This window comes from Miscanthus floridulus, chromosome 19 (assembly GCF_019320115.1).
Source record: "Miscanthus floridulus cultivar M001 chromosome 19, ASM1932011v1, whole genome shotgun sequence".
Taxonomy (NCBI): domain Eukaryota; kingdom Viridiplantae; phylum Streptophyta; class Magnoliopsida; order Poales; family Poaceae; genus Miscanthus; species Miscanthus floridulus.
In genome coordinates, this window is record NC_089598.1 from 81,376,836 (window position 1) to 81,448,924 (window position 72,089).

General features: G+C 41.0%; 1 non-coding gene across 1 annotated transcript; it reads right to left on the reverse strand.

Annotated features, from left to right (window-relative positions):
- Positions 1–38,164: 38,164 nt before the first annotated feature.
- On the reverse strand, positions 38,165–38,273 carry LOC136530015 (small nucleolar RNA R71). The gene has a single exon (XR_010777525.1). It is a non-coding gene; the product is annotated as a small nucleolar RNA R71 (small nucleolar RNA).
- Positions 38,274–72,089: the final 33,816 nt, after the last annotated feature.

Sequence of the window (72,089 nt, forward strand, 5' to 3'; positions counted from 1 at the left end):
CCGAGAGAGCGATCTTGAGGCCACCTTCTGACTCTGGGAAGATCCAAACTAAACCCCCTGATCGGATCTACAATTGCCTCCTGATCACTTCCTTTCTGGCTTCTTAGCTGGATTAAGGAAAGCGGCAGCAACTTACTCTAACTGGCTTCAACAAGCCCTCACAAAACCTACCAAACCTCACACTAAGGACCACCCCATCTATGGTTCTCACTCTCCTGAGCGTTTCGATGACCTGGTCACCTAGTTTGTCGGGATGATCACTAACGGCAACGAAGATATGGCTGACATACTAGAAGATTGGGAACATGCAGAGGACGACGAGCCTATCCAAGATCTCGATCTCGACGGATATGATCAGTTCCTCCTTGACAACCTAGATTTAGAGGAGGAACTACCTGAAGAGGAAGGCACTAAGTCCAAGGAGCAACCCGAGTGTTATATGAATCTATAAGACCCTGAGCCACCTCGAGAAGCACTTGAGAAGCTTGCGCTCGAAAGCGCCACACCGCCGTCAGGAGACGTTACCATTTCCCCATACGAGACTAGTGATGAAGCGCACCTACGCCTCCTTTGTCAGAATGATGATCTTGAAGCGGAGAACAATCACCTTCGCCAATAGCTCAACCAGTCTCCTAATACTCAGCAGATTCAAGTTGAGCACACCCACCCCGTGAGTGGCCAAAACTTGGCTAATCGTCCCTATAGGACCACCAGGCTACTTCAATCGGCTCCTAGTGCCGAGCCGATGACGCACCTGACAACTTGAAAGTCACGGTTCAGTTGGGATACTCCCAAAGTACACCACAGGCCTACTCCGCATGATCGCCGGCAACACCTTCTAGGGACCAGGTGCCAACCAATGGGAGGACCTAGAGCATATCAGCCCCAACTTGATCTACGGTCGACTAGGGAACGAGCAAGATGCTTGCTTGTTAATCAATGCACAAAAATAGGAACATGGTACTCATCGCCTTGCCTAGCATTCAACAGCTCCCGGGAAGCAGACTAAGCCGTTGATCAAACTCGAGTTTATCATCCTGAAAACAGCCTCGATCCCTCGCAAGAGACAAGCTTATCGAGACATGTTCAAAAGGATCAAGAACGGCCCATGTTAGAATCACGCCTTCGCTGTGACCCACCTCACCAAAGATTGCCTCGCTTACCACAAGCACGTAATTCTAGAAGTCGAAAGGTGAACAGATCAAGAGGGGTACTTGGGAGACCGTGATGATGATCAAGGCCCTAATGTGGTTGCTAGAAGCTCCATGCTCATCTTCAGTGGCACTCAAGCCTACCAGGATCGAAGGCTGCAGAAGCTAACTCACAGACAAATCTATGCGACTGTACCGGCTACCCCGCTATACCTACGCTGGTCAGAATGACAAATTACCTATGATCGAGCCAATCATCCAGACCGAATGGTTGAAAGCTGGCCGATTCCCTTTGGTGGTAACTGCGGTCATCGAGAACAAGAGGGTGACGAAGATCCTCATGGACGGAGGTAGTGGCATCAACATCCTTTACAAGGATGCCTTCGACAAGCTCAATGTGGACATAAGGAAGCTGCACGAATCGCAATCCCCCTTCCACAACATCGTCCCTAGGCCGTGCATCATGCCCCTAGGTACGATAGATCTCTCTATGACATTCGGCGATGTGGTACACTACCGAAAGGAGACACTCTCCTTCACTATTGTTGACTTCCAGGGACCTTACAGCGCCATATTTGGGAGGCCATGTAATGCTAAGTTCATGGCAGTCCCAAACTACACCTACCTCAAGCTAAAGATGCCAGGACCGCGTAGTGTAATCACGATGTCAGGAAACTTCCAAAGCGCCTACCAATGCGAGAGGGACGCCATCGAGTACATGGAGGCCAACAACTTGGACTTGGGGGCTTCGAGTCTCCCCTGCTCAAGGCTGCGGAAGAAGCTCCTGTCAGTGACTCTGGGACAACAGCCTGCCACCACCCTTGACCCATCATCTTCGACTCCGCCACCAGCTTCAACCCCTACGGCCCTCATCATCGGACCTTGAGAAGGCAGCCAATGACCCACGGTTATGTCGGCCTTTTATTTTTTCTAAATTTTAGATATCATTCATATCTTGCAAAGAACATTTATTTATTACATGAATAAACTATGATCTCTCGAGTACCTTACGAAGAACCTCTCTAAGTTGCTCGAGGGCTAACCTTTGTAGTTGTTGTGTTCCTATCTAGCACGTTCACATGTTATACTAACTTATCAATGTGCTCAGGGGCTACAATGATAACCATATGTGTCACCCACTTTTACTTTCTTAATCGATCAATGTCTCATCGGCCTTGAAATGGTATAAGTGACTTAACAAGACCTTGCATGGACTTGACCAAAGTGTTTCATCTTGGTTGAATAATCCCCATGTAGTTGGTATAAAGTTTAAACCAGCATCAAAAACTAAAGACAGTGAAATATAGAGCATAAAAAGTTGGGTGCAACACATTACAAGACAACCTCAAGCACCGCCTGAATCTTTTGATGAGTCAGGCATACTATCCTGTACTATCATGGAGAGATCCACATCATGAATTATGGCCTCCAATGGCTCTATGGCCTATTGTTGAATCTACCTATATAGAAAGGGATCCGTGTCAATGGGTTTCCCTCTGATGGAGCCGATGTTCAAGCTAGTGTAGACTGCCCCGACGGTCACTAACACCATGTGCATTGTTGGTGTTAATTAATGCACATAGATAAATCCATAAGCGTATAGATACCGTTGTAGCTTTCACCAGGTAGTATTCCAAGTATCATATCTATAGGAAAACATGTGAGACTAACTACTGTCTAACTTAACTAGGGGTAGCAATAAGGTTAGGATAAACAGGAGCGTAGAGGGAATAACTAAGGTTCTCTGGTTCTGACTTCAGTAAGCTATGTCTTCTACTATTCAACTGGGGACATTACTAGGGAAAGATACTAGCAGAGGATGCTTTCCTTCATAATCGGGTCCTACTTGTCCTACAAACGGGAGGTGGACTACAGAGGATTCAACAAGGCTATAAGAGTAACCCTCATGAGCTACCACCAATCCGAAATGCAGGGTGCATCCACGATTAACCCAAGTTTAAGCACCACACTTACACTTATGATTAATACTTTACTCCCCTAGGAAGAGAATAAAGCACTCAAAATAGTTGTGATCCTGATGAACAACATAAACAAGATGCTTACTTGAATTAGAAGTTGCTTACCAGAGAAGTCTCAGATGCAAGCTCAAATAGAACTTGATTCCACCAAGGTACAAGCTGTAGAGAGAGCACCGACAGACCGGCCCTTCCTCCAAACTCATTCCTCACACTCTATCTTACTATTATTTATAAGACTAGATCCTATAGAGGACTAATCTTCTCTTGATAGCTGGCTCTGGTCCTGATGAGGAGAATATGAATTAAGGTTTCAGGATGGCTCTCCGGAGGGGGGTATAGGGCCATATAAATAGGTGGTAGCATCAATTCTGGACCCTCGGATCAAACCAACTTGAATAAACGGCATAGATGTGATCTTTAAGGCGGTGGGGAACCGACGTTCGAAGAAGGGGCTGCCAGGTGGGGACAGGAGACTGGACAGCCTGTAGATGGGGCCGGTAGTTCCTCGAGCCAGGTTTTGACAATGTTTTCCTAAACGATAAACGGTCTTTACACGGTCGCCCTTCGTTTAGCGTTTGGGCTGTTTACATGGTGTTTAAACAAAGTTAAACGGTCTAAATGGTTTTGTACTTTTTTAAAAAAATATTTATAATTATATATGTGCATGTAAAAAATCAAGTATTCTAGCATTTATACATATTTCTCCGAGTAAAAATTAATTATTTTGGTATGTATATATATTTATGCATGTGAAAAGAACCAAATATAGATATTTATGCATGTAACATATCAAGTGTACACATGTATAAATATAATAAACTTAAGTATACAAATTTATCCATACAAATATGAACTAGATTTATCTCATGTTTGCCTAAACAGCCATTTAAACAGCCTGTTTTGCCTGTTTAATATTGTTTATCTTCGTTCCGTTTAGGTCGTTTAGACCATTTTTCCTATTTTTGACCGTTTAAATGGTCAACCATTTAATTTCCATTTACCCCCTAAATAAAATAGTTTACCACCGTTTACCGTTTAGTGGTCGTTTAATCAGCCGTTTAGGCCGTTTAGGCGAACACTGGGAATTGGTGGAGTGCCCTCTAGAGTCCTCTGGAACCTTCTGGTGCTATTTACGCCACGGATAATCATGATTTACTTTGATGAATAGGTCTACCTTGATGGTTTTCTAGATAAACCCTACTGAAAATACAGATTCACCAAAACTCATGGAATTTATTGGTTTAAACCCCTAAACCTATGTTTGGTGATGGAATTAAGTATATATGAAAGATATGTTGACGATTTATAATTGGTGTTAGTGATCGTCAACAAGCTCCCCCAAGCTTACCCTTTGCCGGTCCCTAAGTAAAGTTAAACTTGAACAATGGATCAGGAGTTACTACAATGCTTTAACGGCTCAAAAGTACACATGCATTCAATCAAAAATTATCCTCCGAATTAGAATAAATTGATCTGACTTTCAAACTCACACATATTACTTCAACCAAGGGGCTTCTTAGCCTTCACTTGGGTCTTGAGCAATTGAAAGACAGAATGATCAAGTCAAGCACTATATCTCAAGTTCTTTATTTCACCATTGTTCCAGAGTTTTTATAAGTTTTCAAAATAAAACTCAGAGATTCCAAGTTTTGTGTCCATTTTTTCTCAACTCTTTTTTTTCTTTTCTTTCTCTTCTTTTTATATGAATAACTTTTGCATAGCCCATGCCTCTTTTTCGCAACAAAACTTTGAGAGATAGCAACAAGAACTTGGAGCATTTATTTGGTGGATGGAAAATCTATCAAGCATATTTTTGTGTTCACTTCTAGTGTAGGAGTAAAACATTTTTAGGTGGATCTAGATAGAAGGCATGTTTCTACGCCTACCCCCAATGTAGGAGTAGTGCATATTTGGGTGGTGTGTATGTGATCTTAATTTTAAGAGCATGACAAACCTCTCATAAGGGTCACAAAGCTTGACAAAACTCAATGCAATTATAAGCAGCATATATGTAGAAGTTTTTCTAGCCTAAATAACATGTATGGCTCTGGTGGGAATTCAAGCTTTGTCATACAGGAACTCATCATGTAGCATTTTTATGTTTATCAAAAGATAAATCTTCAGAATTTATTGTCACTTGGAACAAGATAATCAATAGCTTAGACCTTCTTAAATCACATCCGTCAATTACCTAGACTTAGATCAAGCATATGCTACCCGCGAGTTTCAAGTTCAGAGTAAATTCTTATATCAAAATAATTTTATCCAAAACTCAGGAGAATTCAAGGACGAAACTTGGTACTTGAAAAGAATTGCAATAGAATAACTATTCATCATTTTTATTTAAGAGATTATTCTGAGTCCTCCTTATTTATTCTGCTAACAACTCTTAAAAATAAATTAAAACAAACTAGACATGCCTTTTTATTTTGTTTCCAATTTTACTATATCACACATTATTACTATAAATGACTAATGCAAAGATAAATTTTTATTTTGTTTTTTCATTCACCATTTTTAACCAATTAAAAGAAACTAAAACTAAAACAAAAAGAGGAAAGAATACTTACCTGGATATACATGAGTACTTCTCCCCCAAGCTAGCTCTTTCGATGAGGGTTCGGTGTTGTAAGTCCTTCGAACCAGACTTTTCTTTGTGAAGTTCATTGATCAAGTACCTTAGTTTGCTCTAAAATTGAGGATTCTTGTAATGATGCCTCTAATGGTGATGTCACCTTCTTCCACCAAACCCATCTTGGTTTTGAGTTTGACAGGTTCAGAACCTTCACTTGTAGAAATTGAGGAATCGACTTTCCCCACACTTCGCTTGAAGTGTGTCCTGCTTATAAAGACAAGGTAGAGATCAAGTGCATGGGCTCTATTGGTGGAAAAACACTAACAAAACCAAAACTTTATTTATCCTTCTCTATCCTTAGGCACATTGAAAAACATAAAGTTGATGTTATGTGGTTTGTTAAAGTATAACATGAGTGATAAGATTAGAAGATTGAGCATGAATGTAGCATTTTAGTACATTTGGCACTAAAATTGAGTTGCTTAACCTACAGAAGGATTGTCTATCTTTACATAATGCATCAATCTTTATATGATTATAACTATCATCTTCCAGAGATAGGATGTGCACTCTTCAGCTTATTTGGTTAAGACTATGAGATTAAGAAAGTGGTACTAGGAACAAGCTTAAAGAACTAAACATGTTGAGTTAATTAGGTTGGGTCAAGTAAGTTGTAACTCAAACATATTTGTTTTTTATTTATGTGCCTACCAGAATCAAGGAAAGACTCTTTTAAATAATGACCATTTACCTTAGGATGTTACCTTTGTCATTGGAGCATGGTAGCACCATGTGACGAAGGATAGATGACTCATGATGGTCCTTCCCTTTTGCTTGAAGTTTTCCTTGTTCGGCTAGCCTCGCAACTTGAACTGTTCATGAGCTTCTTGTTCCCTAGATTGCACCATTTCTTTCTCATCCTTTTGTCATGCCATCTTTTTGCTCTTTGATCTTGTCATCTTGTTGGACCTCTGCCTCACTCATTGTTTTATGCCTCAAACCTTGATTTTGCTTCCATAAATAATCTCCTGTTGGTGAGGCCTTTTGAGTCTGTTCATTTGTTTGTCCACTTCCTATGAGTGAGTGCTTTTAATTGTAGATCGTGTTTTATGACACTCATCTTGTTCCTCTTTGTTCCATGGAGTTCCATCCATGTTGAATGAGCTGTGTATTCTTTACGCAAAGTTATTGGAGTTCATCATGTGCCTTGATTCATCTCGTGACTTACCCAAATTGAATTGAGAGTTTCCTACAGGGGTTAGTCCAACAAAGTATCCAGCATCTACTAAAGCATACTATCGGCTCAAAAATCAACCTAGATACCACGTCTAATTCAATTTAGGAAGGCATTTTAACCTAAGCACCATGCTTAATTTAAAAGCCTTTAGAAGTAAGATCAACACCCCTAAACTAAGCTCCATGCTTAATTTAAAGGATGTATGAACATACTACAAACCTTAATCATACTATAGCAAACAAAGGTAGCATGAAGGCATTATAGAGATTTACTCAAATGGAGATGAAAGAGCATGATTGTTATTTTAGCAAATTGAGTATGGCTTAAAGGTAGAGACAACTAAAATAATTTAGCAACATGGCAAGAGATGTTTTTAGAGAAGTCTATCCCCCAGCTTGAATTTTGCAGAAAAATCAAGTTTGAATGGATGTAATTAAATGTTGCATGATAAATGGTTGGACATACCTTGCATCATCATCTTTCATTTTTTTTCTTCAAACCTAGAATGGTTAGTGACAAAAATACCTGATGGAATATTTTCACCATTATATTTCTATTCTCACTTGATAAGGGCATTACAGCAAAAGGTGAAAGCTCATGTTGTCTCTCAAAAGTGCTTGTTTTACGACAGAAGCTCATCCTTAGGAAACCTTCAAATTGCGCTAAGTTGGTGAGGTGGTTTCTCCTCCAACACCAACCTTTGTGTACCTATCTCAAGATTCATATCAACGAGATTTGCAATATTTATGATAAACATATGCATCTACAACCTCCCTTTCAAAGTCTTTATGAATAGGAAGTATAAGAGGGTTGAAGATCTTGTGTGTGGCAATGTTGGAGAGACCAATTGATTTAGAAGATTTCTTATGTGAGCAAGGATTTGATGAGGTGTTCATGAAATAACTTCCATGCTCATTGATGCCATCTTTCTTTTCAGGCTCCAAGGTTGTTTCTTCCTGAATGTCTATAGGCGGAAACATTATCTCCATCATTCCATACCTATGACATTCATTGGTCATTTTATTGTCTAAGATTTCCCTTGGATTGGTGACTCTCGGGTTAATCTTGTCCAAGGCCTCGTCCATCCATTCAATGGCAATGGCACATAAGTTCTTAATATCCTCTAGTCATTGTTGTTGCTCTTTTTGGTCTTCCTTGTGGCCTTCATGACTCCTATGCTTTGGGTGTCTTGGTGGATTTCTAGGATCATCATGAGTCTCAGGAAAAAGAGCATATGAGGAGTCATCGGGGTCAAGGATGAGTTTGGAAAAGGTATCTAATGTGGGCATAGAAGGGGAGAGGATAGGATTGGCTTTGGAATGACTTGGCTCTCCTTTTATGGGTTTACTAGATATGCTATTGATGGTCATTAACATCAATCATAAACCGTCAATATAACCTGCATATATACTTAATTACATCACCAAACATAGATCTAGGGGTTTAAAGTAATAAATTCTAGGAGTTTTGGTGAATCTGTGTTTTCAGCAGGGTTTATCTAGAAAACCGTCAAGGTGGACCTATTCGTCAAAGTAAATCATGATTAACCTTGGCGTAAACAACTTCAGAAGGTTCCAAAGGACACCAGAGGACATCACACTAAAGAAGACCATGAGGGGCTACTATGTGGGGCCAGTCGGCCCCACCTGTAGATCGGCCGTTCTATGGGACCCACAGTTCAGTGTCTCCTTCGAATGATGGTTCTCCGCCATCTTAAAGATCGCATCTACACCATTTATTCAAGTTGGTTTTATCTGAGGGTCTAGAATTGACGCTACCCCTTATATATATGGCCTTGTATCCCCCTCCCTGAGACCATCCTGAAATCCTAATTCATATCCTAATCTTAGGATCAAGGCATTGCATTCAAGAGAAATTAGTCCTCTAGTTAGGATCTATCTTTTGTATACAAATAGATAGAGAGAGAGAGAGTAAGGGAAGAGTTTGGTGGAAGTACCAGCTTGTCGGTGCTACCTCTACGGCTTGTACTTTGGTGGATCTAGGCTTCCCCAAGTCTACATCTAAGATACCTCTTGTAATTGATTTCAGTTTAAAGTAAGTTCTGTGCTCTTTCGTTCATGGGTTCACAATTCTTTTGAGTGCTCTAGTCCTTGTTAGATCTCTGGATTAGAGTAGTAATCGATAGCATAAGCGTGGTGCTTAGGCTATCGGCTACCTTTGTTTGCTCCTAGATTCTTGGATGTGTGGTAGTAGTAGGAGGTGATAGCCCCATGTGTCCATTGTAGTCCACGCCAAATTGAGTAGGTTCTTAAATTAGTAAGACCGTAGTCACGTTGGTAGAGTTATCTATTAGCGGTGCTTTATCATCTAAGCGGCATCCTGAAGTGAACACTAGAATCATAAGCCTTGCTTTGCATAGGGTCATAATCATAGGAAACATCTCTACTCATACCTTAAACCTTAATTGTTATCCCTGGACAAAGTAGAGTTTCGACAACACACATGTTTCCCTATGGATACGATACTCGATAATACTCCAAGTGAAAACTACTTCGATACCCATGCGCTTGTGGATTTTGTCTCTGTGTGCCACCATAGGTGTCAACAAGTTTTCTGGCACCATTGTCGAGGAAACAGTTGCTATGATTTCGTCGAACCAAGTTTGTGCTTGTATCTTTTATCTTTAAGCATGGATAACATCACTCCTATTAATCAATTCGCCGCTCCTACATGTGCACAACTAGAGCCACCAGAATCTTCAAAACCTATCCTTACACTAGGCTATGAGTTGCGTCCGTGTTTAATAAGTTTGGTCCAGGAACAATTATTCTTAGGAGAAGGTGATAAAAACCATATACCCACCTATGAGAGTTTAAGCAAACTTGTTCATGCTTGCATATCGCGGGCATGTCACATGAAACTTTAAAGTGGAAGCTATTTCCGTTATCTTTGATGGAAAGAGCTAAACACTATTATAGCCGAACCATAGGGAGTGTACAAGGAGATTGGGAAGCTCTATGCTCTAGATTTTGCTTATCTTTATTTCCCATCTCTGGAGTGGTTAGCCTTCGAATAGAGGTTCTATCTTTTAAACAAAAAGAAAAAGAATCTCTTGGTGCGGCATGGGCATGTTTTAATGACCTAGTCAATACTGGCCCTAACCTTGCCATTCAAGACCATATGCTTTTACAACACTTTTCTATGGGTCTCAGTGGGGAGACCTCATAGTTTGTTGATTCAGCTTCTAGAGGTGCCTTCTTACATTGGTCTGCTAGTGAAGGGAGAAAACTCCTTAGAAAAATCCTAGAAAACACTCCCTACACAAGTGTTCGTGACGATGGCCCAGAAGATGTAGTTGAGAAAACTTCAGAGTTAGAACCTTTGATATTTGAGCCTGAACCTTTAGCTACTCCACTTGAAGCCTCAACTATCTTCCAAGTTCCGAAACCACCGAAGGAGGAAGAAATTTTGTTTCGAAACCACCGAAGGAGGAAGAAATTTAGCCTTTTCAAAATATGTTTGAATTCAAGGAAGATATTTTCTCTGACTTTAGAAACACCTTGAATTATTATGCAATAAGGAAATCTTTGGCACCCTCAACACCTAACCAACATCTCCTAGACCATACCAAAGAGAAGTTCCTTAAAAAGACTATGAAGGAGTTGACAACAATCATAAGCAATGAGTGGTTCAGAGAATCCAAGCTTTCTCTAGAAGTCATTCATTTAGATTCTCCCTCTACCTCCGTTCATTGTCAGATTCATAAAACTACCTTCGATGCTTTTTATAATCCAGTTGTAGGAGTAAATCTTATGTCTAAATCTTTTGCACATACCCTTCCTGAAAATATGCAATTAACTCCAACAACCAAACTCTTAAAAAGTCTCTCTTGGCAAATCCTTCCTAGTGAAGGAATTTTTCACCTCATCCCTATCAAAGTAGATGAAACCAAGGTGTATCTTACTTTTTATTTTTTCAATTTTGGGGAGTTCGATCTTTTGATAGGGCATCCAAAAGAGAGACTCCTACATGAAGGAAGAAAATGGAGTATAAATGCAAGTCTTGGGAAAAGCATAAACCTTTCTATTCCCATCACTCGATCATTACATGTTAAGATAGAGTTGAGTCTTGAGCAAGATCCAATGGAGGAGATGATGTCAGCTTCTCTCCTAGACGCCTTCGACAAAGATCTCAAAGAAGAAGCCTAGGATTTCACCCAAGAAGAAGAAGAACTGTGAGATCCTTTCCCTTTGGATGAAACTCAAGACCGCCAAAGCCCCCCATTGTGCTCAAACCTGTTCCTTCAGGTTTGAAATACGCTTTTCTAAACAACGATAGGGAATCTCCTGTGATTATCAACGATAAACTTTCTGAGGACAAGACCCTCTGGCTCCTTACCATTTCAGAAAAGCATCACTCTGCCTTCGGCTATGTAACACCCTAAATTTTGAATTTTTGGAAATAGAGCTAAAATGAGTTAATTTGGAATTTTGTGCTCATGAAATATAGGAAAATAAAATTTTCATTAAATTAAAATTCATCACAAGGTTTAGCAACATGTTTGTGCATACATGCCCTTGCATTTTATTTATTTAGTTGAGTGGGTTTGATTCAAATTGAAAACATTCAAAATGCTTTTGGAAAAAAATAGGAGTGGCTTTGAAGTAAAAGAATATATGAAGATAAAAGAATTTAAAAAGGGTAAAATTTATTTTTGGAGAACTTACCAAAATTTCTCAATTTTATTTGAATTAAAAAGTGTATTTCAAACTATATTCGAATTTGATTTGGTTTGCATTTGGATTTGAATTTGGAAACAAAATGGAAAAGATTTGGAAAAAAAGAAAACGATTTCTTCCTCTCTCCCTCTTCCTTTTTGGCCTACTAGCCCAACACCGGCCCGCTTCCTGCCTCGTTTCCCAGCTCGGCCGTTTCCCCTCCGCACGGCTCAGCTCCCTCCTTTCCCCGTGTCGGCCCAGCTGCCAACCTGGCCCATCTCCGCTCCCTCTCTGCCGGTTCGGCCGCACACCGGCCCAGGCCGAAGCTGCGCGAGTGCCCTCTCTCCCTCACTGATCACCCAGGCCCGCCCATCAGGTCCGCCTCCCACCTCCAGCTCGCACCGAAGCTGGACTCTGCTCCACCAACGGAGTTCGTACTCGCCCCGCTCCGCGTCATTGCCGTGCACGCCAAGCATCCTAGGCTCATAAATAGCCGGCCGAGTCACGCCGCCTCCTTACTCCTCCCCCCAACGCCGCAGCCACCCTCGCCGAGCCACCATAGCCACGCTACAACCTAGCGCCGCCCTTCCGATTCCGCCGAGAAGAAGAAGACGTCGCCGAGTCAATTAATCGTCCCTCCATCACGGTAAGCACATCCTAGAGCTTCTAGCCGAGCTCTCTAACCCGTACCACCTCGTTTCCCCCTCTCTCTCACGCTGTCTTGGTCTTCCCGCACTGTAGCTGCTTCGCCGCCGCCATAGGTCGTCGCCTGCCGTCTCCGTTCATCGAAAGCTGCAATTGATCGTCTAGTCGCATTCGCCTTAGCCCTATATAGCTCCCGGGCCAAAATCCGAGTCCAATTTAGGGTATCCGTCTTCCCCTACATCTCCGGCGAGGAAAGTCGCCGCCAGCCATGTTTTCCGCTGCACCGGTCACTGTAGCCGGCCGGCAGCTTCCTCTTTCTTCCCCTCTATTCTAATCTGAGCTATCCATCTTGGATTCAACGGCTTAGATTAGCCCGCACCTTTTCGGCTGGTACATTTGTGAAAGAGCCCCTGCATATTTTAATATCGAGCCCGCGGTCCATTGCGTACTTCACAGTTTACGCTTTCTTCTTTTAAAAGTGTATTTTGCTCGGTTTAGATCCAAAATACGTCTTCACTTATTTACAGATTTGCCACTGATTTTGTTTTAGCCATAACTTCTCCATTTTAACTCCGATTTGATCCGTTCAAATTGCGTTAGGTTCGTAATTTCATAATCTAGGTGTTCATACTACTGTTCAGTATGTTTTTAACTTTTAAAATTCGTGGCTAGATTTAATCTATTATTTTATTAAAGGAAATCTTGTTTAAATCATATCTTCTGCGTCTTAGATCCGTTTTAGTCCATTCAAGTTGCGTTAGATTCATAGCGTCAAGATCTACATGTTAGTAATAGTGTTTATCATGTCACTAATACTGGAATTTCATGGTTTGAATCATATCTTAAATAACAATTATGCAACTGGATTTTATAAATAGAATATGATTTATTTCACTTTAGTTTTATAAATCAAATATAAATTTGACTTAAATTATAATCTCTAAAATATCTAATATATGTCTTTATACCATTAAGACACATGAAGCTAATAGTTTTATGAGTAGATCTCTTGGTAGTTGTATCTTTTCAGCCGTAGCTTCGATTAACATGCCTCTCACGACTGTGTGTTCGTAGCGATGCGTAGAATCATATTTCAAACTCTTTCACCTATTTTTTTGTTATGTTTGGTGTACTGTTCTAATTTAGATCTATTGTCTGCTTCGTGTATGATTGTATGGATGCTTGTGTGGTGATATATGGTTCAGTCAATCGGTGAGGTTTACGTGGTGATTAAGAAGCTATTCTCTGAAGACTAGAAGCTGAGAATTGGAAGCAGAAGATTGAAAGTTGAATACTAAAGGCTTTCGAGCGTATTGCTTTGGGGAAAAAGCAAGTTAAGGCAAGTATAGCATGGGATCTTCCTTGTTACCTATTCACCTTTAAGCATTTAATTCATACTGCATGTGTCTACCTTGGCAACCATAGTAATTTTCCTAGTACTTTGTTGCCCTGTACCTTGATACCTTTGGGTTATTGCATTGGGTAGTATGATGCTAGTGCTCAACTAAAGCCATGATCTTGTAACTTGACTAATGGTATATGCAATAAACACTAAAAGATGCTTTTTAGCAACATGGAACAAGGGGGCTAGAGCATTGGGCTGTTCTTATGGTGCTCTAGATTCCTCTCCCTAAGGACTTATCTGTAAGTCATCATCCGGGACTTATAGTACAACTGTGAGGGCTATATGGCTCTGGCTTTAGCTCAGTATGAGGACCTTTTCTAGCTTGTTAGTGGTTACCTTTATTGGCGTAAGAATGGCTTGCTGAATCGGGTATAGGACAGCCTCTACTCTTATGTGTATAGCCGTGAAGGAATTGTGCCATTCAACAGGGGGGTTCCTACATCTGTTTGTCGAGTGAATCTAATGGCCCTAACTTGTTAGACGAACCTTTGAAAGGCTTCATAGTGAACCCTACCGACCTTCCTTGGTAGTGGGTCAAGAGGTTGTCCACCTCGGGCGAAAGGGTAAATCACGACTCATAGTGAAAGTGTACAACCTCTGTAGAGTGTAAAACTGCTATATCAGCCATGCTCACAGTCACGAGCGGCCTTGGAACCCTTATGGAATAGATGATGAACACTAATGATATGGATGATGAAGATGCTCACTAATGGTTAATTGTTTATGCTATTCATTATTCATGTTTACCTGATCATGGGTTTATATGGGCTTGTGATAAACTTGTTGCTACTCCTTTGCTAAAATCATGACTCACTAAAAGCTAATCGTAGTTAACCAGTGTCAGCCTTTTGAGCCTCATGAACCCCATGTTATATTGTGATAAACTTGTTGCTACTCCTTTGCTAAAATCATGACTCACTAAAAGCTAATCACAGTTAACCAGTGTCAGCCTTTTGAGCCTCATGAACCCCATGTTATATTTGTTGAGTACGACATGTACTTACGCTTGTTTTATTTTCAATTATTTGGATAAAAGTCCCGGATGGGTACCAAATTGCTAGAGTTTGGAGAAATTAGGCTTGTGATCAATCAGTCAGTTGTCCCTGTGGAACTAGAGTCTTCACCTGAAGATCGGAGTTGTCTTTCCACTGTCTATACTCTGAGGTTATATTCTTTATACTAATACATTATGTATTTAAGCATTGTCTATTGATATTACCCTTATTTGTAGCTATATGTGAGATTTGACTTCCTGGGCTCACATATGGTGTGTATCTGGTTTTGTTCTTAAAACCGGGTGCTACAAGCTACTCGCTCGAAGATGTCAAGGGGATTAGTCCTGCTCTTTGCATCCATCGCATTCCCATTGATACAACATATACACCTTCTAGGGAGCCCCAATGTAGGCTTAACTATGCGATGAGAGTAGTTGTTAAGAAAGAGGTTTTAAAACTTTTGCATGCAGGGATAATCTATCCCATGCCATATAGTGAGTGGGTTAGCCCGGTACAAGTTGTACTGAAGAAAGGGGGCATGACTGTGATAAAAAATGAAAAAGATGAATTAATCCCTGAATGAACAGTCACAGGATGGTGGATGTGTATTGATTATTGAAAACTTATCAAGGCAACAAAGAAATATCACTTCCTGTTACCCTTCATCGATGAGATGTTGGAATGGCTTGCAATGCATTCTTTCTTTTGTTTTCTTGATGGGTATTCTGGCTATCATTAAATCCCGATCCATCCTGACGACCAAAGAAAAACTACTTTTACTTGTCCCTATGGAACATATGCTTATCGCAAGATGTCTTTCGGATTGTGCAATGCTCCAGCTTCGTTCAAAAGGTGCATGATGTCTATATTTTCTGATATGATAGAAGAAATCATGGAAGTTTTTATGGATGATTTTTTCTGTTTATGGAAAAACTTTCAATGATTGCTTAGAACATTTAGACAAAGTTTTGCAAAGATGTGATGAAAAGCACTTGGTCTTAAATTGAGAAAAATGTCATTTTGTGGTTAGAGAAGGCATGGTGCTTGGACACTTGGTGTCTGAACGGGGAATTGAGGTAGACCGAGCTAAGATAGAAGTAATAGACCAACTACCTCCTCATACAAATATCAAAGGGGTATGAAGTTTCCTTGGTCATACGGGGTTCTATCGGTGTTTTATAAAAGTTTTTTCTCATATTACTAGACCCCTTACAAGGTTGTTAGCCAAGGATGCTCCCTTTGAGTTTGATAATGAGTGTTTAAATGCTTTTCAAATTCTTAAGAAAGCACTCATCTCTGCACCAATCATTCAACCCCTTGATTGGTCGCTGCCTTTTGAAATCATGTGTGATGCTAGTGATTATGTTGTGGGGGCAGTTTTGGGTCAAACGAAAGATAGAAAGTATCATCCAATTTCTTATGCTAGTAAAACTCCATCAGGGCCTCAACTTAATTTTGCAACAACTGAAAAAGAGCTCCTAGCTGATGTTTTTGCTATTGACAAGTTTAGATCTTACTTAGTAGGAGCCAAGGTTATTGTTTAAACTGATCCTCTTAAATATCTCCTTAATAAGAAAGATGCTAAGCCTCGGCTTATAAGATGGATCCTTTTGCTTCAGGAATTTGATTTAGAAATTAAAGATAAGAAAGTAATAGAAAATTCTATAGCCGATCACTTATCAAGAATGCAGTTCAAGAATCCACATGAGATGCCCATCAATGATTTTCTAGGGATGACATGCTCCTAAAGGTCACAGGATCTGACCCCTGGTATGCAAATATTGTTAATTTTATGGTTGCAGGTTATGTACCACCAGGAGAGAATTAGAGAAAGCTCATCCATGAAAGTCGCCTCCACCTATGGGATGAACCGTACCTCTACCAATTCTGCGTTGATGGACTACTTAGGAGGTGTATTCTAGCTAAGGAAGCAACCAAGATTATTGAAAGATGTCGCTCATCACCGTGTGGACGACATTATGGGGCATTCTGCACTAATGCTAAGATCTAGCAAAGTGGAATCTTCTAGCCAACCATGTACGATGACACCAAAGAATTCATACGGAGGTGCATCCCATGTTAGAAACATGGAAATATCAATGCAAGAGATGCCATACCACTCACCACTAACCTCTAGTTAGAACTCTTTGATGTTTGGGGAATTGACTAGATGGGACCATTTCCAAAATCCTGGCAGTGCGAATACATCTTGGTGGCAGTCGACTATGTCTCAAAGTGGGTTAAAGCTTTACCATGTCGAGCTGCAGATTCCAATAATGCCGAGAGGATGTTCTCAGAAACCATCTTTCCACGCTTCGGAGTTCCACGCATGGTAATTAGTGACGAAGGTCCTCACTTCATTGATAGAAAGTTCCAATGCTTCTTATCCGATCATGGGGTCTGTCATAACATCACGACACCATATCATCCTCAAACTAGCGGACAAGCAGAAAAATCAAACAAGCAAATCAAGAACATTCTATAGAAGACTATCAATGAAATGGGAATAGCATGGAAGGATAAGTTATCCAAAGCATTATGGGCTTATAGAACAGCCTACAAAACACCTCTTGGGTCACCATACCAACTGGTCTATGGGAAGACATGTCACTTATCTATTGAGTTGGAATTCAAAGCTCATTGAGCCATAAAAAGGTGGAACATGGACTTTGAAGCAGCTAGGAAGAAAAGAAAAATGCAACTCTTGGAGTTAGAGAAATGGCGAGAAAAGGCATATCATAATGCAAAACTCTACAAACAGAGGACAAAGAGGTGGCATAACAAAAGATTGAAAAGAAGGAATTCAAACCAGGTGACAAGATGTTGCTTTTCAACTCCAGAGTGAAGTTGTTTGGACATGGGAAACTATGAAGCAAATGGGAAGGACCTTATAAGGTAATTAGCACAATGGAGCAGTCACACTTCAAAATGATGAAGGTACGCTTTTCAAGGTAAATGGTCAGCGTTTAAAAGTTTTTCATGACACACAATTGCCAGTAGAAGAATTGGATATAATTAACTTCGTAGAATTTAAATTACATTTTCAATTCAGCTCTTCTTCTTTACTCTGTGAAAAACCCTTAAAAACCATGTTTACCTACTAAAGTATTGCTAGGATCTCCCTAGTCTTTTGTTGGTGCTTGTTTCCACATGTTGTTTATGCAAGGTAACAAAATTCAAGTGTGGGGGAGGCAAACCTCCAAAGCAGAGCACAGCTTCAACAAACGTTGAAAGAACCACGAGAAAAGTAGGCCAACCTATCTTGGGTTTGCTAGCCTTGCACTTCGTCCTTGGCAAGGTTGACCATCAACCAGTTTGGGGGAGAGGCACCCCCGTGTATCTAGCTAAGTATTTCTTTTCCTTTTATTTTATTATTTTTAGTTTGCTTTAAAATATATGTGTTAAAGAACAGATGAATAACTGAAAACAAAATAAATAGTTATCCCTATAATAGTAAAAATGAAAACAAAAGAAAAAGAGTGTGTCTAGTTTGTTTTAATTTCTTTTAAGAGCTAAATAAATAATAAAGACTCTAAAGACAATCCCTTAAAATGGAAATGATGAATAGTTGCTCTATTGTAATTCCTTTCAAGTACCTAGTTTTCAGCCTTGAATTCTCCCGAGTTTTGGATAAAATTGTTTTGATTTATGGATTTACTTTGAACTCGAAACTCATTGGTAGCATATGCCTGATATAAGTGTAGGTAATTGACGGATATGATATGAGAAGGTCTGAGCTGATGTTTATCTTGTTCTAAGTGACACTAAAGTTTTGGAGATTTATCTTTTGAAAAACATAAAAAAACTATGATGAGTTCTTGTATGATAGCTTGAATTCCTGCTAGAGCCATACATGTTATTTAGGCTAGGAAAACTTCCACATATATGCTGCTTGCTTTTGTATTGAGTTTTGTCAAGCTTTGTTGACCCTTATGAGAGGTTTGTCATGCTCTTAAAAGCAAGATCACGTACACACCACCCACATATGCACTACTCCTACACTGGGAGTAGGCGCAAAAACATACCTTCCATCTAAATCCACTCAAAAATGTTTTACTCCTAGAATGAGAGTGAAGACAAAAAACATGCTTGTTAGGTTTTGCATCCACTAAATAAATTCTCCAAGTTCTTGTTGATATCTCTCTCAAAGTTTTGTTGCAGAGAAGAGACATGGGGCTATGCAAAAGTTATTCATAAAAAAAGAAAAAAGTTAAGAAAAAATGGACAAGTGTCCAAGATATTGAAAATAATGGGTACTCAGATGCCTACCTGAAAAAAAGATGAATAAGATAGCCCCTGTTCTCTCACAAAAACATTTTCAAGTTTCAAGAGAGATATGTTCTCAACGAACAAAGTAGAAATAGGTTAGCCACCATATATATCCACCTCATATATTCACACACATGCACATCTTGATTTAATTGTATGACTCATTTCTCTTTGGATCCGTTGTTTGACTTTACAATATATGCATTGCAAGTATGCCATAGCTTTCTCCCTACCTATGAACTCCACATAAGCTTTAGTTGTAGGAAGAGAAAGGCATAGCATCATTATTGCCTTGGTGAGGATCCACAAATACCACATATATTGAAAAGCATGAGAGTGTCATACAATGGAATCTCTGAGTTTTATTTTGAAAACTTAGAAAAACTCCAAAATAATGGTAGAATAAAGAATTTGAGACATAGTGCTTGACTCGATCATTCTGTCTTTCAATTGCCCAAGACCCAAGTGAAGGCTAAGAAGCTCCATGGTTGAAGGTAATATGGGTAAGCTTGAAAATCAGAATAGTTTGTTCTAATTCGGAGGAGAATTTCTGATTGAACGCAGGTGTACTTTTGAGGAGTGAAAGTATTGTAGCAACTCCTGATCCATTGCTGAGTTTAGCTTTGCTCAGGGACGAGGAAAGGTTAAGTATGGGGGAGCTTGTTGATGGTCGTTAACGTCAATCATAAACCATCAATATAACCTACATATATATTTAATTCCATGAACAAACATAGGTCTAAGGGTTTAAACTAATAAATTCTATGAGTTTTGGTGAATCAGTGTTTTCAGCAAGGTTTATCCCGAAAACCATCAAGGTGGACCTATTTATCAAAGTAAATCATGATTAACCATGGCATAAACAACTCCAGAAGGTTATAGAGGACACCACACCAAAGAAGACTGCAATGGGCTACCAAGTGAGGTCGGTCGGCCCCACCTACAGACCGGTCAGTCTATGGGATCCACGGTTTAGTGTCTCCTTCGAATGACGGTTCTCCACCACCTTAAAGATCGTATCTACACCATTTATTCAAGTCAGTTTGATCCAAGGGTCCAAAATTGATGCTACCTCCTATATATACAGCCCTATACCCCCCTCCCTAAGACCATCTTAAAACCCTAATTCATTTCCTCATCTTAGATTAGGGCATTGCATTCAAGAGAGATTAGTCCTCTAGCTAGGATCTATCTTTTGTATACAAATAGAGAGAGAGTAAGGGAAGTGTTTGGGGGAAGTACCAGCTTATCGGTGCTACCTCTATGGCTTGTACCTTGGCAGAACTAGGCTTCTCAAAGTCTACATCTAAGATACCTCTAGTAATTGATTTCTGTTTAAAGTAAGTTATGTGCTCTTTCGTTCACGGGTTCAAAGTTCTTTTGAGTGCTCTAGTCCTTGTTAAATCTCTAGATTAGAGTAATAATTGTTAGCATAAGTGTGGTGCTTAGGCTTTCAACTACCTATGTTTGCTCCCTACTTCTTGGTTGTGTGGTAGCAGCGGGAGATGACAGCCCCGTCTATCCTTTGTAGTCCACGCCAAATTGAGTAGGTTCTTAAATTAGTAGGACTGTATTTGCATCGGTAGAGTTATCTATTAGCGGTGCTTTACCGTCTAAGTGGTGTCCTGAAGTGAACACTAGAATCATAAGCCTTGCTTTGCATAGGGTCATAACCATAGAAATCATCTCTACTCATACCTTAAACCTTGATTGTTATCCTTGGACAAACTAGAGTTTAGACAACATACACGTTTCCTTATGGATACGATACTTGATAATATTCTAAGTGAAAACTACTTCGATACCCATGCGCTTGCGGATTTTGTCTCTGTGTGCCACCACAGGTGTCAACACATGCCATCCTTGAATTCTTCCCAATGTCCTACATGGGAATAAGGATGCTTCCTAAGAGATCCCATCTTTAGAGAATTTGAATTATATTCACTCGAAGGTCTCTTATGTAGCAGAAAGTTTAAGCTTTTCCCAAAATCAGCATAAAAAAGATCATCCTCACAAGAAATTTCAAAAGGTTAAATTTCTTCTTCTTTTGGAGGATTTAGATTCTGGGGCATTGATGGTACGGGGCTGATAGCTAAATCTTGGGATTGGAGTGATTGTGATTTGACTGTCAAGACTTTCTCTTCTTGTTCGGGAGATGATTCCTTCTCTTCCTCAGGGAGTTCATTATGAATGCTTGTTGACGGTCACTAACACCAATTATAAACCATCAACATAACCTGCATTTATATTTAATTCCATCACCAAACATAGGTATAGGAGTTTAAACTAATGAATTCTAGGAGCTTTGGTGATTTCATCACTGCAGGGGGATTTATCTAGAAAATAGATCCTAGGACTACTGTCAAACACTCCAAACAAGCAAACCGATGACATTCAACCTGCGAAAACTACGAAAGACAACTCTAGAAGGTTCTAGGTGACACTAGCCGAAGCTTGGGCCAAATGGCCATGAAAGTGGGCTGGCCGGCCTAGCCCATAGGCCGGCTAGCCTGCCACAAAGCCCGCTCGCCCTCTGCTGCCTCGTACTCATTCCTAAGATCTACACCGTTGATTTTAAGGTGGTTTTATGTCAGTGTATCCAATGGTGATCGAGGGAGTTGACGCGGATCGATGACATGGCGATTCCTTGCCCCCTACTCCACCTCGACCTATATATAGCAGCCCCTACCCCCTCCCTAGAGCCATCCTAAAACTCTAATTCATATTCTCCTCGTCAGGATCAGAGCTAGCTATCAAGAGAAGATTAGTCCTCCATAGGATCTAGTCTTGTAAATAATAGTGAGGTAGAGCGTGAGGAAAGAGTTTGGAGGAAGTGTCGGCCTGTTGGTGCTCTCTATGTGACTTGTACACTGGTGGAGTCAAGTTCTACTTGACCTTGCTTCTAAGGATTCTCTGGTAATCAACATCTAATTCAAGTAAGCATTGTATTTATATTACTCGTCAGGTTTGTAACTCTTTTGAGCACTTTAATCTATAGGACGCTAGGTTAATGTAGTAATTGTAGGTGTAAGCGTGGTGCTTAGACCTGGTTACTTGTGGAAGTACCCTACATTTTGGATCAGTGGTAGCTCACGAGGGTGACTCTTATAGCCTCATTGAATCCTCTGTAGCCCACCTCCCATTTGTAGGCCTAGCTAGATTTGGTTACTATAGGAAACATACTCTGCATGTGTTTCCCTTAGTAATATCCCCCGTTGAACAATAGAAGACATAGCTTACCGAAGTTAGAACTAGAAGACCTCTGTGATCTCCTCTATACTCCTATTATCTTAAGTCTTGTTGCTACTCCAGGTTAAGTTAGACGTAGTTACTCTCACATGTTTCCCTATGGATACGATACTTGGAATACTTCCGGGTGCAAGCTACAGCAGTATCCATGCGCTTGTGGATTAATTTGTGTGCATTAAATATACCAACAAGCTTTCTGGCGTCATTGCCAGGAAAACGGTTGCTAAGTTAACTTTGAACCTAGCTTAACCTTGTACATTATATCTTTTACTTTCTTTTATTCTTTTTTTCCTTTTATCATGAATTTCACTCCTATCCACCTATACGCTGCACCTACGAGCGCGCACTTAAAGCCACCAGAATCTTCAAACCCCATCCTAACACCTAGCTATGAGCAGCGCCCGTGTTTTATAAAATTAATTCAGGATAAATCCTTCTCGGGAGATGGAGATGAAAACCCATACTAACACCTATGGGAGTTTGCGCAAACCTATGCATGCTTGCATATTGCTGGCATGCCTGATGAGACCATAAGATGGAAGTTGTTTTTCGTTCTCTTTAACAGGGAGAGCTAAACAATGGTACAGTCAAACCGTAGGAAGTATGCAAGGAGATTGGGAAACATTATGCTCTAAATTTTGTTTACATTTCTTTTCCATCTCTAAGGTGGTTAGCCTTCGAAAAGAGGTTCTAAATTTTAGAAAACTAGAAGAAGAATCTCTTGCAACATCATGGGATCATTTTAATGACCTCATCATCACTGGCCCAGACCTTGCCATTCAAGAACCGGTGCTTCTTCAACATTTTTACATAGGTCTTAGGCAAGGATTCCATAGAATCCCTTGATGCAGCCTCTAGAGAAGCTTTCCTTCATCTGTCTGCTAGTGAAGCAAGGTCTATGCTTGATAAGATTAGTGGAAAAACTCCCTGCACTAGCATTCATAATGAACTCCCCGAGAAAGAGAAGGAATCATCTCCTGATCAAGAAGAGGAAGTTTTGATAGCCAAATCATAATCATTCCAATTCCAAGATTTAGCTATCAATACCAAACCATCAACACCCTAAAATCCTCCAAAGGAAGAAGAAATTCAACCTTTGGAAATCCCTTTTAAGGCTAATCTTTTTATGCTGATTTTGGGAAAACTTATTGCTACATAAGAGGCCTTCGAGCGAATATAATTCGAATCCTCTCAAGAAGTGATCTCTTAGGAAGCGTCCTTATTCCCATGTAGGACATTGGCAAGAACTCAAGGGTGACATGTCAAGTGATACTATAGAAGGAGAGCTGAGTCATTTAGCCAATCCTATCTTCTCCCCTTCTATGCCCACATTAGATGTCTCATCTGAACCCATCTTTAAACCCATCATTGATCCTGATGAGTCCCCTTATGATCTTTCTCCTAAGTCTCATGATGATCCTCGAAATCCATTAAGACAACTGAAGCATAGGAGTCATCAAGACCACAAGGATGATCGAGAAGAGCAACGACAATGGCTAGAATATATTAAGAACTCATATGTCATTGCTAAAGAATGGATGGATAAGGACGAAACCTTATGGGTAGAATCCAAACTTAATTCAGATCCAATATGGTGAGCTTAAGTCAATATCCTTAATAAACATGACTCATCCAAGTTTGGAGGAGACCTTAGACAAGATCAACCCGAGAGTCACCAATCCATGGGAAATCTTGGACAATAAAATGTCCAATCAATGTCATAGGCATAGAATGATGGAGAGAATGTTTTTGCCTATGGACATTCATGAAGAATCACCCTTGGAGTTTAAAAAGGAACATTACATTATCGAGCATGGAAGCCATTTCATTAACACCTCATCGAATCCATGCTCGCATAAGAAATCTCCTGAATCATTTGGTCTCTCTAACATTGCCACACACAAGATCTTCAATCCCCTCATACTCCCTGTCATAAAGACTTTGAAAGGGTGGTTGTAGATGCATATGTTTATCATAAATATTGCAAATCTCATTGGCATAAATCTTGAGATAGGCACCCAAAGATTGGTGTTGGAGGGGAAACCACTTCACCAATTAGAAACAATTCGAAGGTTTCCCAAGGACAAGCTTCTATCCTAAAACATGCACTTTTAGGAAGATAACATGAGCCTTCACCTTTCGCTATAATGCCCTTGTGAAATGAGCATAGAAATATAATTGTGAAAATATTCCTTCGGGTATTTTTGTAACTAACCATTCTAGGTTTGAAGCAAAAAGGATGAATGATGACGACGCAAGGTATGTCCAACCAATTATCATGCAACATTGAATCACATTCACACATGAGAGTTCTATCATCCAAACTTGATTTTGCTACAAAATTCAAGTACGGGGGATGAACTGAAAAATCTTATGCCATGTTGCTAATTTTTTGTTGTCTCTACCTTTAAGCCATGCTCAATTTGCTAAATAACAATCATGCCTCTTTCATCTCCAATTGAATAAATCTCTATAATGCTTTCATGCTACCTTTGTTTACTATAGTATGTTCAAGGTTTGGAGTTTGTTCATACATCTCATAAATTAAGCATGGTGCTTAGTTTAGGAGTGTTGATCTTACTTTCAAAGGCTTTTTAAATTAAGCGTGGTGCTTAGGTTAAAATGCTTTCCTAGATTAAATTAGACATGGTGTCTAGTTTGATTTTTGAACCAAGAATATGCTATAGTAGATACTGGTCATTTTGTTAGACTAACCCATGCAGGAAACTCTTAATTCAATATTGATAAGTCACGAGATGAATTCAAATCGGAGATGAAGTCAGGCACATAACGAACTCTAATAACATTGCACAAAGAAGACACAGCTCATTCATCATGATGGAAGAATCTATAAGTATCAAAGTTCATTCACTTTGTCTTCTACTACAAGTTACCTTTGCCTTGAGCCATGCTTGTATAAAACATGATAAACAAAATCTATGCTAAAGCAATCCTAAAACCATCTTTTCATTAGCATAGATGTAATTCATAAAATTTATGGACAACAATCCATAATTCAAATTTGTTGTATTCCCTCGGGTATGTCTCCACTAACATTTTGTAGGGATGAATGAATACAAGCTATGCTTGTCCATGGTTTGGCATGAATCTACAAACCTAGCCACCACTGTAGCTATGGAACAAAGAGGATGAGTGCCATAAAACATGATCAGTAATCAAAGCACTCACTCATAGGAAGTGGATGAGCAAATCAACAGATCTGAGGCATACAACAATGAATGAGTGGAGCGGAAGGTCCAACAAGATGTCAAGATCAAAGAGCAAAAAGATGGCATAACAAAAGGATGAGAAAGAAAGGGTGCAATTTAGGAAACAAAAAGCTCATGAACACTCAAGCTGCGAGGCTAGCCGAACAAGGAAAACTTCAAGAAAAAGGGAAAGACCATCACGAGTCACTTACTCTTCATCACATGGTGTCATCATGCTCCAATGACAAAGGTAACATCCTAAGATAAATGGTCATTACTTAAAAGGCTTTTCCTTGATTCTGGTATGCACATAAATAAGAAACAAAACATGTTTGGGTTACAACTCCATCACTTAATCCAACCTGACTAACTCAACATGTTCTTTAAGCTTGTTCCTAGCACCACTTTCTTGATCTCATAGTTTTAACCAAATGAGCTAAAACATTGCACATCCTATCTCTAGAAGATGATAGTCATAATCAAGTAAAGATTGATATATTATGCATAGATAGACGATCCTTCCATGAGTTAAGCAATTCAACCCTTTTAGCCAAATGTACTTAAATGCTACATTCATACTCAATCTTCTGATCTTATCACCCATGTTGTAATTGAACAAAGCACATAAACATCAACTTCATCATATTCAATGTCCCTAAGGTTGGAGAAGAAGAATAAAATTTTGGTTTTGTTGGTGTTTTTCTCACCAATAGAGCCCATGCACTTGATCTCTACCTTGTCTCATGAGTAGGATACACTTCAAGCAAAGTATGAGAGAGTCAGTTGATTCTCCAAATTTCTACAATTGTTCTGAACCTGTCAAACCAAAGTCCAAACTCAAAACCAAGACGGGTTTGTGGAGGGAGGTGACATCACCATTAAAGGCGTCATCACAAGAATCCTCCTCTTTAGAGCAAACCGAGGTATTTGGTCAATAAACTTCACAAGGAGAAGTCCGGTTCGAAGAACTTACAACACCAAACTCTCACCGAAAGAGCTAGCTTGAGGGAGAAGCACTCCCATGTATCCAGGTAAGTATTGTTCCCCTTTTGTTTTAGTTTTAGTTTCTTTTAATAGTTAAAAGAATGATGAATAAAAACAAAATAAAAATTTATCTTTGCATTAGTCATTTATAGTAATAATGTGTGATCTAGTAAAATTAAAAACAAAATAAAAAGAGTGTGTATCTAGGTTGCTTTAATTTGAGAGTTGAATAAAATAAAGAGGACTCAGAATAATCTCTTAAATGGAAATGATAATAGTTGCTCTGTTGTAATTCCTTTCAAGTACCTAGTTTTCAGCCTTGAATTCTCTCTGAGTTTTGGATACGACTGTTTTGATATAAGGATTTACTCTTGAACTTGAAACTCGTGGGTAGCATATGCTTGATCTAAGTCTAGGTAATTGACTGGATATGATATGAGAAGGTCTGAGCTACTGTTTATCTTGTTCCAAGTGACACTAAAGTTCTAGAGATTTACTTTCTAAAAAACACAAAAATGCTATATGATGAGTTCCTATATGACAAAGCTTGAATTCCTACCAGAGCCATACATGTTATTTAGGCTAGGAAAACTTCCACATATATGCTGCTTGCTTTTGCATTGAGTTTTGTCAAGCTTTGTTGACCCTTATGAGAGATTTGTCATGCTCTTAAAATCAAGATCACATACACACCACCCAAATATGCACTACTCCTACACTGGGGGTAGGCTCAAAAACATGCCTTCCATCTAGATCCACCCAAAAATGTTTTACTCCTACACTAGGAGTGAATACAAAAACATGTTTGATAGGTTTTCCATCCACTCAAAATAAATGCTCAAGTTATTGTTGATATCTCTCTTCAAAGTTTGTTGCAGAAAAGAGACATGGGCTATACAAAAGTTATTCATAAAAAAGTAAAAAAGAGAGTTGAGAAAAAAATGGACAAGTGTCCGAGATATCTAAAACAATGGTACTTAGATGCCCGCTTGAAAAATAAAGAAAGAGATGAATAAGATAGCCCCTATTCTCTTGCAAAATTATTTCCAAGTTTCAAAAGAGAGATAAGTTTTCAAGGAGCAAAGTAGAATTAGGTTAGCCACCATATATATCCACCATTACATCCACACACATGCACATCTTGATTTGATTGTATGACTCAACTCTCTTTGGATCCATTGTTTGACTTTACAATATATGCATTGCAAGTATGCTCTAGTTTTCTCCCTACACATAAACTCCACATAAGCTTTAGTTGTAGGAAGAGAAAAGGCATAACATCATTGTTGCCTTTGTGAGGATCCACAAATACCACATATATTGAGAGACTTGAGAGTGTCATACAAAGGAATCTCTGAGTTTTATTTTGAAAACTTATAAAAACTCTAGAACAGTGGTGAAACAAAGAACTTGAGACATAGTGCTTGACTTGATCGTTCTGTCTTTCAATTGCTCAAGACCCAAGTGAAGGCTAAGAAGCCCCATGGTTGAAGGTAATATGGGTATGTTTGAAAGTTAGATCAGTTTATTCTAATTCGGAGGAGAATTTTTATTGAACGCATGTGTACTTTTGAGGCGTGAAAGCATTGTAGCAACTCCTGATCCATTGCTGAGTTTAGCTTTGCTCAGGGACTAGCAAAGGTTAAGCTTGGGGGAGCTTGTTGACAATCACTAACACCAATTATAAACCATAAACATAACTTGCATTTATATTTAATTCCATTCCCAAACATAGGTTGTGGGGTTTAAACTAATGAATTCCATGAACTTTGGTGATTTCATGACTGTAGAAGGATTTATCTAGAAAATAGCTCTCGAGACCACTATCATACACTCTAAACAAGCAAACCGACGACAACAAGTGATTCAAACCACGAAAACTATGAAAGACAACTCTAGAAGGTTTTAGAAGACACCACACCGAAGCTTGGGCCAAACAGACATGAAAGTGGGTCGGCTAGCCTAGCCCATAGGCTGACCAGCCTGCCACGAAGCCCGCTCGCCCTCCGCTACCTCGTACTCATTCCTAAGATCTACACTGTTGATTTTAAGATGGTTTTAGGTCAGTTTATCCAATGGTGATCAAGGGAGTTGACATAGATCGATCATGTGGCAATTGCTTGCCCCCTACTCCACCTCGATTCCTTGCCCCCTACTCCACCTTCAGCCTATATATAGAAGCGCCTACCCCCTCCCTAGAGCCATCCTAAAACCCTAATTCATATTCTCCTCATCAGGATCAAGCCAGCTATCAAGAAAAGATTAGTCCTCCATAGGATCTAGTCTTACAAATAATAGTGAGATAGAGTGTGAGGGAAGAGTTTGGAGGAAGTGCCTAGCTTATCAGTGCTCTCATCTATGGCTTGTACCCTGGCGGAATTAAGTTCTACTTGAGCTTGCTTCTGAGGATTCTCTAGTAATCGACTTCTAAATTCAAGTAAGCATCGTGTTTATATTGTTCATCAGGTTCATAACTCTTTGAGTGCTTTAATCTATAGGACGCTCTAGGTTTAAAGTAGTAATTGTAGGTGTAAGCGTGGTGCTTAGACTGGGTTACTTGTTGATGTACCCTATATTCTGGATCAGTGGTAGCTCACAAGAGTGACTCTTATAGCCTCGTTGAATCCTTTGTAGTCCACCTTCTGTTTGGAGGCCTAATAGGATTTAGTTACTATAGGAAACATACTCTGCTTGTGTTTCCCTTAGTAATATCCCCCGTTGAACAATAGAAGACATTGCTTATCGAAGTTAGAACTAGAAGACTTATGTGATCTTCTCTATACTCCTATTATCTTAAATCTTGTTGCTACTCTGGGTTAAGTTAGACGTAGTTTCTCTCACACATTTCCTAGTGGATATGATACTTGGAATACTTCTGGGTGAAAGCTATAGCGGTATCCGTGTGCTTGAGGATTTATCTGTGTGCGTTAAATATACCAACAATGCTAGTGCATGAAGTCCTTCCACAAATTCTATCAAGCATAGACCTTACTTTACTAGGAGACAAAAGATGGAAAGCTCCTCTAGAGGCTTGATCAAGGGATCATGTGGAGACCTTGCTAAGACCCATATAAAAATGTTGATGAAGTATCGGGTCTTGAAAGGCAAGGTTCGGGCCAGTGATGATGAGGTTATTAAAATGATCCCATGATGTGACAAGAGATTCTTCATCTAGTTGTCTAAAATTTAGAACATCTTTCCGAAGACTAACCACTCAAGAGATGGGAAAGAAATGTAAACAAAATTTAGAGAATAATGTTTCCCAATCTCCTTGCATACTTCCTACAGTTTGACTATACCATTGTTTAGCTCTTCCCCTCAAAGAGAACGAAAACAACTTCCATCTTATGATTTCATCAGACATGCCAGCGATACGCAAGCATGCACAGGTCTATGCAAACTCCCATATGTGTGAGTATGGGTTTTCATTGCCTTCTCCTAAGAAGGATTGTTCCCAAATCAGGTTTATTAAACACGGGTGTAGCTCATAGCCAGGTGTTAAGATAGGCTCTAAAGATTTTAGTGGCTATCCATGCTAAAAGGAAAAAGTAAAACAAAAGATAAAAAGTCAAGCTAGGTTCGTAGTTAATTCAGCAACCATTTCCCCGACAGCGGTGAAAGGTCCTAATGGCTAGAGGGGGTGAATAACCTATAAAAAATTACAACAACACTTAAACAAAGCGGTTAGACAAGTATGAGACGAAGTGAATGTTGCACTAGCCTACTAAAAATGCAAGCCACCTAACCACAATTCTAGTTGCTTCAATCACACTCAAGGCTAAGTCACTACCACTAAGTTAGTGAGCTCTCAAAGACTAACTAAAGAGTCTCATTAACCACTAGACAACACACAAGCTAGCTCTCAAAACTAGTTACATTAAGGAGCTAAGCTACACTGGGAAGGTAAATACTAGAGTGGTAGAGATGTTTATACCGCCATATAGAGGAGTGAGCCAATCACAAGATGAAGCCAATCAATCACAATAGAATCCCGGTGACAAGAGATGACACAATGATTTTTCACCGAGATTCATTTGCTTGCCGGCAAGCGAGTCCCCGTTGTGGTGGTACACTCACTTGGAGGTTCATGCGCTAATTGGCATCACACGCCAAACCCACAATAGGGTGCCGCACAACCAACATAAGATGAGGATCACACATGCCTCGAGCAATCCACTAGAGTACCTTTTGCCTCTCCGCCGAGGAAAGGTCAAGAACCCCTCACAATCACCATGATCGGAGCCAGAGATAATCACCTTCCTCCCCTTAATGATCCTCGCTGCACCAAGCCATCTAGGTGGCGACACCACCAAGAGAAACAAGTGAATCCCGCAGTGAAACACAATCACCAAGTGCCTCTAGATGAAATCACTCAAGCAATGCACTTGGATTCACTCCTGATCTCACAAAGAAGATGAATAAATGATGGAGATGAGTGGGAGGGCTTTAGCTAAGCTCACAAGGTTGCTATATCAATGCAAACAGCCAAGAGAGTAAGCTTGAGCCAGCCAAACAACTTATATAGGCATCCCAGTGTCTGGTCGACATGACCGTACGCACGCTCCCAGCGTCTAGTCGCATGATATGCACCACGCGTCCCCCTACCTTCAACCATAGTCGCTCGATCTCTAAGGTCGGCAGCCCTTCTTCACGCGTTAAGTAATGACCGGACACGTCGTCCGAAAGATCGGATGTGCTGATCGTGTCAGTTCATGCTCGCACGCGCCAAGGCCACGACCTAACCAGACGCGCTGCTCCCCATGGTGACCCAGCGTCAGATCGATTCCAGTAAGGCACCAGAGCCAATTTTCTTTGACCAGACATGTTAGGTCATGCATGTCCAGACACACCGATGAGTCCAGTCACCTCTACCTGGCTCTGCTAATTTTGTCAGCGTACATCACCTCTGATCGGACGTGGCACCGTCGCATCAAATCGTCTCCTTGCACTAGCGTTCGGTCAACAGACTGAAGCCAAGCCATAGTTGCATGCTACTGACCGGACACACCAGTCCAGCATTAGGTCACTGTAACCAGCGCATTCTTAGCTCCAACATCGCCACCCTTGCTCAAAATGTGACAACCACCAAGTGTATCAGATTGTGCACAAGTGTTGGCATATTTTCACAAACATTTTCAAGGGTGTTAGCACTCACTAAAATCTAAATGCATATGTGTGGGGGATATACCCCCGGGTACCACAAGATGGTACATGGGCCGCACCATCCGAGGTGGCCTGGCCCATAAGATCGAGGCGTGCACAACAAGATTACAAGTTGTACTAGATATTGTAATAGTACCAAATAGGATACTTTACTTGTAACCCTCCTCCTCCAGACTATATAAGGAGAGGCAGGGGTCCCCCTCAGGGAGGACAACAGATCCCACCCCAGATCAATACAAATAACAGAGCACAGGACGTAGGGTTTTACGCCACACTGGCGGCCTGAACCTGTATAAATCTTGTGTCTTGTGCCTCTATAACCATCTGGTTCCTGATTACACGCACCGTCTACCGATAATCTACCACCATGGGCACCCCCCTCGGTGGACTGCCGACCATATTTTATCGACAGTGGCGCGCTAGGTAGGGGTCCCCTTTTAGGGGTTGTGCGTGCTGATCTTCTGGTGAATCAGATGGGATCCTCTTTATCAACACCACCCATGGTGACTTCAGCTGCCGTAGTGATCTGTCCCAGTCAAGATCGATCCCGGCTTTCAGCCTCCGCCGAGCTCCGACCACCAGACCACCAGACCATGTCCTGAGCGGCTCCGCCGAGCCTAGACCACCAGACCACATCCCGAGCGGCTCCGCCGAGCTCCGACCACCAGACCACATCGCAATGATGATCGCCACAAAGAACGGCGCTATGACAACCGCGACCACCGTCACGACAGGTCGGAAAGCTCGAGGACCGGACAACTTCGTCATCGCTGACCAGATTTCTATCTAAAGATAAGTACACTTCTAATATTTATATTTAATATAATTTTCATTACGACGTTTCTCCACAACGTCCTTGTCATGATTATTCTTCAAATAATGTTTGTCCATATATACAATCTTAAATATAACATACAGCTATACTTAATGCAAATCCTCGACCAGTCATGTTGACGCTCGATGTCTCTAGAAAAGGCCCTGTCTCTGGCTCCTCCCTACACGTGCACGAGCGTCTTCCCTCTGCGTTATGGGTGGTCGGCAGCGGCTCCTTAGCAACGCTTTGTTCATCCTACATGTGCACAGGCTCCGCGCCCCGTGTTATGGTTAACGGGCTAGCTAGGGCTGGAGACTCAGCTGCATACTAACTGGCCGGGCAATTTATATTAAGAATAAACACAAACTTCACATTAACACTGATGTTTACAAAGCACCAACTGCTTTATCACATCATGCTCATGACTGCTGAGCGTTATTTCTTCATTGCTGATTTTTTCTCCATAAATTATTATTTTGTACATCATGTACTACCATTCTACATATTTATATTGTAGGAATTTCGAGCTATGTTCGGGGACTTCGTCGCTCGCTTCTTGACCTACGCTCGGGGACTACCCCGATCACTCTTCGACCACGGCTCGGGGACTTTGTCGCTCGCTCCTTGACCTGCGCTCGGGGACTGCCTTGATCACTCTCCGACCATGGCTCGGGGACTTCGTCGCTCGCTCCTCGACCTATGCTCGGGGACTGCCTCGACCACTCTCCGACCATGGCTTGGGGACTTTGCGTCTCGACTACATGTGACTGGCAACTCGCATATAGTTGGGATATTTTTTCTCACTTAGACCTTGCTACAAGGCTCATACCTCGCCTTCCAGCAAGCTCGGGGACTACATCGGTACGATGCACCTGCCGGTGCATCTCATATCGCCTGTACGACGATTGGATTCTCAACTTAACTGGGAATTCTTTTTAGACCCTGGCACCACGTTCCTACGTCACCTACTACTAGGCTCGGGGACTAAGTGGGCACACTTCACCTTGCGGTGAATGTGTTTGTTTTTCGTCTACTATGCCTCTGATGATCAAGGACGCTACGCTTCAAGATGCACTTACATTTCTTTTCAGAAATACAAGTGGGCACACTTCCCAGGACGGAAATCTTTTTCTTTCTTTTTAAGAGCACCATACATTCTTCGGACAACCTACTTCTCCGGTGACAACGGTGGTCGGAGATGTCAAGAACTCAAGCCTCACTGTTCGGAGAAGGTTAAAATGGCGTGTCGCATCAGAATACATGGCGCTCGGGGACTAGCTGTGGGGGATATACCCCCGGGTACCACAAGATGGTACATGGGCCGCACCATCCGAGGTGGCCCGGCCCGTAAGATCGAGGCGTGCACAACAAGATTACAAGTTGTACTAGATATTGTAATAGTACCAAATAGGATACTTTACTTGTAACCCTCCTCCTCCAGACTATATAAGGAGAGGCAGGGGTCCCCCTCAGGGAGGACAACAGATCCCACCCCAGATCAATACAAATAACAGAGCACAGGACGTAGGGTTTTACGCCACACTGGTGGCCTAAACCTGTATAAATCTTGTGTCTTGTGCCTCTATAATCATCTGGTTCCTGATTACACGCACCGTCTACCGATAATCTACCACCATGGGCACCACCCTCGGTGGACTGCCGACCATATTTCATCGACAATATGCAATGAGTTAGAGCATCCAAATATGATGTCATCAACATAGATTTGCAACACAAACAAGTCTTTTCCAATCTTCTTGGTGAAAAGTGTGGTGTCAACCTTGCCCATCATGAACCCCCTTTGAGAGTAAGAAGTCCCTCAACCTCGCATACCATGCTCTAGGTGCTTGTTTTAAGCCATACAATGCTTTCTTCAATTTGTACAAATGGTTGGGCTTCTTGTCATCTTCAAAACCAGGAGGTTGCTCAACATAAACTTCTTAATTGATGTAGCCATTGAGAAATGCACTCTGGACATCCATTTGATAGAGCTTGATGTTGTGGGTACAAGCATAGGCTAGTAAGATTCTAATTGCTTCCAATCTAGCAACCAGGGTATGTGTTTCTCCAAAGTCAAGACCTTCCACTTGAGTGTATCCTTGTGCTACCAATCTTGCTTTGTTCCTTACTATTATCCCATCTTGATCTTGCTTGTTTCTAAAGACCCATTTGGTTCCAATCATATTGTGGTTCTTTGGTCTCTCAACTAATTCCCTAACTTGATTTCTTGTGAAATTGTTTAATTCTTCATGCATTGCACTCACCTAATCAACATCCTTTAATGCTTCATATATCTTATTTGGTTCAATGGATGACACAAATGAGAAATACCCATAAAATGAAGTCAATCTTGATCTTTTTGTACACCTCTTGAAATAACTCCAATAATAGTGTCCGATGGATGATCTCTTGCAATATTGGTTGGTTTCAGTATTGGAACATTGTTGCTAGCACTTGCTTGCTCATTTGGTTGATATGATGTACTAGCCACTTGATTTTCTTCATTGTCATGAAAGCTACTTGTACTTGCTCGATTTGTATCATCTTGCACATTTGAGTTAGAGAGCACTTGCACTTGATCATCTTCATCATTAATCACTTGCCTAGGCCTCAATTCACCAACATCCATGTTCTTCATGGTATTTGAATGTTGAATGCTCTAACATCTTCCAAGTTCTCAATCTCATCTTGAGAACCTTTGGTTTCATTAAATTCAATATCATGAACTTCTTCAAGAGTACCACTTGCCGAATTCCAAACTCTATATGCTTTGCTAGTGGTTGAGTATTCTTAATCCTTCATCACACTTCTTGTCAAACTTGCTCAATCTAGTGCCTTTCTTCAATATGTAGCATTTGCAACCAAAGACCCAAAAATATGAAATATTGGGCTTTCTACCATCCAAGAGCTCATAAGGTTTCTTCTCTTTTAAAGGGTGACAATAGAGTCAGTTGCTACAATAGCAAGCCATGTTGATTGCTTTGGTCCAAAAGGATTGACTCACATTGTACTCACTAAGCATAAACCTTGCCATATCAATGAGTGTTCTATTCTTCCTCTCAACAAGGCCATTTGATTGTGAAGTATACTTGGCCGAGAATTGATGTCTAATTCTAAAATCATCACTCAACTCATCAATTCTAGTGTTCTTGAACTCACTACCATTGTCACTTCTAACTCTCTTGTTGGTTGTTTCAAACTCATTGTGAACTTAACAAATGATTTGAAAGTTTCAAACACATCACTCTTGTCCACTAGAAATAATGCCCAAGTGTATCTAGTATAGTCATCCACTATCACAAAGCCATATTTGTTTCCACTGATGCTAGTGTATTGTGTTAGCCCAAACAAATCCATGTGCAACAACTTAAATGCCTTGCTAGTGCTTATTATGCTCTTCTTAGGATGGGTGTTTCCAACTTGTTTGCTAGCTTGACAAGAGCTACAAAGCTTATCTTTCTCAAACACAACATCTTTCAAGCCTCTAACCAAGTCATGCTTAACCAATCTATTCAATTGTTTTATTCCAACATGACCAAGCCTTCTATGCCATAACCAACCCATACTAGATTTAGTGAACAAGTATTGATGGTAGTTAACAACCATTATAAACCATGAATATAACATATATAAGGGCATAAATATAATTACTAATAAAGGTCTAAGGGTTTAAACTAACAAATTCCATGAGTTTTAGTGAATCTATATTTTCTACATGGTTTATCTAGAAAACTATCAAGGAGGACCTAGATGACAGACTTAATCATGTTTATCCATAGCGAAAACAACCCCAGAAGGTTTTAGAAGACTTGAGAGGACTCCACACCAAAGCGAAGGGCGAGGTGCCTCCTGGCTGGCCCCACCTGTAGGCCAGCTAGCCCCAAGGGCCTACATGTTAGCCCCCTGTTGTTATGTGTTAGTTCTCCACCGCCTCCTAGATTGTATCTACGCCATTTATTCAAGTTGGTTTGATCTGATGGCTCAGGATTGATGCTCAGGACTATATATACTAGCCCCTGCCACCCCCTGAGGCATAAGTCATTTGAGAAGACAGAAACCCTAATCATCCTCAGAGCTCCATCATATTCTAAAGCATAGCTAGTTAGGCTAGGTCTAGAGGGAGGCAAGCAAGCTTCACTTGGATTCCCGATCATGTCAAGAGTGTGATTTGGTATAATCTTTATACCCCCTCTCTTTTGTATCTCTCATTACTTTTATATGTTTGCTACAATTGTTATGACATTCATCTTCATATTTATCATATTCCTAGTTATAATGTTTATCGTCTACTTTGATTATAAGCTTAGTATAGTTAGATTATCTGCATGTTCATGCATAAGTTCGTATAGCACTTGCTCCAAAGTACACGGAGTGAGTGGTCGACATTATGTAAGCATGGTGCTTATACATTATTTACCTATGGATGCACCCTATATTTTGGGACACGTGATAGATCGTGGATGTGACACTCCTATTGAGCCCTTTGTAGTCCACTCCCTAAATATAGGTATACAAGTAGGATCTAGTTATGAAGGAAGATAAGCTTTGTTCTTAATCTTCCTTAGTAATATCCCTTGTGTGTAGATATGAAGTTGATCCTAGCCATGACTACTAGGTGTAATTGCACTAATCAATGTATGCTTTGACTTGTAATTAAGAATGACTTAGGAATTATTCCTCTAATATTCTACTTAACCATGCTAATGTCATTGAAAGGAGTACTCTGAGTGATCAATGATTAGTTATTATACACTATTCATATATACATTTACCTCTTGACTTACCCCTATTATGAGTAGAATATTGGTTATGGTTTACATCTCCATCAATAGCATAAGTTATCAATATATGTCCTTGACAGAGCTTTCCTGTTGTAAAAATATAAATAACGATACCTGGAATACTATCTGGTAAAGTGCTACAATGCTATATTATTAGTGCGCTTGCAGATTCCTTTCAGTTATATATATTCTTTCCGGTCATATGAAATATTAAAGTACTTCTTAGTGTCATTCTAGAAGTGGCAGTAGGTAGTACCAACAAGCATTTCTAGCACCACACTTGAGATGACAACTTAGTAAAACATGCTAAGGAATGTCAACAACATAGGATGACTACTTAAAACAAGTGACACATTAATAAATACCAACAAGCATTTTTGGCGCCATTGCTAGGGAAGGTAGCTAGGCAAAGGAAATATTAATAAACTTACACTTATTGATGTGATCGAGAAAACCATTGACCCCTGCTCAAACAGGCTTACCCTTGTTTTGTCTACCTTTGTATCTTATGCAGGGTAATGTATGACCAATTTTGACCTTCCAACAAACTACGTTGATAATTTAGAAGCATTACTTAAGAGAACTAAGGCTAAACTCAAGAAAATTTTAGCTTTAGAGTCGAAAGACAACCAGATAAGGCGGAGCTTAACACCAAAATTTGAAGCTATGGCTAACAAGACTCTCCATGAATTCTCTGCTCCAACTACAACCAATATCCAAACTAGACCAACAGTCAATGTTGGAGACAATGGATTCAAGCTCAAGCTAGCCCTCATCAACATGGTGCAAGCAAGCCAGTTTTGTGGAAAGGCACATAAAGATGCGAGTGCACAGCTCCAACACTTCCTGGAGATCTATAGCACTTTCACCATCAAAGGAGTGACCCAAGTTGCCATACTACTTCACCTCTTCCATTCTCACTCTTGGGGAAGGCAAAGCAATGGTTCTACGCCAACAAAGATAGAAATACTACATGGGATAACTACTCCACTACCTTCCTAGCAAAGTTCTTTCCCACAGGCAAGACAAATGCTCTGCATGGGAGAATCTCAAGCTTTCAATAGCAACATGATGAATCTATCCCTGAGGCATGGGAACACTTTCAAGATTATATTATGAAATGCCATCATCATGGGATAGAGAATTAGATACTCATGTAGACTTTCTACCACGGGTTGACTAATAGTACTCGTGAGACTATGGATGTTGTTGCTGGAGGTGCATTCCTGTCACTCACCATACCAGTTGCAACAGCTCTTGTGGAGAAGATGGCCTCCAACCAAGGTTGGAATGAAGAATGTCTTCAGACCTGCAAGAGAGGTGGAGGTATGCATCAACTCAAGGAGGTAGACATGCTGTCTGCTAAGATGGAGCTGCTAATGAGGAAGCTCAAAGATCGAGCCAATGAGAAGCAAGAAGTGATGCACATTCATGATTTTTGCATGATGTGTGAAGAGTGTGGAAACACTGGGCATTCAGGGAGCAACTATCCTAAAACCCATGAGGATGTGAACTTTGTCAACAACTACTACTTTTGTCCTCAACAGAATCAAGCATGGAGTCTGCAACAGAGGCCAAACTACCAAGGTAACCCTCAAGGTAATAATTTCAATAATTTTAATCAACCACCCTTGAGAGAATTGATTTCTGGCCAAGCTAAAATTATGGAGAGCTTATCTAGGAAATTAGCTTCCAATGATAGAATATTAGAAAATATGAGTAATAAAATGGATAACCTCTCTGCCATTAAGAACCAACATAGCTTTAATAAAATGATAGAATCACAAATAGCTCAGCTAGTTGTTACGGTTCCTCCAATCAATAAAGGTAAGATTTCAGGGCAACCAGAAGATCTAGAAACTACAAATCTTGTCGATATTCACAATACAACATACTATTGTATACAACCATCGACGGAAAGGTGGATAGACTATACCTTACCTGAAAAGAAGAGCGATCCAGAAAGACCTATCATCCCCATCACTATTGGACCTCATATTTTCCAAGAAGTTGTCTGTGACTTTGGCGCAAGTGTCAACATTATTACTAAGGTAATTTATGATCAAATTAATGGAGATACTTTATTGTACATAAATATGCATTTGAAGCTTGCAGATCAGTCACTTTGCTACCCTAAGGGAGTTCTTGAAGATGTCATTGTTCGAGTTGGACAATCATATGTTCCTGTAGATTTTGTGGTTTTGAAAACAGGCGGAGATGTAAGGGCACCCATTATCTTGGGCCAACCTTTCTTAAGCACCGCAAAAGCCATCATCTATGCGGACAGTGACAAAATCTGCTTCACAATCAAGGATAAAAAAGAGAAGTTTTCTTTCAAGAACCGCATCTTGCAATCTCCTGGACATCCACAAATGTAGTACCTACCCAAAGAGACAACAGTGACCAAAAAGAAAAACATCAGGAGGAGGAAGAACAAGGCCAGGCAGTCTCAAGAAGAATTAGTCAACATGATCAACACACTCAGATCAGAGTACGACCACCTCCTCGCTTCACCATTCCTTGCTAAGAAGGATGATCTAGGCGTACCCATGATTGAGTGCACCATTGGACAAAGAATCTTCCACAAGACCATCTCCGACATTGGATCGGGTGTCAATATAATGTCCAAGGCAACGTATGAATATTTATTTGGTGACAAACGTTTGTTTCCTACATATATGCAATTGCAGATGGTAGACCAATCAATCTAATTTCTAGAAGGAATCACAAGAGATGTCATGGTAAGAATACATGACCAGTTTGCCCCTGTTGACTTCATGGTTCTAGACATGGGTGAAGAAGAAGATGATACACCCATCATCTTGGGAAGACCGTTCCTCAACACCACCAATATGATCATCTACGTTGGATGTGGACAAGTCCACTTCCAATTCCCTAGAGAAAAGGTACGCTATTATTTCAATAGTTATGCCACTTATGAACAACCCAAGAAGACCCGCTCTAGGAGGAGACATCGATCATCCTAGCACCGGAAGAATCAATCTTCAAAGAATGGATGGGAAGAAGATGAGAAACCTAAAGAACCCATAAAAGATGATCCAACTCCACCTAAGACTAGTCCACAGACCAAGCAGGTATGGAAGGAAAAGGTGACGTCATTTGTGTCAACATCACAAGAGGTGCAACCATCAAGGACTCCATCTCTGAGACTAGATGATGTACCCGAAGAATAAAGGACTCTTCTCTAGTAAAGTCCTGTCCGGAGGACTTAAAAATCCGAACCCTCGCCAGGAGGTAACATCGGTAGTTATCCATATTTACTTTTTGGCATTGTATGATTTATTTTCATTTTTAGTATATTTACTCTTCTTTATTAGCATTGCATTATTAAAAGAAAATAAAAATTGCATCATTACAGCCTAAAGCCCCATGTGAATCATTTCCTCAGTGTGTAAAAGCCCAAGGAATTATTCACTATGGTGGCATAAAAAATATATATAAATATACCATGCATACATTTAGTTATATTCATTTTTCTGCATATAAAAAGGATGATTAAATAGACATCTTGTTAAACAATCTACCAATACAAAAAGAACAACTAGTCTCCGGATGGCTGACCGCTAACCCCTTATCCTAATCCGTTCCACGTGTTTAGGTGTTCTTGTTAGTATTTGGCAGGATGACATGATTAAGAGCAAGTTCACCCGGTTGACTACATCTTGCTCCACCCATGGATGAATAGGACATCAGCTGGCACAACTGCTCAGAGAAGTATCACTCAGCTTCAATGTTCGACCACGCCAACATCCAGCTTGGGGGAGGAGCATCCCCACGTATCTAGCTAAGTATTTCTTTCTGTTTGCTATTTTTAAGTTTGCTATATAGTTGCTAATAATAATAATAAGATGCATAACTAAAAGCAAAATAAAAATTTATCTTAGCTAGCTATATATATTAGTAAGGTGTGATCTAAAAAAATAACAAAATAAAATAAAAAGTATGTGTCTAGATTTCTTTAAAATTTGATTTTTAAGAGCTAAATAAATAAATGGACTCTAAGGATAATTTCTTACGATGGAAATGATGAATAGCTGCTCTGTTGTAATTCTTTTCAAGTACCTAGTTTTCAGCCTTGAATTCTCCAGAGTTTTTGATATGATTGTTTTGATATAAGAATTTACTCTAAACTTGAAACTCGTGGGTAGCGTATGCTTGATCTAAGTCTAGATAATTGATGGATATGATATCAGAAGGTCTAAGTTATTGTTTATCTTGTTCCAAATGACACTATAGTTCTAGAGATTTATCTTTTGAAAAACATAAAAATCCTACATGATGAGCTCCTGGATGACAAAGCTTGAATTCCTACCAAAGCTATATATGTTATTTAGAATAGAAAAACTTCCACATATATGTTGATTGTTTTGCATTGAGTTTAGTCAAGCTTTGTTGACCCTTATGAGAGGTTTGTCATGCTCTTAAAATCAAGATCACGTACACACCACCCACATATGCACTATTCCTAACTAGGAGTAGGCGCAACGACGTGTCATTCCATCTAGATCCACCCAAAAATGTTTCACTCCTACACTAGGAGTAAACACCAAAAATATTCTTGATAGGATATCCACCAAATAAATGCTCCAAGTTCTTATTGCTATCTCTCAAAAGTTTTGCTGCAGAAAAGAAGCATTGGGCTATGCAAAAGCTATTAAAAAGAGAAATAAGAAAAAATGGACAAGTGTCCAAATATCTAAAACAATGGGTACTCAGATGCCCGCCTGAAAAAAAGAAGAAAATAAAAAAATTAAGATAGCCCATGTTTTTATTACAAAGTATTTTTTAAGTTTCAAAAGAGAGCTATGTTTTCAAGGAGCATAGTTAGCCACCATAAATATCCACCATACATCCACACACATGCACATCTTGATTTGATTGTATGACTCAACTCTCTTTGAATCCGAGGTTTGACTTTACAATATATGTATTGCAAGTATGCTCTTTCATGCTTTTTCCACTCCTATGAACTCCACATAAGCCTTAGTTGTAGGAAGAGAAAGGCATAACATCATTATTGTCTTAGTGAGGATCCACAAATACCACATACATTGAGACACTTGAGAGTGTCATACCATAGAAGCTCTAAATTTTATTTTGAAAACCTATAAAAATTCTAGAATAATGGTTGAGCAAAGAACTTGAGACATAGTGCTTGACTTGATCGTTCTGTCTTTCAATTGCTCAAGACCCAAGTAAAGGCTAAGAAGCTCCATGGTTGAAGGTAATATGGGTAAGTTTGAAAGTTAGATTGGTTCATTCTAATCCGGAGGAGAATTCTTATTTGAACACATGTGTACTTTTGAGGAGTGAAAGCATCGACGCAACTCCTGATCCATTTACTGAGTTTAGCTTTGCTAAGGGACTAGCAAAGGTTAAACTTGAGGGAGTTTGTTGATGGTAGTTGACAACCATTATAAACCATGAATATAACATGTATAAGGGCATAAATATAATCTCCAACAAAGGTCTAGGGGTTTAAACTAAAGAATTCCATGAGTTTTGGTGAATTTGTATTTTCTGCAAGGTTTATCCAGAAAACTGTAAAGGAGGACCTAGATGACAGACTTAATCGCGCTTATCCACAGCGAAAACAACCACAGAAGGTTACAGAAGATTCGAGAGGATTCCACACCAAAGCGGAGGGCGAGGGGTCGGCCCCACCTGCAGGCCGGCCGGCCGACCCCTGGGGCCCACATGTTAGCCCTCCATTGTTATGTCGGTTCTCCTCCGGCTCCTAGATTGCATCTACGCCATTTATTCAAGTGGGTTTGATTTGAGGGCTCAGGATTGACGCTCCGGCCTATATATACCAGCCCCTGCCACCCCCTGAGGCATAAGTCATTTGAGAAGACAGAAACTCTAATCATCCTCAGAGCTCCATCATATTCTAGGGCATAGCTAGTTAGGCTAGGTCTAGAGGGAGGCAAGCAGGCTTCGCTTGGATTTCCGATCGTGTCAAGAGCGTGGTTTGGTATAATCTTTGTACTCCCTCTCTTTTGTATCTCTCATTACTTTTATATGTTTGCTACAATTGTTATGACATTACTTTGTACCCTCACCTGCAACGCCTCCCAACGAAAAAAAGTGTTGCTATTTATGCTATTGCAACTATTTTGAGCCTATTGCAACACTTTTTGGGCGTTGAAACACGGTTCTCTCTCACACACAAATGTTTTATATTGTATAATTCATTATGGTGAGAATTTTCCTGGAAATTGGTAATCTAGATCCTATTTTCATCCTTACTTGAAGCACATTTGCACACAACTAAATCAGTTCTGTTGACATTTGGAAGGCATAAGACAGTACCTGAATACTGTGGAATACTGAAGATATGATTTTTCATTTGAGAGGGGCGGGACCAAGTTAGGGAGGGGTTTCAGTGAATCAGACCACTTGTAAACTATTTACATCTGTTATAGCAACTATTCACATCCGAAGGGCCAGTATTTTCCTTTGGCATTCTTTAAGATCTTGTATGCAATTATCAATTAAGATAACACATTATAGAACAATGAATGCATTAGTATAAATACTTGCATATCTGTTGTGGTGATTTTTTTAAAGACTGGTGGCATGTGAATCAGAAGATGGTAACAGTCTAGGAGAAGAAAAATGGCATCCCTGTTCATGAATCTAATTTCAACTGTACTCTAACAATATAACAACATTGGAATTTTCTGAGGATAGATAGCTGGCATGTACTATAATAAAATGATGCATTGCTTTTTTTCGCTTTCTCTGAAGATATTTAGGAAATTAGCAATTCAGCAATTGCAATCTGACCTATAATTCCTATGCCAATGCGGTAGCGGTCACCTCTAAGGTGGCGCAAGCCTCCTCTTGGCAGAGCAGACCGTGTGTTGGTGCAAGGGTGAGCAGCCACCGGGTGGCGAGCCACGGATGGAAGTGGCTTGCCAGTAGAGATCTGGAGCAGCGAATGCAGGGAGTCATTGATGTCATTGTGGACAGGGTTATTACATGATGTAACACTGTAATCCAATCGAGATTCCAGTTTCTAGTTTCCAGTTTCCAGTAATATTTTTAAGGAGGATTCTTTAACTAGCGACAATTGGTTATGAAATCCAACAGTTGCCACCTGGTAACCAATGGGACTGGAAATTCTGGTGGGTATATGGGTCTTACTTTTGGCCTGTTTTTTCTGTTAAGGCCTCTGACTACTATGTGATCTTGCAACAATTTAAAACTTATTTAAATTTTACAACATGGTGTAAGATATTCTGATGTCACCATGAAGATATGAAAGTCCGTGAGTTAAAAACTTCAAACAAGGGTGTTTGGAACTGTTTTGCAGCATACCATGCAAGGTGAAGTCAAGTAACATGATAATTGGCGGACATGAGTAGTTTGAACTGTTTCATTGTTGTTATCTTTTGATCACCATTTATTTAAGATTGAATGTTCAGCATTGAGCCTTATATGTGAGCACAGTTTCTTGTTTTGCATTAGACTACTATTTATCATTCCGCCCTGAAGATATGGTTCAACATAGCAGACATGGTGTGCTACAAAGATAATCAGTGCATTTGATGATCTTCGCCCCTAGAGGCTAGAGATATGGTTCGATACTATAAAAATTGTACTGAAGTGAAATCGACACTATGTAATTTCTATCCATTAATAGGGTTTATATTTTATTGCTTTTGTTTTCCACTACATTTTTCATTATCACTATAAATGCAGTCAGACTTAGAACTATGGGAAACTTTCTTAAAAACAGCAGTGCATTGTCTTTGTGCTGACTGAGATGCACAAATTCATGTTCTTTATAGAAAAGAAATCAGAGGAGAATATATTTGATAGGGCACGCGAGGCGCACATTATTTTCTAGTGAAGAACAATAGCCAGTCTATGTTGGCTTATTGACAACAAATGCCTCGTGTAACATGTCGTGTTTATGTCAACCTGTTATATATCAATGTAATGCGCCATCATCAAATATTATGTCTTTGAGTCATATCTATTCTTCATCATATGTATATTGAGATTATTCCATTTATCAATTAGAGTCATAAAAATATCACGTAAAATCCTCTAGTGAGAGTGTCAAGTATTTTGGGACCAAGTTTGAATCCTATAATATCTTCTATTTTGGGACAGAGGGAGTATAATCCCCTAGCATGCTATGAATCAGGGTGCAAGCATTTTTAATGCAGACGGCATGTATGCTAGGTGCCGTAGCTTCGATGTCTCGATCAGGGGTGCGGTGCTGGTATCTCTCTAGGGCACCGGCCTCTCTTTGTAACACCCTAAAATTTGCTTCTCTTGAAATAGAGCTAAAATAATTTAATTTTGTATTTTTATGCTAATGAAAACATGGTGAAATAATAAATTTTCATTGGATTAAAATTTATCTTAAGGTAGAAACGTGTTTGTTGCATTCATGTCGGTCGCACCTTGTGTTTCTATGTGCAAAATGTGTGTTTTTTAAAAAAATATGTTTAGGAGACAAATATCTATCTCTAGGAATTTTTTAGCTTCTTTCTGCAATTAAATTCCTACCTCCTTCACCTTAATCTTTATGTTCCAAGTTCCCAACAATCTTTTCATGAGCTCCAAATACTTTATTTGGGTTCATCATGTTCCAAAGTATCTTTGGGAATTTTCCTCAAATGTTTGGAGGTCTCGGAGTATTTTTCGTGGCTTAAATATCAATTCTGGACTTTTCTAGAATTATTTTATTCGTGAAATTAATTAATTTCGAAAATAAATAATATATCTCATTTTCCAACCATCTCTCCAAGCCCATGTGCAATAATCCTAATAAATCTCAAAGGCCTATGCATTTATTTACTAATGGGCTTTAATGATTATTTAGGTCCATTAGTAAATGTGGAGGGTGCAACATCAATTAGTACTATATTGCTAGTTGATGTAGATGTGGGGAGTTTTTCTCCCTATAAATATGTACCAATCCCTTGAGCAAAGCACACCAAAACTACCGTAAGGGGAGCCCCTAGTTTGGGAAATCCCTCGTGTAGTAAATTAGATTTTTATCCTCCTCTCGCCGTCGCCATCGCCGTCGCCGCCGCGCTGCCCAGCCCAGCCATCCTCTCCTTCGTGCAACAAGTTGAGCCCACTCCTACACAGTGTTGTTGCCATGGCCGTGTGGTGGCTGTATGGGAGGCCAAAGGATGAAGACGAGGTAATTATGAAATTACCACCTGTTCGTAATATCGTCGTCGTATATTCGTTTTAAGTTCGTTTCAAGTTGTTCCAATTGCGTTAGATTCGTATCGATGTGATCTACTGCTAGTGTCGTCATTTTTCATGTCAAGTGACTTTTATATATGTGCTTAAATATTAATTTGATTAATATGCATGGAACTAGTTTTTATAAATAAAAGCAACATAATTATATACAATGCTCTTTTGCAAATAAGTTTTAACATGACTAGTTGCTAACATAAATATGTTTCTAAATTATAATATGTTTAGTCTAAACACACATATCAAATTTGATTAGATGTTCTCACATGTCAGTTTGTATTTGAAGTTAAAGTTAATTGGCATAAATGATATCAAAATATTTATAAATAAAATATGATTAGCTTCAACTCAGTTTTTAAGTATAAATATGATTTATTTAATCTAAATTAATGCTACTCACATAGTTTTTCCTAATTAACATAAATCAAGCTTATAGTCTTCTCTTTTTTTATAATATAAAACCCTATAGTCATTTCTTTACAACCGTAGTTCCGATTAGCAAGCTTTTCGTGTCTGTATGTTCGTAGCGACGTGTAGATTTTTAAAACCTTTTTACTTGATGTTTCATTTGTTTGGTGTACTGTTATAATTTAGTTCTATTGTTTGCTTTGTGTATGATTGCATGGATGCTTGTGTGGTGCTTTATGATCATGTCCAGTCGGTGAGCTTTACCTGTTGATCAAGAAGGAGTTCCATTGAAGGTTTGGACTAGAAGAAGGATCTAAGTTTAAGGCAAGTATAGCATGGGATCTTCCTTATTGTCCTATTCACTTTAATAATTTAATCATATGCATGTGTCTACCTTGGCAACTGTAGTAAGTTTCCTAGCTATTTAATATCCTGGATTCCTTGTTACCTATGGGTTATTGCATTGGGTAGTATGATGCTAGTGCTCAACTAAAGCCATGATCTTGTAACTTGACTAATGGTATATGCAATAAACACTAAAAGATGCTTTTTAGCAACATAGAATTAGGGGGCTAGAGCATTGGGCTATTATATGGTGCTCTAGATTCCTCTCCCTAAGGACTAATCTATAAGCGAACATTCGAGACTTATAGTACAACTATGAGGGCTACATGGTTCTGGCTTTAGCTCAGTATGAGGACATTTTCTAGCTTGTTAGTGGTTATCTTTATTGGCGTAAGAATGGATTAACAAATCAGGTATAGTGGGCCTCTGTCCCCTTGTGTATAGGCTGCGCGTCATTGTGCCATCGGGAAGGGGGGCTCTACATCTGTTTGCCAAGTGAATCTAATAGCCCTAACTTGTTAGACGAACCTTTGAAAGGCTTTATAGTGAACCCTACCGACCTTCCTAGGTAGTGGGTCAAGAGGCTGATCACCTCAGGCGAAAGGGTAAATCACGACTCATAGTGAAAGTGTACAACCTCTGTAGAGTGTAAAACTGGTATATCAGTCGTGCTCACGGTCACGAGCGGCCTTGGAACCCTTACGGAATAGATGATGAACACTGATGATACTGATGATAAAGATGCTCATTAATGGTTAATTGTTTATGCTATTCATTATTCATGTTTACCTGATCATGTGTTTATATGGGCTTATGATAAACTTGTTGCTACTCAATTGCTAAAATCATGACTCATTAAAAGCTAATCGCAGTTGAACCAGTGTCAGCCTTTTGAGCCTCATGAACCCCATGTTATATTTGTTGAGTATGACATGTACTTACGCTTACTTTACTTTTTAAATCTTTGGAAAAATCTCGGATGGGTACCAGATTGCTAGAGTTTGGAGAAATTAGGCTTGTGATCAACCAGTCAGTTGTCCCTGTGGAATTGGAGTCTTCATCCGAAGATCGGAGTTGTCTTTCCGCTATTTGCCATCTAAGGTTATATTCTTTATACTAAATATGTTATATATTGAGCATTGTCTTTCGATATTACCCTTATTTGTAGCTATATGTGAGATTTGACTTCCTAGCCTCACATATGATGTGTATCTGGTTTTGTTCTTAAAACCGGGTGCTACACTCTTGCTCATGTAGTCATGTTAGGGGTCAGTATCTGTTTTCCTAGCCCTTCACACATGATCAACTGCATTAGGAGGTAGCAGTGGCCATGATCAACTTAAGGGCCTAGATGAGTGCAGCGACCATGGTCAACTTATGGCCCAAGAAAATGCTTTTGCCATGCACTTGTTGCTCACCACGCACGCCTTGTCAAGAGCCAGTAGTGACAAGACCGAGGCACTTCCCCTTCTCTCACCGAAGGATCACCTAATTGATCGATGTGGGTGCGCCGTGCCATGTGCTGTTGTGTTGTTTCCCATGGTGATAGACGTCGGGAGTTGAGGAGAGCAACAACAGTTCTTGTAAGCCACTGGTTGAGATGACTTGTTTATAGGCCTAGGCCCTTTTGCTATACCGAAAGCCCATTAATCAAAGGTGTTTCCTCTAGGAGCATGTTACAACGACACTAGAAATTATAGCAACCAAACACACCACATACTATTGCACCGCTTTAGATATTTAGTTGCAATAAACTGCTACCTTTTGCAATGGTCGTGAGAAATATTACAACCAACAAAAACTATGGCAATAGCAACAAACTATTACATCACCTTAGACATTTAGTTGCAATAAACAGCCACCTATTGCAATGGTCATGAGAAATATTACAACGAACAAAAACTATGACAATAGCAACAAACTATTACATCACCTTAGAAATTTAGTTGCAATACATGGCCTACCTATTGCAATGGTCGTGAGAAATATTAGAACCCAACAACACTGTGGCAATAATTTCAAGCAATAGCAACAATGTTCTATTTGGTTGCAAGAGCACCAGACAGTTGCAATGCCAATCAATAGTAATGCAACTAAATGTCATCATGCGAGTATTATTAACCAATAGCAACACTTTTCAAAAAAGGGTTGCTATAGGTCTCACCTATTGCAACGCCAAACATAAAAATTGCAATGCACTAGTTTTGTAGCAACACGGTTCCCCTATTGCCACCTTTTTGGACAAATGTTGCAAAATACACCCCTATTGCAACACAATTTGTGGTGACGCAAATGGCGCCAAGTAACAATAGGGTCAAAATCTAGTAGTGTCTTTGTACCCCCTCTCTTTTGTATCTCTCATTACTTTTATATGTTTGCTACAATTATTATGACATTCATCTTCATATTTATCATATTCCTAGTTATAATGTTTATCATCTACTTTGATTATATGCTTAGTATAGTTAGATTATCATCATGTTCATGCATAAGTCCGTATAGCACTGCTCCAAAGTATATGGGGTGAGTGGTTGACATTGTGTAAGCGTGATGCTTATACATTGTTTACCTGCAGATACACCCTATATTCCAGGCCATGTGGTAGATCACAGATGCGACACTCCCATTGAGTCCTTTGTAGTCCACTCCATGAATATAGTTATACAAGTAGGATCTAGTTACGAAGGAAGACAAGCTCTGTTCTTAATCTTTCTTAGTAATATCCCTTATGTGTAGATATGAAGTTGATCCTAGCCATGACTACTAGGTGTAATTGCACTACTCAATGTATGCTTTGACTTGTAATTTAAAATGACTTAGGAATTATTCCTCTAATATTCTACTTAACCATGCTAATGCCATAGAAAGGAGTACTCTGAGTGATCAATGATTAGTTATTGTACACTATTCATATATACATTTACCTCTTGACTTACCCCTGTTATGAGTAGAATATTGGTTATGGTTTACATCTCCATCAATAGCATAAGTTATCAATACATATCCTTGCCAGACCTTCCTTGTGGTAAAAATATAAATAATGATACCTGGAATAGTCTCTGATAAAGTGTTACAATGGTATATTATCTATGTGTTTGCAGATTCCGTTCATTGATATATATTCTTTCTAGTCACATGAAATATTAAAGTACTTCTTAGTGTCTTTCTAGAAGTGGCACTAGGTAGTACTAGCAAGCATTTCTAGCACCAACACTAGGGATGACAACTTAGTAAAAGATGCTAAGGAATGTCAATAACATAGGGTGACTACTTAAAACAAGTGACATGTTAATAAATACCAATAACAAGCATGCTAACAATTGAGCTTCACTAGCATTGGAATCAACCAAGTATAGATTCTCATATCTAAAGCCTTTAAAGATCAAGTTAGATCCATCTACACTTATGATCTCTACATCATCAACTCCAAATATGCATTTGAATCCAAGATCATACAATTGAGCCCCGGATAGCAAATTAAAGTTCAAGCTCTCAACTAGCAACACATTGGATATGCTTATGTCATTGGATATTGCAATCTTACCAAGCCCTTTGACCTTGCCTTTGCCATTGTCACCAAATATGATACTATCATAACCTTCATTGCTATTGGTATTGATTGAGTTAAACATTCTTGCATCATTGGTCATGTGTTGAGTGCACCCACTATCAAGAACCCAATGCCTTCCTCGGCTTTGTAATTGAGCTACAAAAGAAGATCAATTCTTTTTAGGTACCCAAACTTGGTTGGGTCCTTAAAGGTAAGTGACTAAGCTCTTTGGCACCCAAATGGCTTTCTTCTTTGAGCCCATAATTGGTGTACCTACAAATTTAGCCTTCACTCTATTCACACCCTTGGTAAGTAAATAACAAGAATCAAACTTAATTGAGGATACATTAGTGTTCTTGTTCTTGTTCTTGCAATATTGCTCTACATGCCCAACTTGCTTGTATCTATTGTAAAACTGGCCATTGTTCTTCACAAAACTAGTCTTATGAGGAGCAAAGGTTGCCTTGCCTTTCTTGGGGGTATAGTCCAATCCCTCTTTGTTCAGAGAAAATCTTTGGCTACCCAAGCACTTTAGCAAGCGGGCCTCGCCACCATAGGCATTGCCTAGGGCACGAGTGAGCTCATTGACCTCCTTCTTGAGTGTCTCATTCTCAACCAATAGTGAGGCATCACAAGTGAGACCATCACTACTAGATGAGCTAGAAGTGGAAGAGCTACAAGAAGGGTTAGTGGAACCAACAATGATAGGCTTATAGGATGATTCTTCAATTATGTAACAAGTTAAGCCTTTGTCACATGTTACAACATGCTCCTTCTCATTTTGCTCATTAAGTAGAGAGGAATGAGACTTTTCAAGTTTCTTGTGAGCCTTGCCAAGCTCCTCCACTACAAGGTTTTACCCCTGATGCAACGACCTAAAAGCGTTGTAATATACCAAAAATGGTTGCGATAGACAAAATTGCAACACTTTTTTTTCGTTGGCAGGCGTTACCATAGTAACCGTGGCAAAAGGTTTGCCCAACGACTCATTTTGGTGTTGCAATAGGTTTTCCCCTATTGCAACACCAAGGAGTGTTGTTGCAACGCCATGTAGTGTTGCAACCCATAGTATAGGAAACTATCGTGGGTGTTGCAATAGTTACTATTGCAACACACCCGGTGTTGCCAGAAATACCTATTGCCATGTACCCAAAGCGTGGCAATAGGTGCACTAGCAATGACAATGGGTATTGCAATAGACCTTATTGCCACACATCAATAGCATTGCAATAGATGGACCCTCTATTGCCACGCTCTCTCGATGGTTGCTATAGGTGGAACCCTCTATTGCCACGATAAATATTTGGTTGCTGGAGGTAGCCTCTCTATTGCCACACTAAACATTGTGGTTGCTATAGGTGCGTTCGTCTATTACCACGATAAATGTTTGGTTGCTAGAGGTTGCCTCTCTATTACCACACTAAACATTGTGGTTGCTATAGGTGCAACCGTCTATTGCCACGATAAATGTCTATTGCTATAGCACATATTGCAACGCCTAATTATTATGTCGGTAGTCCATATTGCAATGCCTTATTTGCTTCAAACAATAATTGCATGCCGAACAATATATGATGAAAGAAACATTTAGACATCCATTAATCCAAAATATGCTTTGTTCGTACAACTGAAACACATAAGGTATCCGACTCATAGTAGCTAGTTTGAACACATCAAAATGTAATAAGCTATGTCTAGCACTGTAGCAAAGGTTGGCTTGGCATTGACCATCCCATCACTTGTGCGCTCCACTCAAACTCTATCTTGTTCCGACCAATACTTGTACCTACCGATGTGGTAGCTACGAGTTGTGTTTGTGGCGGGCTGCTATCTTGGTTTTCCTGCAAATCAATAGATGGAGGGAAAATTAGGCCCCATACTAAGGACTATCACATGACAACATTAAACACTCTTCAGTTCTCAAACTACAAACATTGACTTTGAGGATAAAAGAAATACAATGATCTCTACATTGTATGAGCAATATTGTGAATAATTTTTTAAGCATCTTGTACATGTTACGCTGCTACCTAGAAAATGATATACCACACTACTCAAGTGCATCTTGTACTAGTAACCTTATAACATGGCAGGTAACTATCCTTGGCACTTTTACCATGAGCTTTCAAAATATTGATGCTCTGGAGATCAGATAAAACCATAGTTACAAGCTAAATTTATGAAAGAACTCAACAATAAGAATAATTAACACCAAACCTGGGAGATTAAAGAGAACAATAATACATGTTTAAAAGTTGTAGTCCATGCACTACTAAGCAACCAATCATCAAGGTCTTTGACCCAGCATGGGCAGAAGGACCACCTAGGTGGTCCAATGCAGTTCATGCTATAGTTAACATCAAACATCCTAATTGAATGTTTTGGTAGAGCACACTGTCCAGACAATAATATGGCAACAAGTACCACTACAAAGTATGTAAGCAGTGGAAAAGTAAATTGATCAATAGGATATCCCAGAGATGTCTTATTCACAACATAACAAATCCATATGATAGAATAGATTTAGTGGAACAGTGTTGTAACCAAACGTCATTGACTGACCTTGATTGGATACTTCACTTCTCCCTTAGCATTTGTAATCTTCACACCTTGAACTACCTCGACAACCTAAGAAAAAAAAGTCAGGATGTCTTACATCAAATAGTTCAAAGCAATGCCAATAGAAAGGCAGTGAAACCATAGCAGTTAGCTACTGGGATTAATTCTGTGAGGCAGAACCATAACAACACATTATTACTGATCTCAAGAGAATTATAAGAGCACAAATGCAGATAACCACTAAAGGCATGTACTTACTTTATGTTAAATAAATACAACTAAAACAGTCCTATGACTAAAGCATTTTACAGTTAGTATTCACACACGCAAAATTAAAGCAATACCAACAAGGAAAAATGAACCAACAAAAGAATCCCCTAAACTAAATGCTAAATGACCGTAGGAACTTACCATAGCAGCAAAGAAATCACTGTTAGTAGTGATCAATTTTGAAGACATGCTAGTTTTTGCAGAATTGATAAGGGAGCCTTTTCCAAGTTTATCAACCTAAAAATGTAGATAAATATTCAAATCAGTATGACAATAGGCAAGGGATGGGAGAGCATTCTTCTGAAATTTTCTTAGGAGACAACATTTTCTTACCTTGACTGCCAACTTTTCCTCAACATATTTGCAGGCATCACACATAGCAAGCTGGTAGAATGCGAAGGAAAACATTCCAAAATGTCAACTACAGTAATCCTGCCACTGAAATGACCATTGAACATTCAAATGCTACTACAGCTTGTAGGATCGAAAACTCACCCTGTAGCCACTGATTATAGAGGTTGGATGGATCTTATTCTTCACAAGATCATTACCTCTCTGAAACAGAATAGTGTGAGTGTATCTGAAAACTGGTTGGGAAATTGATAAGAGTGGGAAAAGGAAAAAGGAAAACATCTATTACCTTCAGCAACTCTGCTGCTATGATGACAACCGAAGTTGTTCCATCTCCTACTCGACAGTCTGTTTCATAGATTCAATGCAGCCCACTGAACTCGACAGTCCCATGTACATTCAGATCACAATTGAGGGGAATGTGATCTCACCATTGTCCCTGATGGACACAAGAACTTACCTCAGCAGTCCACTGGACTAGTCCACTATTGCTGCTGGAGAGCCTAGTTCTTCTACACAGCTCCTAATTATCCATCATCAATCAGTTCAACTTTAGTTACAAATTTATGCAATGTGGCACCTAGTTTTCTAGTCATGAACAATGACCTTTGTGAATGTAAAAAATCTTATCTTGCAAACACCAAGGATAGCATATTGAGCAGTTATACATTTTCACAGCCTTTTCCATAATGTGGATGAAGGTCAACATTGTTTTTACCTGTTTACAATGGTGTGATCTTGGAGATACAGGCAGATGACTATAGTTCATATCAAAACACACTTTGTAGGAAAATATTTCGCAGATGATGAGACACCTAGTTCAGTAACAAGGAGTCCAAATAAATGTACAAAATATGGCATATGAATCGGTGTTCAATGGTGCTATCAGCAGATAGGTGTCGATGTTTCACCACCGATAGCCTGCCATGGGGGTACCCTGGGCAGTTTGTTCGGGCTTCAGCATACGCAGAACTTGACGGTAAACACAAGAGACAGTCGATTTATCCTGGTTCGGGCCCTCGACCATGATCGAATAATAGCCCTACATCTAGTCGGCGTTAGCCTTTGCGTTGGATTGATTGTCCAGTGTTGTCTTACCTTCCTCCTCCAGGAACTCCGTCCTCCTTTATATAGTCAGGAGGCCAGAGTCCTAGTCGGTTTACAATGAGAGTTTCTAGTAGGATTACAGAATAATACTACTACTAAGATTACATGGAAAGAATCCTAGTTAAACTAGTTCTTCTCCCTTCCTTGTGGGGTATACCGTGGGTCCAGTATCGATAATAGGGAAAAAACATTTCAAGCTAAAGCTTCAGGTCCAGGCACCAAAACAACTATACCGATTTCTCCCAGCATATTACCACTCTATGTTTTTCTTTCTGCATCACTTATTTAATTTAGTATTACAAGCCATAAGCAATGTTAGTTACCGATCTATGTTTTTTCATTCTACATCACTTATTTAATTTATTCTTATAAACCATAAGCAATGTTAATCTAGCCATCATCATTCCATGAATGCAATCAAGTTGACACTGTCTAGAGAGACTCAGTATTAATAGTAGTACAATCCAAACAAAAAAGAAACAGAGATTACTGGATGCCATCTCACCTGCAATGTGTCCAAACAAAACCATTTAAATTGTTACAATCAAGAACCATAATCTATAATATCAGTTACTACATAGATAGATATATTATTAACATTTAAAGTAGCCTGATTGTAAATAGTGTTATGTGTGGACACAAAAACTTAAATTGTACATCCAATTCTTTCCGAACTAGCAAATGATGATTTATATGCGTGCAAAAACCTAAAGTATTTATAATCAAGTAGTCTGTTCATAAATAATAGCATGTGAAAGCACAAAAGCTTTCTCACAAATCCTGCCTCGGCGTCAAGCATCGTCATACCCTTATCCATGTATATCCTGCAAATTATAGGCAATCAAAATAAGTTATTGCGCAAACAACTGGGAAAAGCGACTGCAACAATTTACGGCTTTAAAGGAACTAGCATCAAGCAATGATGAAATTAAACATCTGGACACCTGTAATGAGCTAATACCTGCACAAATCGTCCACATTTACATAGAGATTTGAGCAAAATCTGGCACAGGAGGGTGCTAATCTGAGCAAAGTAGCAAACTATACTCTACATGTGGGGATGGAGGGGCAGCTTGCATCGCGGGGTCATCCAAAGTTGAGGGGAAGAACCTATAGGGGTGAGATTGGCTGCCGGGCACCGCAGCTGCCACATTCTCGTCCTCGTCCGAGGGGGGAGGCCACCGCGATGATGGCCGGGCACAGCAGCGACTGCTCCGGGAGGCCAGGCCAACGGCGGGGGGGCGGAGGGAGGGAGAGGTCGACGGCGCGGAGGGATCTGGGGAGGGAGGCACGGTCGGAGGTGGAGGAGGGAGGCGTGGTCTGTTTGGCTGATGGAGGAGAAGTCATGTCCGCCGCGGTAGTCGGTGGAGGGAGGAGATGAGGGTGCGGCGGTCGGCAGATGAGGAGGAGATGGGGGCGCGGCGGCGACTGAGGAGATTCGGTCTGTGGTGGAGAAAATGGCCTGTGGTGGATGAGATTGCGGAGACATGGATGAGATTTGGGGCGCGGGTGCGGGATGAGATTAAGAAGATACCCTTAAAAAATATAGGGATTTGAGGAGGAGGATGGGTAGTAGCGTCAATTAACTGTGTGAAATTTTTGGGCTGGCGCCATTGGACCGAAGGAGGCGGGGGGGGGCAAACTGAATTCAGCCCAGCGCCTGAAAAGCTTATGTGAAGCAACTTTTTTTAAAAATAAGAAATTAAGGCACCTCTGTAAAGCAACTTGTACATAAACTATATTAAATACGATGAATACATTTTTCAAATGTAATAGGCAACATATAAGTTGTCATGTAGGAGTTTAAATAATTTCTAAGTAGATTTGGTATTTTCTATCATTTAATTGACTTTCTATGTATTTCTTGAAAGTAATCCTAAGTTGAACTACGTGTCCCTCCAATAGGATTCAAAAAATTGCACAAAAATATTTTTTTAGGTTCATATGTTCCATTACAGACCATGTATTGGAGATGGAGAAAAATTATGTTGTCTTCTAGAGACAATTCAAAATTTTATCTCGAAATTAACACATAATAATTACTATAATATCTAAATTTGATCCAAAAATTCTACAAATTGATGTGGCAACATATTTTTGGTTCATAACTAAGCTTGTAAAAAAAATTAAGTATTTTGATAAAGTTGGAGCATACATTGTTCACAAATGGAGACATCTCTCACATAGCTCTTAGTAACTCAAGTCAAATTTTGAGATTTAAGTAGCACTTTACATGTTCAAACTCGTATTCACCTCAAAATTGGATAGAACCTTATAATTACCATGACATTAGAAAATATGAAGTTATGTTACCAATTGTTATGCAAAAAACATGTTTTATCTATTCTTTTTTTTGGAAGAAAAGAAGCTAGAAATTGTGTACATAGAATAAACCATCCTCACATCATCTAAAGCCAGCCATCCATGGGCGAGGGGCACGGCATGGCAGCCGGACAGCACCCCAGTTGCGGGCAATGTGTACATGGACGACGCCTAACATCTATTTGAGGAGATGCTTGCAAGGTAATTAATTTGCTGTAGATCTTGAATGTTGTCGTATGCCCGCCTATAATATCCGGTAACGAAATAAATAGAACAAGGAACAAGGAACAAATAGATTAGTACTTCCATATAGGAAGAGTCGAAGACATAGGTGCTTCTCCGACGTCGCCCGAAACCTCCGGTGGTGGCGATGCATAGGCGCCGGAGCCGAGACCAGCGGCAAGGCAGAGCACATAATGGTGCCGAAGGCATCGCCGCCTGGCAGTTGCGCGATTGTCATGACGAAAATGGGGAACAATGGGGAATTTCTTGGCAGAATTTTTGAAATAAAAAAATGGGGAAAACGAAAACAGAAAAGCAAATATAATATTTGAAACCGAAAATCGGAAAAAAGAGAGTAAAATGGAAAAATCAGGAAAAAAGAGAGAAAAACATGCAAAATCTAGGATTTGATCATGGAACCTCCTAGCTAGGAACCACCGCACTTACCACTGAGCTACATGCTCTTTGGTTTAGATTTGTGGTATTTAATAGTTTTTAACACAATTTGTTGCATTGTTGCTTCCGTGGCAACCCTTGGGCAAGGACGCCACATCACCCGGCCGCTTGCCCGCCACGTCACCTGGCCACCGGCCGCGCCCACTGGAAGTTGGGAAAAAAATTAAAAGATGTGTGGTGGGGGGAATCGAACCAGGGTCTCCGGAGTTAAGACTCGAGCACCTCACCACCACACTACGCAATAGTTGGGTGATGTGTTGGACGCATTTGGTTTTTTATTGCCAGCCTCGTAATTTGGCCCTATTATAATGAAGAACAAATACATGGTCCTGTGATTTGTGTCAAAGAAATGCCCCAGCCGAGACAAGCCTCACAAAGCCACATCAGCATGCCATGTAAACGGTAGGTGCATATGTGGATGGATGTGGACCTACGATGAACAACTTTAGCTTTTTCTGCCTCATTTTAGCTGAACTACTTGTTTTAAACTTTAAAATAGATCTAACACTGGGGCACATCACATATACAGCATTATCATAGTGGTAGGTTCTTTGCCCTTTGTAACCTGAGGTTGTGGGTTCGATTCTTGTTGAGCGCACTTATGTTGTTTTGATTTTTGGACTTTGGGAGGAAGCGAGCTCAACCCAAGTAAATGCGCCAGAGCTTTTTTTCCCGGGATCCACGGGAGGAAGGGCTCCGCTTAGCCCAGGAAGGCAGCCAGGAGGTTTCCTATGCAAGAAAAATTATAGAAATTTTAATGAAACTAAAATTCAGGCTGAATAAATTGTCTTGCAAAAGTTTCAAAAACTTTGAAACTGATTTACTATTTTTTTCTTTTTCCCTACCTAGCACAACACTATTGTAGAAAGCCTAGAAGATGATTTCTTTGTTTAAATACTTATCTTTTGTTCAACAGTAATGTGTTTCTGGATTTTTTTGTTGAAAACTATCACATTGTCCGGGATAATGAATAGCTGGAGTTGGTCTTTAAACTGTTATACACTTGTTTGTTTTCTATTATAAGCACAAATATCAGCATGCTGGACAATTTTTTGTTTTCTAAAATTGTCATGGAAGATACGGATGGTGATCGTCCATGTTGAAAAATGAAGTGAATTAGCCATCTTCATCATGTAAACAAGTAATATAAAGTCTGCTTAATGTCGAACACACCTCAGTACCCCCGTGGTAGATGAGGGTTTGCTTGTACTTTAGTTCCTGGGATCAAATCCTCCATGGAGCATTTTTTTGTTAATAGAATATATTATTCAGAAATGTGTGGAGTATTTTGTCTATTGCAACACTTTTAGGTTGTTGCATCAGGGGTAGTCTAATGCGTGGAGCATTTTGTCTATTGCAACCATTTTTGGTATATTGCAACACTTTTAGGCCATTGCATTAGGGGTAGTCTATAGCAACACAAAAAAATCATGGCAATATTAACATGATATTGCGTCCATTTAGGATTGTAGTTGCAATAAGTACTTAACAATTGCAACACCATAGAAGATTATTACAACCCTAGAAAACCGTGGCAATAGGAACATGCTATTGCATCCATTTAGAATTCTTGTTGCAATAACCACCCTAGCAATTGCAACACCATGGAAGATTATTGTAACCTAGAAAAACCATGGCAATAATTACAAGCAAAAGCAACCAAATCCAATATAGTTGAATAACACCAAGTAATTGCAATGAAAATCAATACTATTGCAACTCAAAAGTGCCATGGCAATAATGCCAACTAATTGCAACAAAATTCTTAAATGGTTGCAGTAGCACATGCCTGTCGCAACGACAAACCACATATATTGCAACACATTTAGTCCGTTGCATTATAGGCACATATTGCAACCATTTTATGGAAAGGTTGCAATACGACCCTCCTGTGGCAACCAAATTAGTGGTGTTGCAATCATGTGGCGTGGCATTAGAGGTAGAACCTTGTAGTGCTCATGGTCTTCCTTTAGACTCTCATGAGATGCATTGAGCTCATCAAAGGCTTGCTTAAGGGCTTTTAGTTCCTTTCGCAAGTCTTTACATTCTCTTCTCTTAATGTTAAAATGTTCTTTAGCATCTTCCAACATGTCAATTAGTTTATCTTTAGTTGGTTCATCATCATTATCACTTTCACTTTCATTATCATGTTCTTCATCACATCCATCATCACAAGTTTGTACCTTAGTGGCCTTAGCCATGAAGCAAGTCGATGGAGTGTCGAAGAGAGAAGGCTTCTCATAAATGGCAATGCTTGCAAGAGCCTTCTTCTTGGTGGTCTTGTCATCATCACTATCATCATCATCACTTGAGGAAGCATCACTATCCCAAGTGACCCCATATGAACCACCCTTCTTCTTCTTCATCTTGAAGGTCATCTTGTTCTTCTTCTCCTTCTTGTCCTTCTTCTTGCTCTTCTTGTCATCATCATCATTGTCACTATTGTATGGACATTGAGCAACAAGATGATCCTTGCTTTCACACTTGAAGCACCTTCTTGACTCTTCCTTGTTCTTGGATGAAGACTTCTTTCTTCTAGCATGGTAGCCCTTCTTCACCATGAACTTGCCAAATCTCTTCACAAAGAGAGCCATCTTCTCATCATCCATCTCATCAAAGCTCAAATCTTCATCTTCACTTGATGATTCTTGCTTTGCCTTGCCCTTGGATGATGTGGCCTTGAATACCACACTCTTCTTCTTCTCATCTTTCTTCTCTTTCTTTTCTTCCTTCTCATCGTCATCTCTATAAGTGTCATTGGTCATCACATCTCCCAACACTTGGTTTGGTGTCATGGTGTCCAAACCACTCCTCACTAGAATAGTGACCAACATGCCAAATCTCAATGGTAAGTATCTCAAGAACTTGTGGGAGAAGTCCTTGTCCTTCACTTCTCCACCAAGTGCTTTAAGATCATTGACAAGCACTTGGAGCCTATGAAACATCTCTGGCACACTCTCATCTTCCATCATCTTGAAACTTGCAAACTTTTCCTTGAGAATATATGCCTTGGCACCCTTCACTGCTTGAGTGCCCTCAAATGACTCCTCCAACTTCTTCCATGCATCATGAGCTATCTCAATGTTCCTGATTTGCTCAAATGTTATCTCATCCAAAGCATCATGAATGGCACTAAGAGCAATGTCATTGTTTGGGAGCAACACCTCTTCGGCCGTGGCGGGATACTTCGGATCGGCTACCTCAAATTTGGTCTCCACCACCTTCCACACCTTTCTATTGATTGACTTCATATATGTTGTCATCTTTGCCTTCCAATAAGGATAATTGGAGCCATCAAATCGGGGTGGCTTCTTGGTGTTGTTCATTTGAGCTATTTTCATACCATAGGTTGTTAAGCCTAAAATCATGATGACCACGGCTCTAATACCACTTGAAAGGTCCGAATGGCTAGAGGGGGTGAATAGCCTATTAAAAATTCTTCAACAACAATTAAACAAAGCGGTTAGACAATTATGAGGCGAAGCGAATATTGCGCTAGCCTACTAAAAATGCAAGCCACCTAGCCACAATTCTAGTTGCTATAGTCTCTAAATCACACTCAAGGCTAAGTCACTACCACTAAGTTAGTGAGCTCTTAAAGAATAGCTAAAGAGCCTCACTAACCACTAGACAACACACAAGCTAGCTCTCAAAACTAGTTAAACTAAAGAGCTTAGCTACACTAGGAAGGTAAATACTAGAGTGGTAGAGATGTTTATACCGCTGTGTAGAGGAGTGAGCCAATCACAAGATGAAGCCAATCAATCACAATAGAATCCTAGTGATAAGAGATGACACAATGATTTTTCATCGAGGTTCACCTGCTTGCCGGCAAGCCAGTCCCCATTGTGGCGATACACTCACTTGGAGGTTCACGTGCTAATTGGCATCACACGCCAAACCCACAATAGGGTGCCGCACAACCAACACAAGATGAGGATCACACAAGCCACGAGCAATCCACTAGAGTACCTTTTGGCTCTCTGCCGGGGAAAGGTCAAGAACCCCTCACAATCACCATGATCAGAGCTAGAGACAATCACCTTCCTCCGCTCGATGATTCTCACTATGCCAAGCCGTCTAGGTGGTGGCAACCACCAAGAGAAACAAGCGAATTCTACAGTGAAACACAATCACCTAGTGCCTCTAGATGCAATCACTCAAGCAATGCACTTAGATTCACTACCGATCTCACAAAGAAGATGAATCAATGATAGAGATGAGTGGAAGGGCTTTAGCTAAGATCACAAGGTTGCTATGTTAATGCAAATGGCCAAGAGAGTGAGCTTGAGCCGGCCAAACAACTTATATAGGCGTCCCCTCAAAATAGAGTCGTTGGCTCTCTGTTTGCATTTTTTTGGGGCGATAGGACGCATGCTCCCAGCATACAGTCACGTGATGCGCGCCATGCATCCCCTTGCATTCAACCATAACCACTCAATCTCAACGGTCGGTAGCCCTTCGTCGTGCGTTAAGTAATGACCGGACGTGCCATCCCGAAGACCAGACGTGCCGATCACGTCAGTTCATGCTTGCGCGCGCCAAGGCCATGCCCTGACCAGACGCGCTGCTCCCCACGGTGACCCAACGTCAGATTGACTCTAGTAATGCACCAGAGCCAATTTTCTTTGACCAGACGCGTTAGGTCACACATGACCGAATGCGCCGGTGGGTCCGGTCACCTCTGCCTCATTCTGTTGCTTGTGTCAGTGTACGTCACCTCTAACCAGATGTGGCACCATTACATTAGGTCATCTCCTTGCACCAACATCCAGTCAATAGACCAAAGCCAAGCCACAACGCGCGCTACTAACCGGACGCACCGGTCCAACGTCCAGTCCAGCGTTCGGTCGCTGTAACCAGCGCATTCTCAGCTCCAACATCACCACCCTTGCTCAAATGTGCCAACCACCAAGTGTATCACCTTGTGCACGTGTGTTAGCATATTTTCACAAATAGTTTCAAGGGTGTTAGCACTCACTAGAATCTAAATGCATATGCAATGAGTTAGAACATCTAGTGTCACTTTGACAACCGCATTATGATACGGGTTTCACCCCTCTTAATAGTATGACTATCTATCCTAAATATGATCACACCCACTAGGTGTCTTGATCACCAAAATAAAATGGCCCTATCAAATTCACCTTTGCCTTGAGCCTATTTTGTTTTTCTCTTTCTTCTTTTCTAAGCCCAAGCACTTGATCATCACCATGGACTCCACCATCACCATGATCTTTCATTTGCTCCATCACTTGAAATGTGCTACCTATCTCATAATCACTAGAGTAATAGGTTAGCACTTAGGGGTTCATTAATTCACCAAAACTAAACTAGAGCTTTCAAACGGTGCCAAAAAGCTTGTTGGTATTAATTAACGCACACAGTTAAATCCACAAGCGCACGGATACCACTGTAGCTTTAACCTGTAAGTATTCCAAGTATCGTATCCATAGGGAAACATGTGAGACTAACTATGGTCTAACTTAACTAGGGGTAGCAATAAGGTTAGGATAAATAGGAGCATAGAGAGGATATCTAAGGTTCTCTAATTCTGACTTCGGTAAGCTATGTCTTCTACTATTCAACTGAGAACATTACTAGAGAAAGACACCAGTAGAGGATACTTTCCTTCGTAACTAGGTCCTACTTAGCCTACAAACGGGAGGTAGACTATAGAGGATTCAACAAGGCTATAAGAGTCACCCTCGCAAGCTACCACCGAAATGCAGGGTGCATCCATGATTAACCCAAGTCTAAACACCATGTTTACACTTACGATTAATACTTTACTCCCCCTAGGAAGAGAATAAAGCACTCAAAAGCGTCGTGATCCTGATGAACAATATAAACAAGATGCTTACATGAATAAAAAGTTGATTACCAGAGAAGTCTCAGAAAAGCTCAAGTAGAACTTGATTCCACCAAGGTATAAGCCATAAAGAGAGCACCGATAGGCCAGCACTTCCTTCAAACTCTTTCCTCACACTCTATCTCACTATTATTTATAAGACTAGATCCTATGGAGGATTAATCTTCTCTTAATAGCTAGCTCTGATCCTGATAAGGAGAATATGAATTAGGGTTTTAGGATGGCTCTCCGGAGGGGGTATAGGGCAGTATATATAGGGGGTAGCGTCAATTCTGGACCCTCGGATCAAACCGACTTGAATAAACCGCGTAGATGCGATCTTTAAGGCAGTGGAGAACCACCTTTCGAAGGAGGGGCTATCAGGTGGGGATAGGAGACCAGCCAGCCAGTAGGTGGGGCCAGTAGTGCCTCGAGCCAGGTTTTGGTGGAGTGCCCTCTGGAGTCCTCTGGAGCCTTCTGGTGCTATTTACACCATGGATAATCATGATTTACTTTAACAAATAGGTCCACCCTGAAGGTTTTATGGATAAACCCTGCTAAAAACATAGATTCATCAAAACTCATGGAATTTATTAGTTTAAACCCCTAAACCTATGTTTGGTGATGAAATTAAGTATATAAGCAGGATATGTTGACGGTTTATAATTAGTGTTAGTGACCGTCAACATGCGCCCTGGTGGATAACTTGTACTGGCAACTTCCTCCAGGTGCCTTGGGATCCCCCTCAGTTGGGAAGCTACCATTGACGAAGAGGCAGGCCCTCCCGGCTAAGCATAGGCCACCTAGAAGGTAGCGTGTCTAGCCAAGACTACACTCTAGAGCTCATTTTCAAGGGATGACACCTAAGACACATATTTCACCTCCATGCCCGAAAGGGTCCCTACGTGCAGCTGCTCAGCTTTAGCAGCCACGGCCTCCAGGTCCACATAATAAAACTTACACTCAACAAGCTCATTCTTAACGTGTCTCGCATTAGCTGACTCCGTTGCGAACAAAGTGTATCAGTCCAAAAATTTGCATACAATCGTAACACGATTCATTGCCAAAAACAAACGTACCTTGGATCTGCTTCTAGAGCTTCTCTGTCTCTTCCTGAGCAAGCACCCACTTTTGCCTCTCCCTCTAGTACGTGGAGCTAGAGGCACGAAAAGCAGCCTTCTCTTAGGATAGCCCGACAATAGCCTTGGCGGCAGCTAAAAAGGCAATAAAGGTTTTACAAGCCTCATCAAACATTAAGAAGAAAGGTCCTGGCAGAAACCCTACCTTGGGTCTCATCCTTATGGCGCTTTAGGGTCGCCACCCCTCTCTCGAGCTTGGCTATCCACGCCTTCGCTTCATCGCTCTGCCAAGAGAACCTCCCCTAGATGGACGTGGATTTGATCGAGGAATTCTTCTAAAGATTCTACAAGAGTAAGACAACATAAGTCTTAGCTTCATTCAGAACGAATCAACCAAAGACTTGGGGGCTAGACCCATTGGGTCCACCGCAAGGCCCTGAGTATAAAGCAATGGCAACACTCACCTAGGTGCAACCACCAATTCGGCACTCGGGGGCTGGAAATCCCGATGCAGATCATACCTCTAGGGTGGCGCTAAGGGAATCCACAGTTGAGATGCTCTTAGTCTTTAGGGCTCGCAACATAGCAAACAAACTATTTGCGTGTTTTGCCATCCCGTTCGGCTCTCTGAAGCTAGAGACAAGATGGCACCATTCCTCGACATCGTCGAACAAGCTCTCGCCTTCGACATTGAAAGCTTGCAGCGATGGACCTCCCCCTGCTCATTCGGTTCGATACCTGAGAGGGACCAGGCGAACGTCGTCCACCTATGGTGGAGAGTCAACTCGTAGCAACACCCTCTCAAAGTCATCCTCCGGAATAACTTCCAAGGACGACCCCGACGGATCAAGCTCACAAACCGGCTCAATGACAGGCTTTTTCCCATGGGCACCCACACTAGGAACTCGAGCAGGTTTACCCTGCACAGGCCATACCTGGGTCACTGGAGAAACATCTTCTCAAGCATCCTCTAAAGGTGGCACGCCTGTGTCGAAACCAGCCACAGAGTCATTAAGGGTAACAGCGACCCAAATCTTCTCTAAAATACTCAAATCCTCACTCTCGTTCAAGCAAACTCCTGGAGCTATGATCTCGCTAGTGTTGTCTAGCGCGATTGCTTTGGGCAACCTCTCAGTTGATAAGGTCTTCGATCGGAAGCTACGCCCAAAAAGCAAGCATTAGGAACTCATCACCCAACAAAATCAGGAGATAAAGGAATTGAACTTACATGTTCTCATCACTGTGAACATCCAACAGCAATGGCTTCTTCAACCGCCAGTGCAAGGTCCTAGAACCTTGCTCGAACAGGATATACCCCACTTTCAGGCCAAAGTCACCAACGACCGAGACTGTCTCGGATGATGGCTTATCATTGGCAGGCCTAGGTGACCCCAGAGCCCTCGGCACTACGAACAACTCATGGTAAGCTAAATTTAAATACACCAAGGCCATGACTGGCCGAGGATAACCAACATACTTGTCACTACCGATGCCTGCGCTTGGTATTGCCTCTTTTTCCTCCTCTCGGGGCCTTCATCCCCCTCATTGGTGCTTGCAGACTCTGCTGCAGCCATGCGCCTCCTCGTCTGCATGCTCGAACCCGATGCGCTATGATCAGCATGGCTTGGGCAAGGAGTAGGGACAATGGCACTCAACTCCTCTCAAAGTGCTGACATCTCGCCATTACTGATGGATGTCTCCACACCATCAGTACTCCACTCCCAAACCTTGTCCAAAGGGGCCCTAGAGTAGTATGTTTGGTGATCCTGCAAAATAGAGCAAGTTACACAAGGAAATCGAAATGGGTTGTCAACTGATCACCGAACAATTGACACCTTACCGAGTTCTCATCGTCTCTCAGCTTTGAGGTCAGGGCTCCACTAGACGGTCTTTGCCTGTAAGCTAGGATTTCAGACCCAGGACCTTGTTGGTAACAACCAGCACCTAAAGCACGGTCATTGGCTCGATGGGCTCCCCCAATAGACTGGCGGTGTCGAGAGAGTTGCACATCAGGGATGCACATTCCCTGAAGGGCTGGATCCACCTCCAAAAGAAGGCTGCTAGGCAAGCCTGAATGGTATCCCCTCTCCTCTGGTGATAATCCTACAGGTCACTCTTGAGTTCATCCGCCTCTTCCAACTTGGACTCAGGAACTTCCTCTTTCTCTACCAATGGCAGAGGGGGTGGGACCTTGTGGGAAAAGGCTAGAGCTGAGCAGTCATAAACATAAAACCACTTCTTCACCCAATTCAGGACGTTGGAAGGGAGATTTATGTGAAAAGAAGGAAGATTTGTCGGCCGCTTTGATCCAAAGGCTGTCGATCACCTTTCGGTCCGACTGAGGAAGAACGTCAAAGCAACGACAAAACAATGCCTAGTGGGGTTCGATCCCCATGAAGTCTTCACAATGGGAAATGAACATCACCAGAAGCACAATCCCATTTGTGGTCAGGTGGTGTACCTGCACATCATGGTATCGGAAGAGATCTCAGACAAACCAGTGGAAGGGCACCCTGAATCCGCGGCGAAAGAAGTCAACAAAGACTACAATTTCACCAAAATTAGGGGCGGTACGTCCTGGCCAGGGGCACACCAGTAACCCAAAAGCTCCCTTGGCGCTAGGAATCCCCCAACCACAAGATTCTTGGTGTCCTCCTCCATCGTCATCAACACCTCCCATAGAGAACTGGCGACGAGACTTCGTCCCCCTTTGCTCTTCAAGCTCATATCTTCTTCACTTACTGAACTAATGGTTTTGGTTTTCTTGGCCAGGGGCTTTCTCGGTGCCATGACTATGACTACCGGGAGTGGGATCTAGATGTGACGACATCTGCTAGGTCAAGATAAGTAGAGGAGTGAGCACTACTGCTTTTGTCGGTGACAGCAAAGGGATGGACCGTCTCCACCCTCGGCTAACCTATAAGGGTGGCTAATACTAGTCAAAAACCCTTATGGACCTTGGGCCTAAGGCCCAAAATTGCTAGTGAAACCGGGTGGACCAACATTTGGGCCCCACCAAAGTCTGGCGTACCTACCAAAGCGATAGGTGCCGTCGGTGATTCGCCCGGAATCACGAAAGCCAAACCCTACCATTTCTAGAGTGAAGGGAATGTTTAGGGGGGTCGCTAGCCAATCCTAAAACCTCTAGCCTTGAGGCTACATAAATCTCTCAAATGTTCAGACAAGCTCCAAGTACCTTATTTCAGCGGATGTGTGCCCCTCTAGGGGAAACCAGAAAACTAGTCAGCCCATGGCTGTAACCAAAGTACGAGCTCCTAAAATCTAGAAAAAGAGTTTTATGACATGCCCCAGCTGGTCAGGCTTTGTCCTGCCGCTTTTGAATAGTGGATGTTCACCTATTCTACCCGCTGTTAACTCGATAGAATAGCATACACCGTAGCCCCAGAGGTTTACATGTGTTCGCTATTCGCCCAAGTGATTCTTGAGCTTTTGGGATTGATGGCTTCCAGAGCCACAAACGACCACACTTGGTCTGAGTAAAATTTCATATTGAGTCACTTACATAACCCATAGTTATACTAACTACCCATCAGGTCAGGAAGGGGAGCCCATAAAAATGTAAGGCCAGGTTTGACTGAACGAAAATCTTCACACCACCCGATCTAATCGGGAAATAGGTAGTGGTGTTCAAAATCAATAAAAGTCATTCTTTTTCGAGTAAACTCTATTGCATTTTATACCACCTATTTTACAATAACCAAAATCTATCATAAACTCCTACAGTTATGATAAGCCTTCTAAGAATAGGATCGACTTCACCACTCAATCGATGGACATCTCATGAAGCGTAGCAGTTGGACGAAGGTGCACCGTGACCCTCACCTTGCCTTCAACCTTCAGGAGCATGGACGATGCTTGGAAGATGCCTCCAGGAGTCCCACCTCATGGAGCTTCCTCTAACATCCAAAAGGAGGAGAAGCCCCATGAGGAGGGTGGCTCATGCCATCTTCTGCGGTGTCGGGGAGGAGCAAATGGCATTGATTCGGCGGCATCAAGCCTTTGAATCAATACGCGAGAGCACCTAGGTCCAGTTTGTGGGGTAAAGGGTTTCCTGGCAATAGCAAGCTGCCCTTTGCCCTCTAGGATTCTCTACAAATATTCTAACCCAGAGAGCCCCGGAGTGCCGACCACCGGTCAGCCCAGCCACCGTTCCCTCAGTGACTCGGGGCACCAATGGTATTGTTCCTCCCCATATTCATGGAACTTCCTCTAACACCCAAGGAGAATAGCCACCGCTAGGCCGCTATGGAACCTAATCTTGAAAGCCTTCTCCCAGCGTCTGTGTGACCTCCGGAAATCACCATGCACCATGGCGCACAACCAGAATCGCCACTCTCACACTCTGTCTAAGGCTAGGAGATTTAGGGAATAAAGGAGGGGTGAGACTCACTGGCCTCCCTACCCCCTACTTAAATAAGCGCCCCAAGGATGGTGGTAGGGGAGTGGGTGGTTGGCATTAAAAACACACTCAGGCATCGAGAGAGTTCCACAAAGTAAAAGCATGGGAAACGGAATGGTTCGAGTTCCTAGGCACCACTAACCTTATCTTTTATAGGATTCAATGACGCGCATGCGATGCGTTCAAACCGGTGGGAAACTTCCACCCGAAGGAATCCCAAAACTTAGGAAGGCATTACTGCCAGTCAACGCAACACGCACAGTTGTTCCGATACTCGGGACCTTCTAACTGTATTAAGCATCTTGGCACTCGAGAAGTGTTCATAGGGACCTACGGCACCCGAACGTTATAGGGACTCACAGCACCCAAAGGATGGTACAACTCTACAAGCCCATCATTAAATCCTACGGGGGTTACTGTTAGAGATATGGGCCCAGGGTACCCTCATCGACTATATATCTGACCCATCCACGGAGGACAACCGACGAAGAAGCCTGCGTGGACTAGGCGCAACTACCAACTTGGAGATCATAACATATCAAGGATATCTACCGCCATCACAGCTATGGTAGGATAGAATTGATTTGTGGTAACCAACTAGGAATTTAATCTATAGCGTTGATCGCCCTCATTGTAACCCTACCCCTCTGCCTATATAAAGAGGGGTAAGGGCTTCGCGATTGTTACATCCACCATGACACCATCGCCTCATTCCAATCTACCTCGTAGCTTGGAGCAATAGCCCCTGTAACCAAGCATACGAATACAAGAAGAAGTATCAATTAGTCGTATGACTTTTACTCGCTTCCTGAGGGCCTGAACTAGTATAAATCTCTGTCTCTTGTGCAACCATCCTAATCAATCTACGCGATCAAGTTGCTAGGCATTGTCAGAGCTAAACAATCCGATAGTTGGTGAACCACCGTTGTGTCGGCAGTGCTGTCATGACCGGCTATGTAGCATCACACCATGCCACACAACAACATGGGGAGCAAGATCACTTCGATCATGATGATGGCCTATAACTGAACGTACGATGATGCTAGGACAAGATAGGGTGGCTTGCTAGCCAAGTTTACTAACTTCCCCCTCCCTTGAGCTGTCGACCACTTGGGTCAGGAGAACCCATCTCTCTACATGTAACCTAGCCCCCGAACTCTATATAAGGGTGGCCAGGCCTTCCTTCTGAAGGGACGAACTCTTAGAGCACCATTCGGGCTTTCGTTCAACTCACTCCTCCTACCTCATTCCCTTAGCTTACACGCCCCCATTGTAAGACTCTAGAGCACTTGAACCAAGGAACACGAACTCGCCACCATCTCTAAGACTGTACATAGGGCTCTAGCCTGAACTAGTATAATTCCTTGTGTCTTTGAGTGCTACCACCATCTTCCTAGAGCAGCATGACACACATAAATTCACTCGTTGGTTTACAAAACACTAACAAAATCGGTCAGGAAAACATGAATGAAACCATCATGGAAACCATCAATGAAACATGCCACCACTACAATACGAAACTTAACCGAGGTGGGCAAAATCGATTAACCAAGGTGGGCAAGCCGTCCGCCTCTGTCAAAAGGTCACGGTTAATCCAGCCTTAATAGAAGATTGGTCCAACCGCCTCGGTTATTCTATTAACCGAGATGGTAGCCTTATAACAACCGCCACAGTTAATACCCATTAACGGAGAAGGTCACACTAAGCAACCTGCCTCCGTTAATGGATTAAAAAAATAAAAAAAAACCATCGATGAGCCCGGTGAACCCATCCATGAGGCCCATCGAGCCCATCGATGCATCGCACCGCCGCTCACTGGATCTGTTGCACCGAGAAGCACAGCTGGGGTCCCGCCCTCGCCCATCGATGCACCAAGGCTACTCACCGGATCTGTTGGCGCCAAGAAGAGCCACCGAGGCCAACCCCCACTCGCCGTGCCGTCACGAGCCACCACTGGGCCCAAGTCGTAGCCACTAGGGCTAGGCCCCTGTTCATCGAGGCCTCATGTGATGCAGACTAGGCCCGATCTTCCAAAAGGTATGATAGCGTCGATTGGTGGAGACTTGACATTCACGATCTAGGCTTCGAACCAAGACTAATTTGGACCCCCGCAACCGTTACACCACTGCTCCATTGGTTATCAACCACGCGAACACGATTGACCTCGCCGAGAAGGCTTTCCTGCAAGCGAATCGAAAACACAAGCAAGAACGGGATGAACGCAATCTGAAATTGCAAATAAATATGAGGCTTATGATAACGAGAAGGAGTTCAAGTCTTTATTAGAAAGGACTAATCGCCACAGGCGAACAAGATCAAGAACTGGGGCCCTGGTTCACAGCAAGCAGCCTTGGCAGCACAGTTGCAGCAAAACGATGTCTGTTTCACGAGGAAATTAAGAACTAAACAAAACTCAAACCCTAAGGAGAGCGATAGCTGGTATTTATAGAGTCTTGGGCGTCACCCCCTGGACGTGCCCCCTAATGGGCTCAAACACGATACACGGTCCAACAGACCAAAAGACGGTGTCGCAGCACCCTGACAGATTCTGGACGCTAACTTGTTTCGATTATTGCCATTGATTCCGAAGGGATTTTGACATGAGACCAATTGGGTTGGCTTCCTTATCCAATGAGCTTTCTATCCATATGTGGATTATCAAAAACAGAGTCCGGGTGCGTCTTGGGTGATCAGTTTAAGATAGACTGGTCCTAGAGGCCGAGATGGACTCAAACTTGATTTGGGCCTCCACCTTGGTG